The 72,089-nt window shown below is 41.5% G+C and overlaps 1 long non-coding RNA gene across 1 annotated transcript; it reads left to right on the forward strand.

Annotated features, from left to right (window-relative positions):
• The first annotated feature begins 33,043 nt into the window (after positions 1–33,043).
• LOC128382599 (uncharacterized) lies at positions 33,044–35,872 on the forward strand. The gene is made up of 3 exons (XR_008323772.1): positions 33,044–33,110; positions 34,671–34,743; positions 35,863–35,872. It is a non-coding gene; the product is annotated as an uncharacterized LOC128382599 (long non-coding RNA).
• Positions 35,873–72,089: the final 36,217 nt, after the last annotated feature.

Genomic DNA, 72,089 nt, shown 5'->3' on the forward strand with positions numbered 1-72,089 from the left:
TTATTTGAGGCACCTGGTACTGACAGGCCATAATTATATGGAATTATATAATTTTTAAATGCTTACAATTATGATGTTTCAATCAAGTTTTTCTTTTCATCTTTTGGCCATATCACTACAACCTCTAGTTACATTTGGTGATGGTTAAAAGTACTACTGAAAAATACCACCTTGATCATGCTATGATGAGATTTTTCTCAGTTCATTGTGACATTGTAACAATATGACATATCATATGAAATATTTCAGACTGCAGTCATGCAGATTTTATTACAATCATGCTTGCATAGGTATAAAGTACATTAGAATATCAAATATGGTGCTGCTTCTCTTATCTTGTTAATCCATCCATCCATCCATTCCCCACATCCACTTATCCTGTGCAGGATGACAGGGGCCCATCCAGTGAGAGGTGGAGCACACACTGCGCAGGTTGCAGGTCTATCACAGGGCATATACTATATTATATATGTATTTACATATAGAAATACAACATTTAAACGACCCCAGCTAGGCCTCAGGCAGCGGGTGGATTCCAACCTACTGTAGGCTTGAGGCAACCCTGCTAACCACTGCACTACTGTGATGCATTCACTATACAGAAAGGGAAGGGGAATATCTGAACTGAAGTTCTGGCAGCTGCATGTGTTGTTGAGGTTCTCCAACAACTTCCTTATCCAGTATTCTTATTAATCAAAGCCCTGTACTGAACAAGCAGGAGCGTCCCATGCAGGTACATACAAGCTTATTCATTATGCATTTCATCACATCTGAGCCGAGCTTTGTCAGATGTGGGTCTAGAAGGCTTTGAACTCTTTCTTTTTTGTGCATGTGTGGCTGGCTGCCGTACATTAAGGTCTGGAGCATAGGCAGCAAGTTGCTTTACGTATTTCATATTGGTTGCGGTAGATCCCGTATCTTTACATGGCATGCGCAATTGCCCTTCAATTACCATTGTGAGGGCATGATGATATCTAGACATTACACGCTCCGCTGAGGCGCCGGCGAATCGTGTGAGCATCAATGTTTGATGATGGAGCACTTTGATTAATCAGCAGAGACTAGTGAGGAGACTCAGCGGCAGTAAAGAGTAACCAGGCAGGCATCTTGAAAGGCGAGTGGTTTCACTTCAATGCCTCTGACTTCCGTCTAAAAAGAAGGCAGGAAAAGGACAATCAGCACTTTATCTCCTTTTCAGACCTGGCTTCCGCTCCAAGAAGTAAAAGCAGGTGCCAGGTGTTCAGAAAGCCATAGCGATATGGACGTGACGCTGCAGAGTTGACCCCACTGAACTCTCTCTTTATGAAAACCCCCAGAAAGTCTCTCTGTATGATCACTGTGCTCAGAGAGAGGCGATGGGGGTGAGTTCTTTGAAGGCCCTGTCAGTCTGCTGCGGTCGGAAGCCTGCAGGTACACTCTAATAATAATATCCTCATTCAAAAAGCAGGCCATATTGAGAGGTTGTCACCACAAATTGTTTAGCTGAGGCATGCACTAAACTTGTGTCAACTTTTTCTTTTCTTTTTTTCTTTTTCTTTTGCATATGCTTAATAAATCGGTCCCAAATGGTACACCCTAAAGCATCATGAAGTGTTGTGTAACTTCTGGTTTCTATTAGTTTTGAGCGAGTTTATTGTTTTATTCCTCTGTTGGTTATTTCTCTAAATTCTTTACTCTTTTCTCACACATGCAAAATGCCACGACTCAAGACATTATATCACTCATCAAGGTGGACGTTTTCAACATGTGGAAGCCGAGTTTGGTTTTCTCTCTCTCTCTTTTTTTTCATTCCTGTACTGTTTCAAAGAAAAACAGCCCCAGCGTTTGAACAAGCGAAAACAAGTGGCTGTACTTTGGCAAACCACGTAATCTCGGAACGTATTTATCCAAACAAAGCCCGGTCCAATACCATCCCACTGTGGCTTCCCAATGGTTTCTGCATCATCCACCTCGATCCCTACAATAACACTGGGAGCCTCGGGGCTATTTTCAGATTTCCCAGATTTCCTTGCCGGGATACAACACTTAGTGGTTGAGAACAGTCTTTCTCACTCAGCTGTGTTTGTTTGTGCAGGTAACATCTGCACCGGTTTTGGTGTCTGATCGCTAAGATTAGATATGGAACATTCGCTAAATTTGTAGTTTTTACCCACTGAAGACTTCTGTTTATGCACAAAAGAAACAAACTAGAAGCAGCTGATGAGTGACTGCTGACATGCGAGCGAAAGACATCCGACTTTAAATACTTTAACTTGTGGCTCTTTATTATTGTATCTTATGCTCACTGCTGTGGATTTGCATGACATTTGTATGTAGAAATGTAATACGGTCTATAAATCCAACAACTCTGGTGTATTTACAGACTTATAAGGAGGAACTTTATTGGACATTGCTTGGACATCCAACAATTTGCAATAATTGCTGTGATTTTACAGATGTTACTGTTTGTGCAATCCAATCCACAGCCATATAATAATCTGTCAGTACATAACACTTATAACACAGTAGTTATTAAAGGGGCCCTCCATGGATTTTTCATGTCAAAGTCACAGACAGTCAGACTGCCTGTGAAAACAGCCATATAATGTCTTCTGTGGCTCTAGAGAAACATTAAGTGTGTGCGTGTGTGTGAGTGTGTGAGTGTTTTTCTTCCTTTTGTACTCCATTATTATTTTCTTTTTCTGATATGGCCAGCAGTTTAATTGTTTCAACTTTATTTCTGAGAATTTATGTTTTCCCTGACAGTTAGGTATGGTAGACAGTCTAAATACTACAATACCCATAAGCCTCAGCAGCCACTGCCATGGAGAAGCAAGTCAGAGGCATAATACCGAGCAGTAGTGAATTCAAATTGCTTCATTACTGAACTGAAGAGCAAAACACGGACACATTGTTGCTCAATGTTTTTGTTCTTTATCTTTGGACAGAGTCAGACTAGCTGTTTCTCCCTTTTTCCTGTTTTTTGTTACTTTTCTTCTTCATATATTTTTCATGAAATTGGAATTGAGTATTCATGCTGAAGTTTCCTCTAAATGAACAGATAGCATATTTTGAAACATGACCTTAAGCGAGCCTAAGAATTCAAAACTGAAATCCACTCTCGAGTCCAGTGGAAAAGCAGTGCTGTGTGTTGATCTGCTATTTATGTGTCAGAATATATAAAAAGTCTCAAGACTTTGCAAGACTTCAACATGCTTTTAGCCAGTTCCACTAGCTTATGATCATAATCTGATCCTTTTCGTGCAACCGCGATCGAATCTTCAATTTAGTACTGAGAAAGTTTGTCGGCACTTCCTGTGATTCAGATGTCACTTGGAGGTTTTCTGTCATGTTGGCAGCAACCTCAGCCAAAGCCAAAACCACAGTGTTGTGGCCTCATATTGTGCTGCCACAGTAGGACAAAGTCAAAAATGAAAGAAGCACGGCCTTGTCAGAAAGTGGTTATTACGTTGTGAATATGTGATCCTGTATACTGTATATCACTGACTGCAAAAAGAAAGAAAAAAGAAGAAGAAAAAAAGCAATGTGCAAGCAGTTCTCTACTAGACAAAGACAGATGATATGACCTCATGCAGTCATGTTGAACTTACAATAATCAAAAATTATTCATTATCCTTTAATTAATTAAGTCTGATTTTGTTAATGAATTTCAAGTCTTTTATATCAGCTTTCTTAAAATACTGCATGTGTCTGATACAGTCACTTTCTAAAGCTAAGACATGTTATTCTCTTCCATCCCATGCCTTGCAACGGGGGGAGGGAGATGTAACTTCCGTCACAGCCCGAGACAAAACCTGAAACAAGAGCTTGTACCTCTGTCAAGTCCTCATCACCCAGGTGTGCCAACAAAAGCTCCAACAGATCCAACCAGTGACCCCTGGGAAAGGTCATGTAAGACTCCAATCTAAATTCCTGTCTGACAAAACCCTTAAAAAGCTGTCTGAATAGGCTGTCCATCCACAATGCAGAGTGCCCAGAAAAGACTATTCAGCGAGCGAGGCCTCAATTGAGACATTTGGAATGTGTCGTTCCTTCGGAGAAAGGTGGAGCTCTAGGTTCAAGTTTTAAATGTAACTGCGCTCTATAACTACTGTAGGTAGCTAACTGGCTTTGCTAACTGGCTTTGCATGGCAGTGCCGTCAAGGCCCCTGCGCAGGGCTGCCAGAGAAAGCCCCGAGGAGGGGTATTATTCCGGCCTACATTCTGGCTCAGAGGTGCCCACAGCCTGTCCCTCACAATTATTCAAAGTGTGACGGTGTGGTAGGGTTTGGTATCAGTGAAATGCAGACTCCCTTCTCGTTGCCCTTGTCCCTCTCACATCCTCACAGCCTCTCTCTCTCTTTCTCTCTCCCCCTCTGTCTCTCTTTTGCCTTCAGCACTTTCACCACATGCAGAATGGAGGAGCTAGCCAGAAGGTGTTTCAAGGGCTTGAGCCCTTTCAGCCTTTGACAACCATGGCTGTGCAAATGCAGAGCTGTGACCTTGGCAACAGCCTTTATCCCGCTCCGTTTCCAACCACAGGAGGAGGGGATGTTGTTCCTGATCAACGCTCTCGCTAACTGCGTGTGTGCGTCGCTCGCACTTTAATATCTCAAATGAAAGCTCAAAAATGTTTCACAAATTCTACGAGGTATACAGATAACAACGTCCCATAAGACATCATTGTTCTTTGAGTGAAATAAAAGAAAACGAGGGATGAGAATGATCTTGAGCTGAGGAGTCAGTTTTGACAGTGTTCTTACCAAAAATGTGAAGTGTGTCATATATTTCTGTGGACGAGGACTGTCAAATCCCCTGCAGGGTTTTATTAAGGTGTGCTGGATTTAAAATACCCTTGTACAACTCATTGGAAACCTGTGCGAAACACTACACTCACAGATATTTGCCACTAATGGTTGTGTGCATGTTGAATAACATGGAGCCACTTTTTTATACCAGCAAGTTCTGAAAAAAGAGAAAAAAACAGAGCTGACAGTGTCTCTCTGTTACCCCAGCAGAATTGAGTTGCACTGGCATAAGCAGACAAGACTCTCCTTCTCTCCCTCCCTCACTCTATTGACTCTGTGGATAATCTTGACTCCCCAGAAAAATCCTTAAGCAGCTGGCCACAAACCTTGTGCTTGAGTGCACATGCATACAATATCTCACTCCAGCCCTGGGGCTGTTTTTCCCCCCTCTCTCCTTTTTTCTCCCTTCCTCTTCTTTTTCTTCTTCTTCCCCAGTTCTCCAGTGAGTTTCTGAGCCAACATGTCTGGAAAAAAAGGCAGGATTTGTTGGTAGGGACTGGAAGCGAGTGCCAAAATCAACATCGCTCCTCTCCTCAGGGAGACCTGCAGCAAATTGGACTCAAGCTTGGTTTCTGTTTCTCGGACCTGCGTGAGGCAGTCGACTTCCACTGCTGGGCCCTGCAGTGAAACCAGAGCTGCCTGTGTCCATTTTTGTTTTAAAAAAAATAGCAGCAACCCACAAGTAAGTGGTGTAGCAAATTGTACATAGTTCAAATGGATTGATTTCCTGTGTAAACAGGTAGGCCTTTAGAGACTTGGTTTTGATTTGCGACCATGTTAGAGCTGTATTAGTGGTTTCCTTCACTCTGGCCCACAAGGCATGGCAGCCAAACAGCAAGTGTGTGTACATCTGTGAATACTAAAATAACAATCTAAAGTATTGATTCCTAACTATACCGCTGGCAGGGAATGAGAGAAGTTTTTGTAGCAGATACATATTAATTAGTCATGAATGAAAAGACAGATCAGGGCAGTGTACACTGTCAGCTTTCATTTGGTTTGCTACTAAATATTGTACCACGATATCAGAGAAGGTGGCGGGCAAGCGGGTTCAATCTTGTTTAGCTTCAACACATCCTTTGTATCATTACACCTCCTCACATCAAACCTGACTGGACAGCTGCAGATGACACCTTGTTTGAAGAGTTTGACGTTTGATCGAGGATGTGTTTGATGCAGGAAGAATAAAAAGTAACACCTTAGCTTTTCAAACTGGGGTGCTGCTGTTTGAAGTATGAGGGCAGCGTAGGGAAGCCCAGGTATGTTCTGATCAATTGCTATTGACTTTTCAGGGGAAGAAAATGTGCGATTCCAAAGCACCGTGATAACAAATTCATAACAATTTAAAACTTTAACTGGAAATGACGTATGGAATAAAAATGTGAATTGCAAAATGTTTTTTGGCATTACAGTAACACTAAACATCGCCTCTGCCAACATTAAACTGTCAATAAAATATTTATTTATAGTCAACAATAGTAGTTAACTACTTTTTATTGTTACACTGGGACCTAAGCATCTGTATATTATTTATGTGTCTTTTTAATATTTATATACTTAAAAACTGTTTCCAAAGCTGTTTTTACTATGAATGTCTGGTGTGCTTGGACAGTGTCTTCAAACAAAATAACAGCACTATTGAAATAATGAGAGATAAATGCACTTGTAACATTAGTAACAAGCAAAGGAAATGAAGGAAAAGTAGATAAAGGTCACTTTCTATGCGTGAAACTCATACAACACCTAACCTTTTGCCTTCTTTTACCATGGCACGCTACAGCAAAAGGAAGGAGATAAAATCAACTTGTGACTCTGTCTGAAAGTAAACAGTAAGCAGCACACAGACATGTGTTCATACCTAAAGTGCAAAGTCTCGAGTGGATTTGACCAACTTTCTTTATCCGCTGGTGAGGTACAGATAAAGTGGCTTCAAGATTACATACATGGCTTTGTCTCAGCATGTTACTAGAAGCAGGTATTGTTGTGTTGTTGTGAAAATGGCTTTATGTAATAAAAGGAACACATCAACTCATAACTTGTAAGTATGTGAAGTAAAACCTTAAAATGTGAATATATAAACATAATTAAGTCAGAGAATCAATAGATGATCACCAATCACCTGATGATAGTACCAATTATAAATTAAGTCATTTTCTGAACAGATTATCTAGTGAAATATAAATACTCAAATTGTCCTTCTAACCAAATAACAAAACATCAAGCAGGCATGTTATTGCAGGTTTAATTATCATGAAACAGTCAATGGGGTTTTCCACGAACACACTTAATAGTCAAGTCAGTTTTATTTGTTTCGTCCCATATCACAAATTTGCCTTAAGGGGCTTTAAAATCTGTACAGCCATACAATCATTCTCATACAAAAAGATTTCCTAAGAGCAACAGACTAGGGAGTTCTTTCCCAGTGAATAGATGTTTGTACAGAACAGACCGACAAATCAAAAAGCATGGAAAAACAGGATGACAAAATGTGATGAATTGATAACATATAGGAAGTATCTGTATAGGAGGAACTGGAGAATCTATCGAGAAACTTCCAGGTGCCACCAAAAACAGATGAGGACCTGAACCACGCAACATCCATCACCATGGAAACCTGAAAAAAAGGACAGACCACACATACACACGGGGAAAAATATGACTGAACAGAGACGTAATTAGAAGAATTTACGTAGCTCGCTGCTGTTTACTTTGCTACATTCCTCCACTTGAAACGCTGTACATGTGTAAGTACTGTAACAGATACAGGGACGACGCTCTTCTTCAAGGGGTTTGCAGGGAGCAACATCTGAGCATATGTGAGCTTGTGTGAAGGTGCACGTACTGTCTGCTTGTATCACAAAAAAGCAGAGCAATATCTGTAAATTTAACTGTTGCATTATTAAATCGGTGTCATTACTACATTAGTAAACAGCAGAGTTGTGTATTTCTTTCTGAGGAACATCTTTAGAATCCAAACACAGTTAAGGTAGCTCGACTAGCTACTGCTGTTAAAAGAATCACTCAAAGTAAAAGCCAAACTAACTTCACAACCTATTCTAACCAGTGGCTTGCTATAAGTAGTTGGCATATGCAACCTAATGTGCCTAGTAGGTGACCAGTTGGTTAAATCAGAAACACTGAAGTTGCTAACAGGAGCTAACTGCCTAAATTTGGTAGCAATGGTCAAACTCATGGTTGTACTAAAAAACTGGAGTCCATGTTCCAGGATGGCACCTCATTCATTTCTACAAAACTTGAAGCTCACTGGTTGCATATGCAAAACATGTCATAGTGGATTTACAGTGGCCTCTACATTTTTGGGTCCATAGAGCAGGCACATTAAAGTCCTTCCCTAGCCAAGCTATTTGAGATCATTCACATAAGAGACTTATTCAAGCCTGTTTGGCTGATCCACTGCTCATACAATTTGGCATAACATAATGTAATGTTACAGTTCCTCCAGACTTAATACATTTTATTGGACAAAACAGATCAAATTCTGATTGTGCATAGAGTCATTTCGGGATCAGTGATCCTGAGGAAAATGCAGTCATTGTTTCACATTGTTTCGTTTAATAATGACAGTCTCCTTCGCGTATGTCACATGATACTACTTCTACTAATACTGCATAGCCAAGAATTATAAGAACTGGACACAGGACAAAAGTTTTACTAACATTTCTTTTATGTTGAGGTTCTATGAATAAAATGCTTTTTTGAATACTGTGACTGGCCACTAGGGTGATTTAAAAGCAAGAAATAGTAGCGGCACTGTATGCAGTAGCTCTCTTAATACATCCATGCTCACATCCCAGAGCTGTTCCAGAGTTGAGCTTGTTTCCCTAAGAGGGTGGAGGCATGTGACTGGTTATAAGATGAGACCGCAGCAGGGACTGGGGACAACTCCACTGTTATTAAAAGTGGAGTTAGACATCAGGAAAGTGATATTATATACTAAAATGTGACATGAAATGAACTCCATTAAAACTGTTATAATGAAGGTAGGAATGATGAAATTTGAGTTGTCTATAATTTACATAATGTATCCCTGTGGTTATTCTAATTATGAATTCATGTCATGCTGATCACTTTGAGGCTCCATACATTATTAGCTGCTGTAGGGATATGATATTTTTCCCAGTGGTGAAATGTGATATGTGGATGGAGGGAGACTCCGGCCCTGTCTCCGGCCCTGTCAGACTGTGGCGGCTGCTTATCTCCTGTCCTGAGGCTTCCTGATCCTACTAAGAGGAAGGTCGGCTCCAGAAGTCAAGAATATCACCTCTGCACACATTCCTCCTCCTTATGTAAGACATTCCATTGTTTCCCTCTGAGAAATCTTATTCAATTGTAGGATTATCTGCTAACTATATATATGTGCCTCACCAGACATGTTATACAAGGTGCTTTTCACTGTTTGCCTACAGTGTCATAAGTAGGGCATTTACTATACTGTGTCACACACCAGAATACATGCCCTCTTTAAATTATGGTCACCTGTTTTCTATGGTACACATCATATTTGGAAATATTTCCCACATCCTGACTCTCCTATGCCCCCCCTTCTCTCTTTCTGAGTGCTTCAAAGAGCAGGTACCCGCAACCCCCCGGGGCCCAGTGATTGAAAGCTCAGAGGGATGGACCGAGTGCCAAAGTCTTATAAAGAATGCAACAGGGAATACATAAATAATAATAATAATAATAATAACAATAATAATAATACATTTACGTACCACACTTTTTAGTCATAGTTAAACTACATTATCAATAACATAGAACACACAACATCAAGAATATAGTAATAAGACTTAAGATGAAAATGCCTTCCTGAATAGAAAGGTTTAGGAGTCTAGGGTCAGTGCTGCCCTCAGATGGTTAGGAAGGCTGTTCCACAAGTGTGTTGCCATAGAGCTGAAGGCTTGACCCCCCGCGGTGCAGAGTGTGATACTAGGGGCACGCAGGAGCAAGCTTCTGGCAGATCTGAAGGTGCAGGTGGAGGTTTGTGGTGCGATCACTTTCTGTTAATGGATTTGCATATGAGTAACAGGACGTTGTGGTCAACCCTGAAGGAGGCAGGGAGCCAGTGCAATGGAAAAGGAGTAGGTGTCATATGTTTGAGTATTTGCACTCTCATCGGGATCCTGGCAGAGCTGTTGTGAATGTACTGGAGATTCTGGATGTGTCTGACAGGGTGAGAAAGGGGTGGAGTTCAGAGAGATGTTTTTTGAGATTGTAGAGAGAGGTTTTGCATAGATATCTTATATAGTCATCAAAAGTCAGCTGAGGGTCAAACCTAATACCCACATTAGTGACTGAGGCGGAAAGGGCGATGTCCTGACTGTCAAAGGTTAGATAAGGTAGGAGGGATAACTGAATCTGATGTGGAGCGCCAATAAAGAGAGCTTCAGTTTTGTTGCTTTTTAACTGGGGGAAATTTGTGTTCATCCAGGTTTTTATCTCCTAAAGACAGTTGCTGAGGCGTGACATGGCTGCATATATTATTCAGATTACATTCTAATACCGCTGGTCTGTCGACGCAAATATGATCCAGAAATAAGTTTTTATTTGAGAATTTCACAGGTAATGTTGAGGAAGTCAAGAGGAGAAAAAAAGAATCCTGTATTATATCATGTGTTAAATTCATTAACTTCAGGGGAGATGAAAATCAGAGGGACTGATCTGGCAAAGGCCCGGCTTCTCTCTTTGACCAAAGATGGCATGACATACTTCTGACAAGCTCACCATGTTACGGCAGAAGAGACGGAGAGAGAGAAAAATCTGCCCTCCTCCGTTTTAATGGTTTTCATCTCTATAGATTAGGTGTGACCACTTCAAATATTCTGGAAATCTTGGCGTAGAAAACTTGTGCGATTTGCCCTCCACTGGGAGGCTTCCAGATGTCAGAGCACCAAGCGATTAGCATGGCCCCAACATTAAGAGGAGGGGAAAACTCGGATACAAACATATTCATAAACCGCTCTCCCTGCAGGCCTCCGGCCACCCTGCTGCTGCTATTGCAATCCACTCCTCGCATGGCTGTAAAAATTGGTTTCCTCTGCCTCTGTGCCATCTCAGCAACTGTCTCTCCACATAATCAACTCCTATCAAAATGCCTCTCCAGCTAGACGGACTCTCACAGTGCCACAGGCCACACACTCAAGCGACAGTTTTATGACATGGTACCAAAAAAATAAAAAAGCCTTCTGGCAAAATAATAGCAGTCAGAAAAATAGAAGAATATATTTACACTTTATCTAATGAGGAGGGGGAAAGGGCAAAGCACTCAGGGATGTTTTCTCCAGGTCTTTCTCCAGTGCTGAAGTTTAAGTAAATAGCATACCTCTTCAGATACTCCCCGACTTGAAATGACTGCATAATTATTTCTAAAATTTGTTTGCAGAGGTATCATTTACCCCCATTTTCGCGGTGGACTGGGGGGTGCAGCTGCACAAAATGAATTTGTCATCAGGTTTAAAGCTTTTTTGGCAGGCTATCCCGGAGCCAGCCAAGGTCCTTGAAGTAGGAAAGGCTTTCCCGCTGCTCGGCTCCTCTGCATCCCAGCAGGTCCGAGGATTAAATTTACGGCTGCCGTCAAAGCCTGTGACAGGCCTTAAAGGGAGAGCAGCGCTTCTCCGGCTCCCCCTGATATAGAGGACTGGGAGATGAGACCTTTTTTACTGGCAGCTGTGGAGCTAGAGGTGCCCCAGTGAGCTGGCATAATGTGACTCTCGGCTTAGACGCCACGCATGCCACTACTCGCTACGTCTCTCTCCATCTCGCCTTTTCTTTCTCCCCCAGCCGTGTCATCTGTGCATGCTGCCACCGTCTTGTTTACTTGGCTTGATTTGTCTATTCCCATCAGTCTCTGTCTCCCTTATATCTGTATCTCATTCCACCTCACACTTCAGTCTCAAAAGTCACAGGCATCCTAAGGTCATACCAAGCCACAAAGTTCCCCCGTTTATAAATTCAGGATTCACCTCAGATATGCAGTTTCAATCTCAGTTATCTTATGCATGGCACAATGTTTTGACTCAGCACATTATACATCTGCTTCATAAGGAAAAAAATGTATAAGTCATGTGATTTGCATAGTGAACTTCGAGCACATACACAGTGCTGGAATGAGACCCAAAAAAATCATTTCTGGCATTTGGCCCAGATCAGCCCACGTAATCAGTCAAATACCACCCACCTGTAGTCCCCATAGATATGCATACTGTACTATTCCCCCAAACCACTACAAAACTGAGTATCAAGTGCCATGGGCAAGAGGACCAGTGTACCCACTTGCACTTGACTGACTGATTTAAAAACACCTGCATCATAGCAGGCTCCGGATGGGAAAGTAGTCAGCTTCTTGTTCCTCCCTGGTCTCTCTCCTCCGCCTAACCCTAACCCTGCCTCAACAACCTGGCTTGACTAGACGATAACATAAGGAAAGAGGGAGCGATGATTACAATTGGGTTAGGGTTAGGATTAGGGTTAACATGATTATAAATTCAGATCCAGAGTCCCTGACAAAGACGTGCAAAAAGCAGTAAAGTAACAATTTGGTCATTACTAGTTTGGTAGTTTATTTACTTGCATGCATGGAGCCGACCACGTAAATGTACATGCTTACTGAAAGCCAGAATCAAACAGTTTATACCATGCAATCCACTTTATCGTCCCTGTAGGGAAATTTGTCTTGGACTCAAAGGCTGTGCACATAAATGCCTCCACAGTTACAGTAAACATACTATAAATGAACAAAAGGCCACCAGCTGTTTCAGTCACATGACTAAATATTGCACTCGTAAAACACAATGCACATTGCACATAACACATTCTGCACATACCTTTGAACATACTGTAGGTGGAGAAAGGTCTGCAGTAGGCTACATTACCCCATATATAGTAGTAACGGCAATCCATACCACAAATATCAAAATAGTAAACACATACCTGAAAATAAACGTATGACAACTTTGCTGTCTGTTGGTGGAAATTAATGCATGTTCCCCTTTACTAGGTTAAACATAAGTAAGCATATATTCTGTACAGTAGAGCTACAGATGTTATCTATTATACAGCCTTATTGCATATCTTTATTAATCAAACACTTAGTCAGCACACGTTGCAACAGCATTAGAGAATTATGCTTGACTACAAAAAATATGCCAAATAGTGTAGAATAAGCTATTTTGGCATCCATCTAAGTTTTTTTGGCCCTCTTTGCATCCCTCTCCTTTCTTGTTTATCCATCTTGACAACTGACAAAGACACCCTCCTTTATTCACAGGTGTTTGGCTCTGAGCCACAGCATCTGACACAAGTAACAGAGGTCAGAGGGGGAGGGGTGGGACCAGCCTAGTAAGAGATGTGATTGGGCCAACCTAGTGTCATTATAGAAATTGAGCCACTGGGTTGTTAGCAATGATTTTTATTTATTTACTTATATAACATGTATCGGCACCAAGGTGTGTTAGCCCACTAGGAAAATGCCAACTTCAACAGATCACCAGTCCAGGCTCTGACATACAGGAGAATCAAAGTATAACATCAGAGGTACTTTGAATCTTTCTCTTTGTGCCATTAATTGTGAAAACTGCATTTCCTTCCACTTTGTGTAAGGAATTATGACCTTTGATACAACAGCTACTACGCATGTAGTTCATGTACTACAACCTTTGATGCAAGCTGATTTTTCTTAAAGAGTACAGCTCAAATCACTAACAGCACATAAACACACAGCGTTGACTAAGTACTTTTAGCAAATTCAACCATTTGTCCCGTTATAACAGTCAACATTTGGGAGGACCCATTGTGCTGTTATGAGTACTGCCTCGCTAAGATTGATTAGCACTGATTCCAACATTACTCTTTGTTCATGTTAATTCAACACAAGCAGACTCCTCAGCAGCTCCCACACACACACACACACACACACACACACTCAGTGCTGTGTTCATCCAACATTATACAAAGAAAGAAGTCTTAGTAGCGTTTGCTGTCTCTCTTTAATGAGCCCAGTTGAGATGATGGCAAATGTTATAATGTTAAAAGTCATAGCAATTTAACACCTTAGAGTCCTCGTATCACAAATGGGACAAGCCACGATTAAATATGTTGGCCCCAGAGCTGGTTAACTGTTTGTATGGCCCATGGAAGTGAAATGATATTACAAACCATTTCTTTTTTGTTTGTTTTAGTGGTTAAAATATTGTCCAATTAACAATAAAAGTCAACACAAACACCAAGGATACATATACCCACTGACGAACTAATTAACAATACGCTTCATTTGTTGTACGCTATCTAGGACACCTGATGTTAAACTGGGACAGTAATAGCAACAAATTAAAGGTCAACCTCACACCTTGAGGTCTTGACAGTTTTTAGTTATTACTTACTCAAGGTGAGCCAACAAAAATCTCACAGCTGTAATTCTCAAAGCTATTAATTTTCGTGCTCTCCTTCTCCAGCACTCCTCCCATTATGTACAACCACAAGGATTTCCATGAACTGCTCCGAGACCATTTGTCTAGCGCCGCTTCAGATGCTGCGCCCGGCCCTGGAAACAAACCTTGGGAAAGTGTTTGTGGGAGGGTTAATGAATTTAGATCAGTGTTTGCCGCAAACACAGCCTCGCCATCCACTGCAGTGGCCTTGAAGTCGGCGGGCCCAAGGTTAGAGTTGGGTCGTCTCCGAGACAATGCAGCTGATTAGGATGGCAAACACCGGAGACTGTGGAACAGTGTCTTGCAGCCAGAGACTGGCCAAATGCTAAGCCATGGTCCACAATAACAAAGCCATAAGATATTGGTAAAACAAAGAAACACAAATAAAGGCACATTGGAACCCATCTGGTTTACTTTGCAATTGAATTAGCAGATTCAACGTTAGTGCTGCACTAAAAGTTTTATACAAAGCAAATCAGTGTCTCATATCAAAACTACAAGGTCATTTTCATCGGAATGTAGTAGAAGTATGAAAAATATGTTGAAAATAAGCTTTGGCAATTCTTTTGTCTTGATGGGCCAGTTTTCACTGGCAAGACTTAAGAATGGATAAATCTAAATATGCACCTGGAGACGCATATTTACTCAGATCCACTTGGTATTTTCGTGATGAACTGAACATGGAAACAAACTACTTTAAAAGTCAATTTACTTCACAGAAATGCACAGTTAATGTGAAGATTATCCCTTAGATTATCCCCCCCTGAAAGCTTCAAATAAATTGGACAGGGTTTCTCCCAGGGCTATAGCAATTGGACAAAATTTGAGTTCACTTTCTCACACACTCATAAGGCATACTAGGGTATTGATGCAAGATATGAGCAAGATAATGAGTGACGTCTGGATACCGTGCACTCAGCCACTTATTTGAAACACATTTCAGTGTGCAAGTCATCTGAGGGGTAAAACCCATCGCTGACAGCTCGCATTTCACAGCTGGGAGCACAGACGGAGATATTAGACAGTGTCCTGGCTAAGAGAAAGGCTTTTAAAATGTATCAGTTTATAAAGACAACTAAAGGTGATGAATCATAACAGCATACATGTCTCTTTTGGGGACAACTGACCTTTTCTTCCACTCTCAGATTCCTCTCTGTAACTCTAGGAGACTTACTTGTCATGCACAGGTCTGTCCCTGTTGCGAGTAGATTCAATACACATTTACACTGGGATGAATAGCATTTCCTGGGGAATAAGCTTCTTATTGGAGATGCAAGTTTGAGCAGGGATGGCAATTTGTGCCCATCATGCAACACTAATTTATAATGACACCCCTGGAAACGCTGCTTCTCGTTTCATTTGCAATGCTAACTTGCCTCCAGACCACACTAACATGGCTCAACAGTCGGATATGGAGGGGGCTAATTGCGCAGAGGTGGCCAGTAGCAACATGAGAGCCTATAATTGGAGGACACGCTCAGTGTGTGTGAAGAACCATTTGCATATCACTTCCACTGTCTCTGTGAGGTGATGGAACATTATTAGCTGGAACACTCTCGGTGTCCACGCTCGCCACTTCCTGCATTTATTTATTTTTTGCCGTACATTTTCTGTGTCTGTCTCGTCTGCCTGTCCAGATCACTCTGTCAAACAACTCTTTGTATTTATTTCTCTCTAAAACTTGCATTGATCAAGGAAATACACACAACTGTCACTTAGTTATGTCCTTCCACAAGCAGTGCAGGAAAATAAACACATAAAGCGAAATGATTATCATAATGATGCTTGGATGCTTTGTTTCAAACTTTTTCCTATAACCTCTGTTGATCTGATCCAAATCTTAACTAGTTTTGTGCTTCCAAACAAGTTATGAAGAAAGCAAGAATTTGTGGATTATCACTTTAACACCGATAACACGTTGAGCTACGGAGGCCAAAAGGAGCAGCCTCATTACTTGGGTTGTAAAAGGCTGAGGGACTGACTTTCTCCACTCTGTTTGAGCAGTCTCCTTTCAGACCTTATGAGGCTTGTTAGGAGAGACAATACACCTAGGACCAGCGGAGTTGTCCAACCTCCTCCCCGTAGAACAATGAGCCTGTTGTGCTTTCCTGACTAGTGAGGAGAAGTCCTGGGAGACTGCAGAGGCAGCTGTGGTGGGATCCTGGGACAAGGGCTAGGACTCGGGAAGGAGGAGTGCAGCAGAGGGGAGGGTTTTTTGGGGAGGGGTGTGAGGTTACGGAGTCTAGAGGGCCTGTGTGTTGTGGGAACCCCAACCTCCCCGCTCAACCCTGCCACCCCTTCCAACCCCCCCATCTTTTCTGACTCCAGAAAAGGCCAATGCGACAGAACTGCCATTTGCAATGCAGATCATGTCCAGGAGGAAGGAAAAAAGAAGCCGGGAATCAATGGTCCTGTATCAATCTGCTGACTGCTAATGTCCTCCACATTCTGATTCTTGACCCCTTCCCTGCCATCCCCTAGACAAACCACCATTGTCCCCCAGGAGCCCCACCTTTCTCTCTTCACTCTATTGCACAGCCAAAGATGCCACATTAGGCGAGGAAAATCCACAACTCAAGGTTTCTTTGAAGAGAGACGCAGTAACTGTCATTTAGAAATGTGTTTAGCAGGTTTGGGGCCACAACATAATGGGCTGAAAAGAGAAAAGAGCGAGAAGGGGGAGGGTGGAAAAGTAGGGAAACCAGTCAGTGTTTGGCGAGCACAACATTTAACCCTTGTGGTCATTGTCATAATATCCCAATTTGTGTCACAAATCTGGTTAGAGTGATACGGTAAATCATAGAAAGAAAGGGAGAGTGTCAGGTGACACTGCTCAGTGACAAAGAATAGAAGAGGCTATTTGAAATCTCAGTCTCAACATTCTTCATACCTGAGCGACGGTGGACGAAAAAAAAAAACCGCCTCATTAATTTTGCATGAAACTTGCATTGAACTAACAGCTTCATCAACCTGTTAAATAAGCACACCAATTAGCAAATCAGAGCATCCCCACTCTCTTTCATCTCAAACTAGCGATAACATCACAAAGATGTTTCACTTTTGAAGGAACACCTCAGAAATATTCGTTTGAGTGTTGCACTCATTAATCCTATGGTATGATACATTTCAATTTGCAGAGTTGATTACATATCATTCAAGCATGATACACTGGGGTAGAGTATGTCTTTTTTTTCTTTTTAAAATTTCATTTCATTTAGAAGATGTGATATTTTATCGCTTTGACTTCCCTCGAAAAATGTAAAGAGATAATGAGCCCTGCATATTCCCTAATGCATCTAGGTGCTAAGAAGCCCACTTTAAATACAGCACACACTGTGTCAGGGCCAACACACTCTCAGCTGCTCTGGCCAAACAGACGCAAATGCATACAATTAGCAAACCTGCAACTCTTAATGGAAAGCATCCCAGCTATTTCTAGCCATTAGTGATTTGGTTTGAAGCAGCTAAAGCGCTTCCAAGCCCTTGACCCCTGAGGGAGCGGGTGGGGGGTTGTGGGGGTGGGGGCAGAATACCAGCGGGGGAGTAAATTGGCCGAGATGTGATTCTGAAGCCAAAAGTTCAGCATGTGCGGGGTAGTTGGCCTCAGACTATTCAATTATGCTGCAAGACTGAGATGGAGGGTCGTCCTGTGGCACCTTGGCTCTCATTTGGAGGAGAACAGCTGAAAAGGACCACATATGGATGTACTGACCCCTCAACCCGCTCAGGGACTAACTGAAGTCTTAAAATCATCATATCGCCCCAAGGTAATGAGAGAATTGGGAGCGTTTTGTTGTTATGTTTCTGGTGTTCTGTCAACTGCACATGTGGATGACATTTTATTTACTGGAAAAGGTTGCATGGCACTGTTTTAAGCACGCAGGCTCATTTGTATTCCCTCCATGTTCACAGTTTGGAAAAAAATAAGAGAGCAGGAAGTTGGTTGTGTGTATTATAAGGGCATGCTCCACTCATCACAAGTGCTTTTTCATCTACTTTTACACATCCTCTCCACCCCATAGTGCATATGCATGATTTCTGACCAGGCTGCTCCTGCATAAAAATGCTATACAGTGGATTAGCTACCACTGAATGGTATGATCTGGAAGCCAATCTGTCAGTTCTCCCTGTCCATCAGAAGCCTGTTCAGTCCTGTTGCCTGCTGTTTATTTATGAGCAGGTCTAGGCCCAGCGTTTTTAATCATTCATGAAACTTCGACGGGCTGCGAAAAAAAGTCAACACCATGCTGGATCCTTATTCCAACCATTGGTGGGGGGATACAAAAAAAATAACCAATTTTCTCTGAGATTATAAAATAAAAATAGATGGGAGGAATAGGAAGAAAATCTATAAGCGACACTGAGGGATTCATACTGAGCTGTGTCATTGTGTCTTGTTTTGTTCGGATTTATTACTGAACCCACAAAAACAAATGAGGATTGCTAATGATTGGCGTGCCCATATAATCTTCTAGGTCTGATAATTGAACCACCAATTATTAATGCATTCAGTGTATAACCGCTTGACCTGAATAACGGTGTTATTTCGCCTTTAAGATAACCCATCAAATAACACAACCCGTTATTTACAGAGCTGGGATTCTGCAATTGCCTGCCACCCGGCCCCATAACAATACACTTCCCAAACTCCATTCTCATTAAGAAGTGAAAATAAATTAAGGGGAGGGGGGGGGGCAAATAAATTGAAATGTTCCTTAGAGGTCAGCGGCAGTACTCAGACTGGCAAAATCGCCGTTGTAAATCAGAGAGTTGAAAAGTTCAAATTAAAATTGTTGACATATTTACCACTGGGCCCAAAGCAGTCCAATATTAAAAGTGCAAGGGAGAGAAAATAATAACTTGGTTAACAGGAAATAATGTGGTCTTTTTATAAACTAATATGCTTGACCTCAATGCGAGCGTCTGGAACCACGTTTGGAAATTTTCTTGCGAAAGAAGAGAAGACAGAGCAGGTCACTTATGGAAACCTTTTTTTGGCAAATAGAGGTTTGAGGTTGAGGTGGGGGGGGGGGGGGGGGGGCGGGTGGTGTTAGGGGTTTAAGGACTGTGTGGATTTGTGAGTGAGTGAGAGAGTGTGTGTGTCTGTATATAAGGTGGGGTCAGTTAAGCTCTCCTGGGTCAGTTTGAACAGTGTGGGGATCATAAACCCATAAACCCACACAATTAGCTTCTATTAAGACACTAGCAAACACTGTATAAATCAGCTACTGACAGCTCATGTCAGGGTTTTGGAGATGGAGCGTGGAATCATACCTACATCTTTCCACAGTCTGAATCGTAATGGAGAAGCTTACTTTATTTGGTTGACTTAGGCTCTAAATATATAAATATAAGTGAAGAAAAGTAACCAGACTCATGAGCAGCATGTTTATTAGATAGGAATTTTTGTGGTGAGCAAATTCTGGACAAAACTTCTGGTCTTTGTAGCTTTTATGCAAGCATTCTCTGCATAATTTTCAAAGCTGACATCCACATTAAAATCCACAATCCATTTAGAGGTTGTTGAGATATTTCGATACTTGCTGTAGCGGTAGATGGACCAACCAAGTAAAACTCATCTCTAGAGCCATGTGGCTAGCTGGCATGGTTAAAAAAATATAATACGTGTTTTGACACAGGTGTGAACGTGCATTTTAGGGTCATTTAATTTATTTGATTTGAGCTTAATGAGAAAATCATTAAAAACCATTCAGCAACAACCAGATGTTCAGTGAGCCGTGTCAGATGTGTGTGTGTGTGTGTGTGTTTGTGTGTGTGTGTGTGTGTGTGTGTGTGCGTCTTGTTTTACTTGGCAATGGTTGGAGTTAAAATAGCAACTTGACTTACCTGCCCAAACAAATCCAACTCATGTAAAGCAACTAATAAACTAAAGAGCTTCTCCAAACATGCTTAACACGAGCACGTTATAAAATGCGATGGACTGATAAATCCGTTTGTGTTCTCGTTGCAGTAATGTATGATGGTGAGTGTGTGTGTGGACGTGCAGAAGCATGCACGGATGTGTGTGTATATATATGCGAGTCCTGCTTGTGCACGATGTAATCATGAGCAAATTCTTCAGCCTTGTTTCCGCCACTTGATGACAAGATTTGACAAATGTTGAGGCACAGCTGCACACAGAAGTGCTGCAGCTCTGTTTGGAAATATTTCTGCCGTGGCCGTGCCAGCATCCAGGGATTAGGCCTAAGGAAGGGTGCATTACTCAGGAGATGGAACATCTGTGTTTCTGAAGGGCAATCCACGAGATACCCACTGGTCTTGGAGGAGACATGAGGTCCAGCGCTAGCCATTTCAAAAGGTTAGCCAATTTGCCTTAAACCAAATGGAGCTGACAGCCTCATGCCGCACTGTGTATTCAACAAACACTGTGGTGATTGGTTGTGCAAACAAATTCCACTGACTGAAATAGAATAGAGTAGAAAAGGTACAAAGAGGACAGAGAATGCATGTAAATTAGCCAGAATTTTTTCTAATAGGGTATTGAAGCACAGACTAAGATGGATGAGCAGCAATAAAAGACATGAATAAATGTACATTAAAGCTTTGGGAAACCCCGATGGTAAAAAATCCCAAAAATCTGCACAAGTATGAAGTCAAAACAAAAGCTGGATGAAATATAACATTTTGAAAAGTTTCCATTTACATTTCAAGAGTTGCCCAAAATGAGCGTGCATAACAGCATGAAAACATCAGTTCAGTGAAAACTCCTTGATCTTACTGGGACAACAAGCGCTCAACAGGAGAAAAGATGGATTGGGGACTCGGAGGGTCACCACTGTTTGTGTGTTTGCTTTTGGTGTTTGCAGAGAAGGCCTCTTTTTTTTTACGATGCCATCTGCGCCACAGCAAGAAAGGCCTGCATTGTCTGTACGTGCAAGCCCCTTGTGAATGATCACTGTGTTGAGGCGTTAATGACAATACCATTTGAACTTCCCACACTGCTTTTCTTTCATGGTTTAAAGTTCTACTCCGTGCGCCAAGGAAAACAAGAGCGTAATGGACATTTTCTGGCTGAGCAATTATGTGAAACGAGACTGGCCTCGTGTTTTGTTTGTGATGGTTTGTGGCGGAGCAAAACACTGGCCGGCCTGAGGAAAGTGCAAAAGTTCAGAGCGTTTGGACGGTGGATTGACCTGGACCTCGTGACACAGACATTCTCAAAAAACTATATGTAAAAATCCATCTCGGTAATGACAGTGCTCGTGTTACACAACAGGGACCAATCTTACTATTTTATACCGTCTTGTCTGTCGTTGACCTTCTTGTGTGTTTCATGTTAACACTTTAGTTCAAGTCCCCCCTATTTAGCCTTTGACAGAAGTTACTATTTCTGACATATACTGCATATATAAGACTTAAAATTGTCCCTATATGTGCTTATAACTATATAATAATGTATAGACTGTTCATGTACTGCTTATAGATGCTAAATTGAGGCACTTAAGTGTTACCAGCTTGTGTTATAAGCAGTTACATGCAGGAATCAAAGGGATGACATAAGTAAATGCAGAGATTCTTCTCCTGGTTGGAATAAATGGAGTTTACAGTAGTTGGCTTTTACCTCTGTAATTGCAACACATAAAGAACATTTACTTCTTGTGATGACAGTAGGAAGCCATTTCCCATCTTGTACAATGTTTTTAGGATACTATACTGTATAATCTATATAGCGTTTTCTGGCACATTTTCAGTCAACCGAGGCTGTAATGGATCATTATTCTCACAGAGATTGATTTACAATTCAGGATGCAAGCCAGTCTCCTGGGTACAAGAGCACAACCAGACCTAATGTCATTTATTCTACAGCTTTATGAAACACAGAAGTGGAAAAATTAGACACTAACAAGGAGAGGAAGAAGAAACTTTACTCCGTTCAGAGGTCAAGCACATCTCATCAACAGCTGACGTCTAACCGAGTAAACTTTTTCCACATTGCAAGTCATCTGCAGCTGCACACCCTCCGCCTGTGTGCGAACTCCAAGCACTCCAAATGTGCTTGCTCTGCATCCAGCCCTCACACAATAACTGTCATTCCCGCTGGTTAATCACATCAATTTGTGTTGCCGTGGCTGTATAGTAGTTGTTGTTGTTGTTGTTTTGCTGTTTCTGAGCATGCCCAGAGGAGGTGTTCTCTTGAGCATCTACGAAGAAGGGTCCTTCTCTTTCTGCGGGGTTGATGCAGGCAGCTCATTAGCCGCCTCTCTCCTCATCCCTAAACAGCTTGGTTTGCATATTGAAGCAAATGGAAAGTGAAGGTGTTCTAGGCAGGGAAGGGATGATGGGATTCCGACTTACCTCCTGATTGGCATTGTTCTGCCAGGGCCTCCACATTGTAGATGGGGAGAATAACAAAGTCTTTCCCCCCAAAAAATACATTTCTGTCTACAAGCCTTAGTCCCGGGATTCAACTAAAACATACTTGCCACACTCTCTGCTGCTGTTCCTGCTGTGGTTGCATTGCAATTGCTGTGTGAATCTTTTAGATGCATTAATACACAACTTCTACTTTTTTTTCCTGGGGAAAATCATTAAGCAAGCAGTGTTCTGGCATCATTTACCAAAATATTATGGAACGGTGGTTATTAAAGTGTTATGCAACTACAGCAAGTCTAATGAGAGAGTGATGTAAGTTTTAGGCCTCGGTTCAGAAAATACAAAAGGCGGGCAAGCTCTATGAAAAGTAACTACTCCAGCGGATGTTGCTTGGTATATGATACATTATTAATCAAGATGTACGTCATGCTAAATATGGGGATTTGTAAGATGATTGTAGATGGAAACAGTCAGGATTAAGAGCGGCATGGGTGGCTGATGAGCTGGGCTGTAGCCATGATCATGCTAGAAATACCGAAATCATGAGTCTAAGCCCCCTGAAAGCAAGGCCCTGCACCCCAGAAACATTTTGACAAGAAACCAAAACTGATCTCTCTTTTATTTGGGGAGAAAGTAGCTGTGAACACAACACTGACATAGTAGCACCTTTTAAGTTGATAAAAATATAAACACTTCCTTAACAATTGGTTGCAGTTGTATTGCTGTTCAGCATATTCACTCTTCTTTTAGCTTTGTTTTGGCCTCCACTAGCTCCCACAGGAAACAGCTAGCTTTTTAGCTGCTAAATGATATATGCTACACTATGTTCACTCGCTAACTTTTTTGTTTGGTCAAGTGAAGGTACTGTATAGGGGTTTTTAGAACTTTTTTGGGGATGGATGGATGGATAGATAGATGGATAGATGGATGGATGGATGGATGGATGGATGGATGGATGGATAGATAGATAGATACAAAACAATGAACTGAAAGACACTGTAAAGCTCTCTGGGGGAAAAGTTGTTGTGAGTTTATCAGACCAAATGAACCCTTTGTAGCTACTTTATTCATTTTCCGTAAACTTTATTTCTCAACATACATTTCTAAAAATGCTGCTTCAAAGCCTTCTCTAGATTGCTGGAATACTTTTCTGGTTGGGAAATACTGAATCTTGTTTTTAGCCTTAAAGAAGTCAAATTGAAATATATTGAATCTAGACAATGAGATTAAAAGACAAACTACGTAACATGTTTTTTGATGTAGAATTAAGCCCTTTTTAAGCCACTCCAAAAAAAAAAAAAACATGACTTCAGTATCTTCATGGGTAGCTCCAGCCATTCTGCTGAAGTGTCATGAGTGAGACCAAATTAGACCAAATCCTATCCTATGAACAGTGGACCATGATATCTGACCTTCTGTGGACAGAGTTTAAACAAATGGAAAGATAACTTCTCTGTATGGATCAGTAAAGTATCGCACCATTGTCATTTATGTGTGTACAAAAAAAAATCCAATCCAAATCCAATCCTTTGTTATAGCGTTTATTTGATTGTAGAATGTGCTGTGAGGAAAAGTTGCAGTAATGTATCCTAACCTGTAGACTACAACCAGTAGACTCCCACAATATATTTCACTTTAAATCCTTACATTTTTAAATCCAGATATCATATGACCTTTAGGAATGTATATCTCATTATTGTTTTGCAAGGAAAGAACCAGGTATAGTCATTCATTCCTTCAACAGCTGGCTTCCTTTTGAGAGTCTTTGGGACTTTGATGTTCAGTAAAGTCTGACTGACAGTTGATTTTCATTTAAACAAAATGTATTTAGTTCTAAATAACACTATAAAAAAAAGTAGATCATCATATTTCAACATTGAAAAAAATGGTAATCTTCATCCACTTAACTTTTAGATTTTCTTCTCAACACGAGACATTTCACCTCTAAAAACGTGTACTTTTTGCTCATTTCCAGGACTTTGGAGCAATTCATTGACAATTTCATGAAGTGTCGCAGGGGGGCAGATGTTGAGTAGCAGTAAATTAACATGAGGCTCCATCAGAGGCAGAGAGAGAGTGCATGGTATGGCTTTTTGACAGAGAGGAAATGAGCTGAGAGGATCTCCTGGGCCGCGGCCGGCCTTTGGTTGGCAAACGTAAAGGAGATGAAATTCCAGGCCTGGAAAAAGTCATAACTCCATAACGACTGTGAATGTATGGATCCTTCAGAACCCTGGCAGACCTTTCCAAAGTAAACAAGGTCACTGTGACCGCTTTCTCCAATTTTCCGGGGGCTTTCAAAGACCAACCTGTGTAAATTACACTTCATGTTAAAAGGGCTTTTTTCAACCCACAGTTAATATGAGACATGTTGATTTTACATGAAACTTCTCTCTACCTGTGTGAGCATTAGGCCATTTTCATTTAAGAAAATATTTGGATTGAAAATAGGTTTTTGAGATTACTTTCTGACCATTTCACCATCAGCTCCCCCTCCTCAAACCAAGTAAATCAGCAACATTTCATTAAATAGCTGGAGCTAATACTAGATTCAATTCCATAACACACACTTTTCCTTCCTCCATGAAATCAGTACGCCGCTTTAGTTTTAATTTGAGGTGCTGTGAGACATAAAGGAATCAGAAACTAAGAATGTGAAGAAAATAAAAAACACTTTTGAAGTTAATCATGCAAGAGGGTTGTCAAAGATGTGTTGCAGCAAGACCCCAGGCGACACCAGAAACATCTTTTAATCTGCACTGGGGACATGTAAACAGTCATTAAGACGGTGGGAACGCTATTCATGCTTTTCAGCTGCCTAGTAGATGCGGGACGCCTTGCCAATGTCTACACAAGCAGCGCACCAATGCAAAGCCGTCAACACTTTCAAGAAAGAAAAAATTGGGAGCTCGTGTGAAGAACTTTGCGCGCACCTATGCGATTGACATGCATACACACAACACAACACACACATCTATTCAGGCTGTGTGCAAAGTGAAGGGATCCACTCAGGCTGACGATAATGTAGTTTTTCTTCTCCACAGCTTCTATGGCAGATGTGCTAGCGCTGTAAAAGCGGAAGGGATGCATTGGGGGCTTGTTAATTAGCAGAGTGTTTTGAAAGGCCTCGCGTCCCATCTTGGCTGGCAGGTTGGCAGCACCTGATTAGTAGGGAATAGCGAAGCGCTGAGACGACGCTCTAGTTCCCCAAAATAAAGAGAGGAAAAATTCACTCTCTCTCATATACAGCACACACGCACACACGCACACACACACACACTCAGGGGGCCCATATGCTGGCCTCATTTTTTCCTCGTCTTCACCTGACAAATTGCATTCACGCTGCAAAAAGAGCAGACACTGAAGAGGGAATACATGTGTCTAAAGCATCTCTTTGAACTGGAAATGCTAAAGGAGATCATTACAACATTGTGTTTTCTGACATGAAACATGATCCATGGAAAAGGCTGCAAATAACCTGCAAATATGATGATGATGAAGATGATGATGATAGTGATGATGCTGATGATGATATAAGCAGATGTAAAGCTTACAAAGTTTCAGATTGTGTGTCTGGTTGAATTAAAATGTGGCTTGCTGTTTTTGTTGTTTTTAGGGGGCACAGTGACCTTTATTCACACACTTTTTTCCCCACATGTGCGCCTGTGCGGTAGACATATGCATATCAGTAGCCAAAGTGATGGCTGCTTGTGTTCACAGAAGTGTGTAAACCCTACAATCTCTGCATTTTGAATGACAGTATTTCAACTAAGGTTGAAATTACTATTCTGCAAACATACACATTAACGTCTGGATCCACACAGAGGAAGATGTTTGGGTAGCTGTAAGTCACACACTGTAGGTTGACATGCTATACTGGTGAAGACCAAATGTTCTATCTCAAGAGGAGTCCATCTGCACACCTGCCAGATCTCAGAAATGCATCATGCAACCTTATATGTCAAAAAGGTCGATTGGTTGATCCAACTTCCAGTCATGAAGCAGATTCTACATAGAAAAGAAACTATGTCCAAGTGTAAAACAAGCCGTGCAAACATCTCTGAAGTACATGTGAATGCATAAAGATCTAAGAAATCAGACAGACTCTACTGTCCTTCTGTACTGTAACTGAGACAGAGCTGAGGAAAAGGAAGGAAGAGACATTTTAAATGTGCATATTTGACGATTCCTGTGTTTGGCAGATGGTAAACACGGTGTGGTAGATAAGTAGTGGGGTCCTCATGCAGACATTATAAGGTCCCTCAGGGGTCTATGATTTCAGGATATTTGTGTTTGCAGGCCATGTTGTTATCTGCATATTGCCCTCAGTGTCAGGACCACCATGGGAAGTCCTACTGGGAATAACATAATGAGAGCCTCCACTGTTAAGTTCATGATTCCATCTCTTCAGGTAGAAGAAGAGAGATGCTCATATTTTGTTTTCCCCTTAATATAATGATAGGTCTGTGTCTTTCTTAGCTAGACTGTACAAGATAATAATACATTTTATTTGATGGCGCCTTTCAAGTCACCCAAGGTCACCTTACAGAGACAAGATGGCATACAACAGTCTACTACTACTTTCAGAGTCAGGAGTAAGACACTGAAACCCTGCCAGCTCCTGCGATAATGTGTCGCAGCTGACACTGACCTCTGATCTCTCTATTCAGGGGGCACTGGGAAAGAAGGATGGGTAAAACACAGAGTAAAAGTACATAGAGACATATTGGGACCATGCAGGCAGAAGTAACAAAAACAGTTGGTGTTTTGGTCTGGCATGATGTCCAGAACAGGAAGCATAATGCAGAAGAGAGGTGACAGCCACATGCACTGGGCCACCCGGTCACCATGCAGTCAGCCAGATGGGGACACAAGATCTGGGGTGGCACAGGTTACCAGGACCTCCCTTCCACTGTTCCTTGGTCCAACTAATGGACATCTGTCACAGTCCCATGACAGCAGACCCAGCCACTGTCAGAGCCATAATGAAATATGTATGAAACAAGGATGTTTAGCACTGGGCCCGGCGCTGCTAATCAATGATTCGATCCACTGGCGCCCAACGCGGAATACATTTATTATACATTATCTTTTCATGCAGTCAATTTTATGCATTCTGATTCCACCTCCAGCCGTACTGCATTGAAATGAGGCAAAGCTGAAATTGTGTTTAAAATTTAAAGTGGTCCCATTGCCCCAAGCTACATGCCCTCTCACTGTCATGCACAGAAGATTGCTGGAAAGTGATACGTTTTCTTCTCTCTCTCTGTAAGCATCTGCTGTAACAACTGCACAGCCATTCCTTCCTCACAGTTCAACGCCCCCACAAACAACAGCAAACATATTTGTGGCACAAAGTAATGTCAATTAAGCCCTTCTTTTTAATTATTCTAGGAAAACAAATGTCCTGCGTGGTGAGCCAGAGCTAAGTGACCTGAACAGGAGTTAGCAGTGGCAGCCAAGGGCAAAGCTGGCTAATGTAAACCAAATCCTGTACCTGGGGAGCACAGCCTATTCAGGCTAATCCGCTAGCCTGGAGGCTGCTGCTTTAATAGGGGCACTGTGGACCTAGTCATTGTCCTCTCTACTCAAGAAGCCCAATGCAACATGTTAGCCTCAGCAAGCTGCAAAAGCCCCTCCACCCACTCCTGCCTGAATATTTATCTGAAGCGCACGAGGGGGAGAAGGTTAGTGAGGTTTGTATCAGTTCGTTTTTATTTGAACGTGCCAAAACTTGATGATATGCTATTTTTAAAGAAAACAACCATATAGCCCACAAAAAGAAACAAAGTGCATTTCACATGTGAGCTTGTAAAACAGCGCAAGAAGCTTTGACTCGAGGTTAGTGCCGACAACGATGCAAAAAAAAAAGAAGAAGGGGGATATAAATAGACTGAAGGGAACGAGGATCTGGTGGATTGTAGTGGTTGTATTATCAAACGCACCTTTCTCCGCAGGCCTGTCATTTGGCACCAGCCACCGAGGGAGCAATAGCAGCTGTCAGCAGCAGTCCTTTACATATCTATCCCCCCAATACATCTCATAGGATTCAATTCATTTTACCTGAGGCATTTTTGTCAGTCCCCCTCTCAGATTCTACCATTATGTGTGTGTGTGTGTTTTGGTGTGTGTATGCGGGCTGTGTGCACATACCTACAGTAGGTCTGTAAATTTTCTTTTGTCCTTAGTGTGTTTGTGCATGGGTGCGTTCATGCGTATGCGCGTGTGTGTGTATGTGTGTGTGTGAGTGCAAAGCAAAGAGTATTTACACACATGTTTACCCCTGCTGCCATGGGAGCCCGGAGTACGCCAGGGGCTGCTGGGGTTACACAGCAGGGGAGAAAGCTTGTGAAGGGCTGGCTCTGTAAACCCACTGATTATCTGTACCATTAATTCACACCTCCTTGACCTTGCTGCTCAATCTATACTCCAGCACTCGTCTCAAGTGGCACAGTAGAGGAGTGCAGGCTCATGCATCCTAATCCACAGCTGACACAGGCCAAAGGACTGATGCTCTGATGTGACTATTATTTTATTTTTTTAAATCCTACTCATATTTTATTCTATTGGACTTGTTGACTCAGGCACCAGAATCTTTTCGATATTTATCATTTACATCCAGTGACATGGTTGTGTGCAACGTACTAAAAAGTGGCAGTTTTCCAGCTGTGATTTTCATTTTGTGCCATTTAAATTTGGAAGTAGCATTTCCCGCAGAGGCGAGTGAAGGAGACTTTTTAAAAAATGCTTTGAGGAGGGGAAAGTAATCACTCTAAATGTAAATTAAGATTTGCTAAATGTAAGCGATGCTCAGCTCTGTGTCCTTTGTGAGGTAAAACCTCCCCAGGATCTGCGTGTCCATCCATAGCCATGCCTAGATGGAGAGGTCAGTTTCATAATTAACCCCTTACACTTTTTTTAAAGGAAAGTGACGGGCAGAGAGGGGACATACAACTACTAATATACTTTACTGCAGGCGGGCTATTTTTCTTATTACCCTATTTCTTATTACTTAACTTTTAGGAAAAATGATTGGAACTGCATCCAAAGTCAAAATCCTCACAAACTGCCATTTATCCTTCTCATCATAATCCAATTTGTTTCCTTTCATCAGGATAAAGAAACAATGTATTTTTAAGTTGGCTCTTCAATCAAAAATATGTATCTGGTAACTATTAGCGAGCACAGAGATGATTCCTGTTCCAGAGTTTTGCTTCTGTTGTTAGCGCTCATCAGCATCAGAGCCATGACACCCTTTGATGGCTTGAGTTTGGGGGGGTGAGGGAGTCGGGTACAGGCAGCGTCAAGCTGGGTTCAGAGGTTAATTGTCAGTATTTTGGTTTGTTACTCCACGTGTAGCTTCCATCCACTTTGATTCCCCTCATTCACCTTTTGACTGGCGTGGAAGGCTCCGCACCGATCACATTTGGCGCTCATTAATAGTCATAATGTGAGGAAGGCTGAGTGGTGAAGCTGTATAGACACCGGTGTGTGTGTGTGTGTGTGTGTGTGTGTGTGTGTGTGTGTGGATCGCCGCTGCTCCCTCACTCCCCTTCATCCCGCAGCTGCGTGCCCCACCATGGTGGACTGCAGGCAGGCAGGCTGGCTGGTTGGCTGGTTGGCTGGCAGGCTGGTGGGCGGGCGGGCGAGGCCGGGAGCTCTCAGCGGGTGATGAAAATGCATTCTCCGGGCTTAATTGAAGGTAGAGCTGTCATGTTCCACGCAGACAGCCACATGTAATTATTCCAGTCTGCCAGGCTTCAGTTTGCCTGTCAGCTACCTGCCTGGGCTGCCTGCTGCTGCTGCTAGAGGGTGTATAGAGACAGAACGCAAGGGAGGGGTAGACAGGGGGGTGGAGAGGAAGAAAAAAAAAGTGTGTCTGTGTGCGTGTGCGTGTGCTCAGCCGGGCTGGGGAGTTTCACTGGAGGGGTGCATAAAAAGCAGTGATCTTCCAATTTGTCTCTGCTACTCGTCCTTTCTCTCTCTCTCTATCTTTAACTCTCTTTCTACCTACTTTTTCCAGCACCCTCCAGTCAATCTTCTCTTTCTGTTTCTGTCTCCATATTTTCTCCTTTAGGAAGAGACAGAGCGAGGGAGAGGGGGGAAAAAAATACAGAAACAGAGGGAGAAAAGGAGGAAGAGTGAGCGACAGTAAATGTAGGCCCTCCACAGATAGCCCAGGCCGCTAAACATAGCCTGCTTGGTTCAACATCGACTTCAATTTGTGGAACCTCAGAGTATTTTGTTCCTCCATGTGGCAATTAGGATGTCAAATCAAACTTGGGAATACAAACAGCAGAGCAAGCCTCCTCGCTGCTATTTCCAGACACCACGTCTCTGTCTCAAGCACACACACACACACACACACACACACACACACACACACACACACACCAGGCTCTTTCTCTCTGTCACACACACAACCATCCAGATCTCCTAAGGATTACACAAACTCCAAAGTTGTTCAGAGAGAGCTTCTTTCTCCCTCACATGGACACACACGCGCACACACACACACACACATACAGTGTTATGGAAATGATCACATCCCCAAACAATGCAGAGTTCCTGACCCAGCAGTGTGAGGAGCCATAAATCGGGGTGTTTCAGCAGAGGCCTGACCCTTGACCCTTCCAACACCAGACCCGTCCTTACTGTCAGTCAGGCCTTTATCTGTCGCTGACCTCTAAACATTACCCAGACAACAACGGGGCAAAGCCAGAGCCCTCATCCCCAATCACACGCCTTTTTCTTCCCTTCTTTCCAAAGTTTCACACCATGACATCAGTGTGTGCTCTCTAATCCAGGATAAAGCGCTTCCACTCAGCTTTGGCATCAGTCGTGGTGTTGTCGACAGTGGTGTGTACCAGTTTGATTTTGTCAAAAAATACTCAGTATTAAAGATGCAGTTTGAACTGTAGATCAGGATTCACACTGTGTCTCTATTACTTTTACATTACTCAATTTTCAACTCTCAATATACAGTTGATCAGAGGATTCTCGCTGACTGGCCAAGGCTTGACAGGTTTTGAACAATGGCATGTCCCAAGGATCTGTTCTTGACCCTCTTTTATTTTCATTTCCATGTTATGTTTAGGCCTTTAAATTTGTTGTTCGGATATATATTTTCTATGCGGACGATACACTGTTGTACTTGTCACACATATAATTTCAGCAAACAAACAGTCCCTTCAAAATAAAACAAAATCCATATCAGCCCATGTACTTGAGAATGATAAAGAGAAGTCATTAAACTTTTGAAATGAACAATATTTGATATATTCACAAATTTTTCAAGGAGGGAGAAGACAGCAATGTAATTTTCAGGATTTTAATGGGGTAATTGGAGGGGAAAAACATATTAGACCCTTTTCATCATGTGTCTTATAACATTTCTGGAAGGGATCTTTACAAACGTGACTTGGTTAGGTTTAGGAAAAGATCATGGTTTGGGTTGAAATAAGTACTTTAGGTTACAATTACTGCCTTCCTCATCATGTTGACAACAAGCATGTGGTTAAGGGAACAAGTGCGGTCATGATTTTAAAACAAACAAAACAACAAAAGGAAACAATGTTGACTTCATTCTGGAAATGGGAAACAAGACGATAAACATCTTCAGCACATGTGTCAGTGTTGTGGCTGTCTGCCACAATGCCATCTACCATAGAGTACACATGTACAAGATAATACGTTGGCATTGTAGTTATCCGCCATAAACTCTATCATGAAATCAAATATTTAGTTTTAAGCCACATTTTTATGATAAGCGTTTTTAGATTTTGGCTGTTGTTAAGGATATTTTCTAAACAGGATGATGAATTTTAGTCATTGAACGTCTGGACTTAAGTTAAACAAGCTGAGCAAACATTAGCTGCAGCTTGGCTAGCAGCTCCCGGATGTCCCCTGTCTGCCAAACACTATTTTTTTTCTCCTTTTAATATACATAAAACTGCTTTACTCAGTGTTTTTACTGTTCTGAATCCATGTGTACATTTGTTTTGGAGAGGAGGAGACCTCTGTAGATAATTCTACTTCTGGTAAATTGTCAGAGAAACAAGCTGAGCAAACATTAGTAGCTCAGCTCACAGCCTGTTTCCACTGAACACAACATGTAATTTTAATGTGAAACTGCTTTAGTCACTGTTCTTAACCTTAATCACCTGGTCTGTTTGTTTTGGAGATGTACGGATAATTTAGTTACCGGTAAAACCCTCCTGAATGATGAACACTTAAAGGAATCCTTACCAGCAGAGGTTGATTGGAACAATAAAGACAACAACTCCCATGACCCCACACAACTTTATCAAACTCCATCTATTATTTTGATTGAGAGACCCCTATGACAGAAATTACACATTGTGCATGTAAAGTCCAGTGTTTTGTTTGTTGGTCTATAAAAACGTCCCCCGATTTCCTTCTTTGCTCCTGTCCCAATTAATACAGCCACTAGAGGGCTTCTTTCACATGAATGTATAATAAACATTATGTCATTTTAGGACACAGATAGACACTCTCAAGGACTGCCTGAACTCTGAGAAGCAAGGTGAGACGTAATGGAGTTTAGAATTCAGCATAAATATGTATTTATTAGCTATCAGGCTCTAGCTGGTGAAGACCCTGAGTACATTTCTGAATTGTTGTGTCTATAGTAACTTAGAGTCTTTTGAGTTGGAGGACCAGTGTCTAAGATTATCCAAATCAAATGAGAAAAAAGGGTTTTGCTTGTTACTCTCCTGCCTCTATGATAGTTCATGCTTTAATGGTGAATCACTTTGCAACTTTTGTTTTAAAAAGTGACACATAAATACATTTCTACAGACATGATTTCCCCCACTGAAGTTGTAGCACTTCCATGTCCATAAACTTCTTCCTTCCTGGTTTATCAATGCTGTCTTTGTAACCGGCTGAACAGGCTGGGCATCTAAAATATAGATAAGACTTCCTAACTCACCCACACAATATATCAAATTTAATCAAATCCTCTGGTACCTCCTGTCTGGAATACACCTCCCTAAATTCCATAATATTCCAGAAATTCCGTGACCAGCAGGAAAACGGCACAAAAAAAGATAAATGTTGAAGCCCTGGAGGTATCGCCGATTCAACAAGACACACACCCCTCTGGTTCACGGGGGTTTTTCAAAAGCACAACCACATGAAGGCACTGTCTGCTTTATTCTACCGACTGCTTTCTTTACACTTCTTTTTCCCCTTTTACCATCAAGCCCTATAAATTATAATTGCTCTGATCTCATTCAAATCCGTTTAATGACAGACCAATAGGGTAAATGACAGCTTTTGAAAACACTTTGTGAATCAGTAACCTAAACCGCAATCTGTGTGTTTGTATTGGTGCACGTTTTCCCCCGTGCGCGCGCATTGGGATTGCATGAAATGTGTTGGTGCCGTGCCAACATGGGGCAGCGTGTGCTAAACAAGATAAAAGAGTTTTCCAAGAAGCTCACTAAGTGGAACCTGGACCCTGCTGTTTGTCTGCAGAGGAGGCTGTCCGAAGGCTGGAGACGCTCAGGAATTTGGGGCTGAGCGGGCCAGGGCCACCGAGGGACATGGGACTCACTCTGGGTCACTGCTTCTGAGGTCACCCCCCTCCTCCCCTTTGTGTCCCCATTCAACCTGCAATATGCCATGAGTAACAATATTTCTCAACACCACAAGTGAATCCACCCATCCTGTCTAATAAGGCTTTTAATCTGGTATTGAGCAGTGTAATGTCATTTCTCTGAAAAGAAGTAAACAAAAAACACCAAAGGGAGGGAGATAATTTCATTTGTTTCTGGTGCGGATCTTGTTTTAAAATTTCGTAATGGAATTAACTGTCACTGATGTGAAATGGAGGGATTGACCTTTCTTTTTTACATCTAGGAATGAAACTTGATATCAATCCATGGTCATAGAATCATCAACTGATTGTGAAACCTTTTAAAATAATATTAAATATAATATTTTAAAATGTTATAATAATTCATGAGGGAGATAGCCTTTTTTATTGCTTGTTGATTTCTAAACATTTCTCGCATACTGTGGTCTCTCCTGATCCACATTTCAATCCACATAATCCATGGAATACTTTAATATGTTTCAGGCCACCTGGAGTTGATGACCAGATGACTTTTAATGCAAAATGTCGTATAAAATGTTGGTTGGCCAGCTGATCGGTTAGTAATAAGAACAAAAATGATTTATAGTTTGGCTTTTTTATTAGTTTCTGGCGCCTCATGTTGACTCTTGCACACTGTAATGAGTGATCATCGGCCACAAGTGTTTCTTTCTTTAAAATCATCTGATCTTTAGATTCACAGATTGAAAAAGCAACAATGAGGGAGTGTCAACGCCCTATAACAAGGGCGGCAGATGTTTCAGCATAAAAAAAAAACTTTGCACAAAAATGATGGGACAGAAGCAAAAACAACAAACCCCAGTGAAGTTTAAAAGAAAGGTATTTAAAGTTGAAGTAAAATCAACAAACGCCATTCTCACTGCCACTATGTATCATCTGCTCAGGTAAGCGCGGGTGTGAATTTAAGATGGCAAGCATTCAAAGACTACAAAGTAACAAACAAAATAGACATTTATTGGCATTGTTGGCATCCGAGGTTCAGCGTGTGCGCACAAGCTCACACTTTAATGCAATATCACCGACTGCAGAACAGCGGTAGCCTCCCTTTTAACAGCTTCACAGTGCCCTCTCTCTGCCTTCAGGATTCAATGAGGCACACCTGTGTTTCAAATCGCTTAACGAGCACATGACCTGAAACACCCCCAACCTGCAGAAATAATGACAAAAAATAAAAGACATAAATCATTATCTTTGCAGGAACTTTGCCCTCTTTTAACAGATCACTATTTAGTGGAGTTTTGTGTGGAATTATGTGGAGTTTTTTTCTCTTATTTTGCCATTTATATTATGGTAATTATTTTCATTTTCAACAAACGAGTGATGTGCCAGCCCTCCCTGAAAGATAAACCATTTTACAGCAGTGGTAAAACATTTGAGTGAATTTAATCAACTGCCATTAGAAAACTGTGAGACTTAGCCACATGCCATTTATGATTAAATAACTTGAGAGAGTCCTTGTTTTATCAGAATTGAGTTAATTTTAGTAGCCTATTATTAAATAATACAGTGTATGTGTATTCTGTTAGCACCTGATTTGATGTCTGGTGTTTTTTTTTAATAAAGTACCAAAAATGTGGGATTTATTGTATTTATTGTGCCTACATTGGAAAGAGAATGAAGCTTAAACTACCCACTCTCCTCTCCTCTCTGTCTTTAGTGCAGTGCAGTGCAGTGCAGTGTAGTACTGATTATGGGGCGGTTGCTGCTGGAGGATATTAGCCGCCTCCTTGCAGCCTCCTCCCAATGTGATGACAAGCTCCAGCAAAACCCTTCACACAGCTGGAAGCTCAGGGGCCCCAGACTTCAGAGGCGTGCGCCCGGCCCCTCGACAGAAACCACGCCGATGTACAGTTTTGTCTCTTTGCTCCTCTCCCTCCCAATCCCTCCCTCTTCCCCTCCCTATCTGCCTCTCCCCTCCTGCCTCGCTCTGCCTCTGTTTTTTTTCCCCTCCTCTACTTTGACACGCCCTCTCTCTCTCAAAGTCTTTAGCAGTTCATTTGAAGTCTGTTTTCACAGCAGGGCAAACAGTTCATTTATGGAATCGAAAATAAAGCAGAAATTCCTCTCTTTGTACGTAACAGCATGTTGTAGTGTGGCTATGTAACATCAACACATGATCATCTGATCTGTAAATGACAGATATCTGAAAGATTCACAAACATGTGACTAACCTCATTTGTTCATGTCTTCATTTTCTTATTTTGATTGACAGGGTTTGTACATCATTTTTAGTCATGCTAGCAATATGGTTCCAGGGATAACTACATCATCTGTCAGTCAGTCCAAACTTAAAAATCTATTGGATGATAAATTATTTGTTTGTTTGTGTGTACAACACACTGCTTCAAACAAATTGCTCCTAGTGGGATTAATAAAGTTGTTTATATTGTATTGTATTGTATTGTAAAATATTAATTTGATGCAACTTTGATATACAATCAAGTACCTGCAAAACTGACACTCATCAGGAAATGGTAGCATTCTGACACACTAACATCACAATGCTAGCATGCTGTCAATAGCGTTTAGCTCAAAGCACCCCTGAAGTCCAGTCTTACGGAGCTGTTAGTATGGACTCTTGTTCTTTCTAAAATAGCCATGATCATAGCAAAGCTTCCTGTAAAACAAAAATGGACGACAGTGCAACAAAAGACATCATGTAGAAATTACAATATGGCAGTCTCAAAGACTCAAAAACATTAGCATTAGATGACGTAAGGTGATCCTATTATTTAGTCCATGCTGTTATTGCTGTTGACAGGTGTTGATTGGAGTAACTGTTCACTACCAGAGCTGATGAGGCTCTCAGGTGACTGTGCAAAAGTATGAAATGCAGTATCTCAAATTAACTCTGACTTCAGAAACACTGACCGAGTGTTGATTCTTTCCCCCCACATTCAGTTTCTGAAACTTTCTAATAGCATCTGTATTATTTTTATTTAATCAAATGTGTAATGTGAAATGGGAGCATGTAGTTAGTCAGGGCCTGAATCCCATTTAATCAGGGCATTTTGGAGTGTTGAAACTGAGCATCTATGAGCAGAACAAAAGTCACTTCTTCCCTATGAATAAGCTGCAAATCTGGGCCAACCACCACTGAGACCCACTGTGGCCCTTGGGCTCACTTAAGGAAGGCCTGTAAAAACCATGACTGATTTACATCCCCACTGCCTGGGCTTCCGCAGAGCAGCGCCGCCCCTCGTCCCACTGCGGGTGCTTCAGAGGACCGAGGGCACAGGGAACAGTGAAGGGGGAGTAGCGAGGGAGAGGGGCCAGGAAAGAATAGGAGTGTAGAAAAGAAAGAGGGAGAAGGGAGAGAAAGAGTGGGGGCGTAAGAAGGGGGAGAGGTCACAAGGGCAGTGCAGGGCGCTCCCAATCAGCACTGTGTAAACAGGCCTCCTCCTGGAGTGGACAGGTTGCAGGGGGGAGTCCTCCACGGGCCACTGGGGCTGTCAGCAGAGCAGATAACTGATGGCAGGAATGTGGCATTTGTTCTTAAAAAGAGGGAGAGCGGGAGGAAGGGAGGGAAGGGGGAGGAGTTCAACTAGTGGCAGAAAGCGGGGGCCGCCAATTAACATCTACTTGATGCATTCATACAGCCGGGCCTCTGGCTCCTTAAGCCCTGCAGCTGCATTTCTGCTGGCAGGCAGCTCCCTGCTTCCCTGGCCCCGTACACTCACATAGAGATCCCCTTAACTACACAACGGCATCAGCCTCGGGTCCAAAGCTGTACAGTACTCACATTGTCAGACAATTCAGTCATTACTCTGTAGACTGGTGGTCATCTGGTGAACTCCTAACAAGGGCTGAAATTTATGAATTCATAGCAAGGTTTCCAGTTTTTCACATCCTCAAGAATTTGTAAGCCAAAGTTTTCCTTACAGTATAAACTTGAAGAGGCAATTGGCAGTGCTGTTGTTACTCAAGCATACCCATACCCCTTGGTAAGCCTGTCCCTGTTACTGCCTAATCTTTTAGTCTCATATTATGCAGTATATCACAACACATTCTATCATTTTCCTAACCACCACCTCCTAGTCTGTTTGAGTCTCCTCCATTTACATAAAGATTGTGGTTAGCAAGATTGACAGCAATTTAGGAGTTAAGCTGCACCGATGGGATTAATGTGATCCGCAAGTCAAGTCCTGTCTGCAGCCTCTGCGTGTGTCCTGTCTGCCTAGAGACGGGCGTTCATCTCCCTCTGATCCCAAAACAGTTATTAGCCTGTCCTCCCATCGGGAGTATATAGAATCGAGATCTGAGTCAGCTGACCTCGTGTCTGCGTTCAAAAGCGAGACAGAGCTCTCCCTCTGTGCCCTCGATCTGCAAATGGAGCCATGAGCCCGTCTTTGACCCTCCCTCTACCACCACCCGTCGTGGTGGCCTTTGAGGCCAAGTGAGGTGTAAACAAATCCAATATACGCTGCATTGTATGGCACCCCAAGGGTCCCAATGAAGTTACTCCAGAGGTACAAATCACTTCGGGTCACGGTTTGCTTGCTTTTTCTTGCTCTATTTCCCTGAGGCTCACAGTTCCCCACGCCGAGACCGCTACCCAGCCACCCACCGCTGCCATCACACAGGTTTATTTACATTTAGACGTCTTAGATTGATTGAATGGGGCCCTTTTGGGATAGTACCTCCACAGGCCTGCTTAGTGTTCAACCAGAAGACCACCGTGCAGATAGGGAAAGGTTCACACATTCTGTTCCTTAAATCACACTGCCATCTAAATCTGTCTTTTGCACAGAGTGAGGATATTGGCCCTTAAGCTTTTACTTATATCAGTGTTATCATCAACACTGACACAAGTTATGACTCTGGGCTTGTGCGCAGGATCTCGTCAGTGTTACTGCTGCACTGCTCTTTTGGCTTGTGGTGAGATTCGGTTGAATTTTCATACAAATGCTGTAAATGTACATTTCCAACCTGTAGCCAATTCAGGAGAACTTGTGGAAAAGCTTTTCCAACAATTCTGGGATGACAAAAATCACGTGTCTATTTAAAATTAATCTATGGACATATCTTTTGAGATTGTGAATGTATCTTGCATACATACAGTATGGTCATTTTAATGTTTCTCAAGAGCAGATGTCCACCTGCATTTTATTCCTATCAAGATTTTTTGTGAATTGCTCTAGATTCCTGGCATTTTCTGCATTTCTTCATTTGAAAAGGACATGGAACTATTGTGTAAATATTGGTATGCAAACAGTACTGCGGGTCAGCAGGGCAGGGGACAACTATCCATTTCCTGGAAAACACCCTCCCCTGACCGGGCTGGCAGTTATCAGGTCACTCTAGGTTCAGCCTCAAGGCGTGGCCCATCGCCTGTCTGTATGTTACCTACAGTATTAGAGAAATGGCGAGGAATGTGAGACGATTCAGCGTTGAGTTGTTAGGAGAGAAGGAAAAAAAATACTACTGGCTGGCTTGAACTGCACAGCAAGGACAGATCTTACTGGTGTTATCTTTTGGTCTCTAGCCCAGGCTTTTGCAGGTTATCCAGCCTCTAACGTTTCATGTGAGGCCACTTGCTGAACGTATAATACACTGAAGCTACTGACAGTAATCTGCCTCAGTATCATGGTGAGTCTAGCATGTATAGAAGCAATGACAAAGGCAGTTTCAGTATCACTGGATGTCAACAATAGCTCCTTTGTGTCCAGTTATGTCACTATGAGCTGCTGCTCAAAACATGGGAGTGTTTTGGAGGAGTCCTCACTTCCACTGAGGATCTGTTATGGGATGCACAGTTCAGCAGAGCAGCAGCAGTTCTGTGTGTGTGTGTGTGTGTGTGTGTGTGTGTGTGTGTGTGTGTGTGTGTAAGAGAGAGAGAAAGAGTGAGTGAGAGAAAGATGCGCCGACCTGCGTCTGAACACATGAATAAGAGATTGTGTTACGGGCCAGTGAATCAATTCACACAGTATGATGTAGTGTAGTTGTAAGATGGCAGTTGCTCCAGATGCATATCACTTAAGTTCACTTTTCAGGTAATTGGATGCGACATGTCTGTGAGGGTAGTGACGACCAAAATAATGTGAGCAGCAATGCAGTCTGACTTGTCAGCATGGGTTGAAGTCGCAGCCTGTGAATGTTCTCCTTGAACTACAGAACATGAGTGGGTCCCAACCTTTTTTTTATGGATCCTAGATAAACTCAACTACCTCTTTATACACACCACCTGTCATGTTTTAAACACTTACACATAAGTTGATAGGCCTAACTGGATGTTATTCACCACTATTCATTTTATAAAAGTGGTTATTGTTACAATAATTTTTTTTCATACTATTAAACACTATATATTCAGGTTTCAGTGGCAGAAGCTCTATATCTGAAACATTTGTCATTAAAATTTAGGGTAATTACTGTCTGAACTGTTTATTAATTGGTTTTGGCTACCTATTTTAGCCATTTATCATTATCTTACTTAGCTAGCACACTGCTTATCAATTATTTTTAGCTAACAACTTCACCTTTTTAACCATTACTTTGAGCTCTAGCTCAAATATAAGAATATATAAGAATCTGTTTCAACCATTTATCCATTTCTTCTAGGTAACTGTTTCTGTTTGCTTACTAGCTAACGTTTACATACTTAATTTATTACTTTTAGGAATCTGTTTCAACCATTTCTCTATTTATTTTATGTAACTGTTTCTGTTTGCTTACTAGCTAACGTTTACATACTCAAATTTACAACACACAGCTTGGTGTTTAAGTGATAACTCACATTTCTAGTATGTAATAGTGATTAAAATATGACTATTGTACCCATCTAATCATGATTGAATGGATGGTTGTTAGCAGCATTTAGCAGCATTAGCAACATTTCTCATGCTTTACTCTGGCTCTGGATCATCAGCTTTAAGGCCTAACCATCAAGCATGAGAGGCAGAGAAGATTTAATTAAGTTAGTCTACTAGACGTAATTAAGCAACATTATTTAGCTGCTCTTCCCAGACCCAGTTGGGTGATCATTTGATAGGTGGGTCTGCGCAGCACGTCCCGAGGCTAGCTAGCTAGCTGGTGCAATTACAGTGCTGTCTCACAGCATCAGGTATTTTAAATATAATAGGGTTTGGCCTGGTTTCTCTTTGCCCTAGTTAAAGTTCCCTTGCTGCTCTGCCTAATTAGACAAAAACAGCTCCATCCTGTAAGTCTTATCAGTCTAATATTACTGAGGTTCCACCGAGGCTCTCATCGGACAGAGCGTGCACACGGGGCTCATTCACTGTATACTCAACATAGCTTTGGAAGATGGTGCAACACCTTCATCTTTATTACTGATCAAAGTTGCATATTCATATTTTAACAAGGAGGGACTGTATCCTTCTTTGACAAAAGAGACCTATGCATATCAACAGATGCAGCTCTGTTCATTATCTATGGAGGGATGTCAGGATTTAGATCTGTGAAATGCCATTTGCTGAACGCTGTCACCCGCTCCAGCACACACCACAAACCAATTAAATGAACCTGACAGGATTGTTCAAACCAGTCTGAATTGTCGCTCCTCTCTTCCCCTCTCCACGCTCTGCATGGGATTATTTTACAAGCAATACTGTCATTGTTTGGATTATTCACAAAGTGTGTGTGTTTGTTTTATGAGTGTAAGCCATTAATATTAACTATGGCAGGGGAAGTCTGTGTTTGTCAAAGCTTTGCTGCGGTTTGTTCACTCTCTGTAAAACACAGAAGAGAGAAGGCAGACCATAGTAATATTTCTGACTTTTAATTTTCAAACCTTACAGTATATTGAATGTAGCTGTCATTTATTTCCCTTTAAATACCAGCCTAGCAATGTTTTCAATCGTATCAGCATGATGCAATTTAAATACATTTCAAAAAAATGATATGAATAAGTTAATCAAACATATTTTGTTCATAGATGACTGAATCAAGTGCTCCTATTGGGGACATGCATTTTTAATAGCTCGTCAATGCTCATTGGTTTTTCATACCATTTACAGACCCACTGGGGTGTGAATTAACTTTCCAAATTAAACTTGCTTTCTGGGTTTTTTGGTTGAGAATATTTAACTATGCTGTTGGATCTCCAATGCTGACAGGGGCTGAAGAGATTATTTTTCCGAGAGTGCAACCTCAGGGCAAGATGTTTATTGAAAATTCAATGAAAAGGACCCTGGCTTATGGAGTCAAAACAGCCTCCAACACATTACGAATTAATTAGATACTGATATGAATCTAATCTATACTCAGAAGGGGTTTTATCAAACATAGATACATATACAGAAAACAATGAAGTTATTATTTTGACCAAAGAATGCTCTGCTGTCTTCGAGGATTTGGAAACTTTTCTTAAATGTCAAGAAAGGCCAAAAATTTCCTCTCAGACAAAGACAGTAAAACAAAGATATATTACCTCGTGGCCTTTAATAATATTTACAACTTGATGAGGGAATCTGATCATTTGTCAGAATATTTCAATGCAAGTCAAGTTTTCCAGATTCCCGTCAGACAAATCCCTGAGCAGCCCCCGAAAAAAGTAATATAGGCTTCTACCTCACAGACGCTGGATTTCAGCTGTGTTTTCCACCACACTTCTGTCTGCAGCAGCTAATAAGACTATTTCAGCCCTCTACCTGCAACTGATGGCTGAGATGCACTCCTCAATAATGCATTAGACAGGCAGGCTAGCACCCCTGGGTCCCCTCGCTCCCTCCACCACCCCTACCCCCCTCCCTTGTACGTACTGTACAGCCGAATACAGTGATGATGTTGCCTCTGCAGCCTGACTCAAAGGTGAGTAAGGCCTATTGATTTGTGGACAGAAAGCACCACTTCTCATCTTCTCCGGGCCCAGCTGCAAAATGTATTGGAGTGAAGAGGGTGGTGGTGGTGGTGGTGGTGGTGCAAGGGGTGGGGGTAGGGGTAATACACAACAAAAACTTGAGGGAGATGGAGAGGGCAGAGTAGGGGGTGTATGGGTGTTGGTGGGGTGGGAGGGGGTCGAGTGAGACAGAGAGAGAAACAAACTGGAAAAATAAGAAAGGCACCGGTGCTTTGTTACTCTTTCAGCCACAGTGACATCACTGTGCATTTCTCCCCCCGAGGATGGAGCAGAGAGGAGGGCAGAATGAGGAGGAGGAGGAGGAGGAGGAGGAGGAGGAGGAGGAAAGAAAAATAGAAAAGTTGGAGGTGAGGAGAGGAGAGAAGTGGCTGTTACTCTAAGAAGCTATTTTCTCGGTCTTCTTAACCTTGTGGGCATACTGCAACAGAGAGAGTTTTTAACCCATCATATCCTGTAATATTGTATCTGTTAATCTCAGAGCTTTTCACACCCAAGTGTAACATGATTTTTATTTTTACCAAAGAGAGACTATTAACTTATTCAACACATCTTCAACCTGCAGTGACTCTGACAGCTTAATGCATAATGTTACATCATAAGAAATCATTTGCAAATTCAAGCAAATATATAATAATGATGAATGACAGCAAAACATGCACAGCATTAATCGAGGTGTGTTGGAAAATGGGCTAAAGATTTAAGTTTATCTCAGTTTAATATTCTGATTGCATGATTTAGATATAATAACATATTTACTGAATTGCATGTGCATGTGTTGTCTCTTCACAATGTGCAGGTTAACAGGCTGCACAACATCATGGAATGAGTAAACTTGGGTTTTCTAAACTTCCTTGTGTTGTCTATTTGCAGCATGTTTCTTTATTTGGCTTTGCAGTGTACTTGCAATGCATTTCTGTGTTTGGTCATATTTTCTGTTTCTGCAGTGTATTTCTGTATTTGGTCTTTTTTTTGCAGTGCATTTCTGTATTCGATTGTGTTGTGGCTGTATTTGCAATGCATTTTTCCATTTGGTTGTAATATCTGTTCTTGCAGTGCATTTCTGTATTTGACTGTAATATCTGTTTTTGCAATGAATTTCTATATTTGGTGTTGTGTTCTGTATTTTCAGTGTGTTTCATTGTGTTGCTTATGTGTTGAGTGAAGTTGATTCAGTCAACTTGCATGTGCTTTCTTCAGTTGAGCTCTCACGGTCATCATGTATAACTAATTGAAGCTGATGTAATGTTTGGTATATGACATGTTGTAAAACCAACTAATAATCATGTCAGTCTAGTATGAATATAACATTTACATACCCTACTTTTGTAATATTGTCAGATAAACATTCAAAGCCAATAAAGTGAACCAGAGCAGAGCCAAGATAAAGACCATTGTCTCCTCATTTGTCTCTGTCCACCGGTGGCTCCCTAAGTGGACTCGCTATTGATAATTGCACAATGCTTCCCTTCCCGCGCAACAAAGGCTCCCTCAACCAGATGGCAAATTAGTGCCAATTGTTCAAAAACAATGTGGACGGCTGATGACAGACGCTCAGGGCGCGCGGCGGAGACAGCAGCAGGCCGTTGTTTGGACAGAAGATTTTTCCATTCAGTCTTCTCCTGTGCTGCACTCCCACACCGAGCAAGAGGCCACTGGGAATCATTATTTAGTACTCCAGGGGCCCGGCCGTTTAACACACATCCGCCAAGTTCAATCTGCTCCAATAGACACATGGACTTGTGATTTCTCTTTTGGCGTGTTAGTGGAAAACAGATGAGGTGCTGCTGATACGCTCGCTCGGGCACAGTTTTGACAGCGAGCTCTTTTTTTGCATATAATCTGTCCACGCTTCAGGTCATTAAAGTAGCACCGACTTCGGAGCAATGCGTTATTAGGCTGACAGCTGAAGGTATTAGTTGCCGCTTCACTTCATTTTATCGCAGCTTTTCACCAGTGAAGTGTATTTTCATATGAAACTGTTCACAGATTTCAACATTCAAGTGTTCAGATATCTTTCCTCGCTGTCATGCTCCATCCCACCATAAGCACTTCATGGGAATGAAACAATATGTGTTGTTTCTGGCCATTTCTAGCGGTCTCACTTGATGTTAATGGCTTAAGCAATGGAGTTAGTGACATGCTGGACAATTCCCCTATGTGTGTGAGCTGAGGAAAAGCTGGCAAAAGTTGATTTCTATGATGAATTGCCCCACTTGCTTGGTGGCGTCTGGTTTTAAGAACATAAAATCAGCCAGTTACTAATGTCCTGTAGAAGTTTCCATGGTCTTTTTTCCCCTAGTAAATTAAAATGTAAAAATGTATGTGTTTGGGTTGGTCAGTTATTACAATGGCACAAGGAGAGTGGGATGAGGTAGTGGTGTTCAGGATTATATTTAGAGAGAGAGAGAGAGAGAAAAAAAAAAGAGAGTTCTGCTGGAGACCACAAAATGAAGAGGCCACAGCTTCTGTTCAAACAAGCATAACAAACCGCGACTTATTTTAGGCTCGCTGGTGAGCAGGCCAGAGGACACACACTTCTGAACGGACAGCTGCAGTATTTACCAGAACCACAATCTATTACCATTAGATAATAAATCAAAAATAAAAGACAATGCCAAGAATAACAGCCATAAAATAGAAAAAGATCACCCCATAACAACATAACTCATTTTGAGAGTGTGCAATTAGTTTTTATTTTATATGGCATGCTGTTCATACAGCAGAATGAGCAAGAGGAAAAATTTCAAAAGTAAAATAGGAGAAATAAGCAATCAGGGAGCACTAATCATACAGGACTGAGGTCCTTTCTTTACTTAAACTAGGAGAAGTGTTTGATCTTAGAGCCATACATTTAGACATTTTTGGACATCATCTAAATTCTGTTCTCCTCAGCATTTTTCATCATCCACTAGTGGTTACAATGTGGGTGTGCTGCTGTGGTGTAGCTGTAGAAAGCAGCATGGCCCCCTTTTGTTACTTGTCTTATGTCATACAGTAACTACTCAAGCCCTGAGGAGTATGTGGGAGTAAAGCCTTGTTTATACTCGCACATGACACCGTGGCGCAGGCCTTCGCAAATGAAGCGCAAGCTACGAGCATGCACAGAGACGTTTATGCTTCATGTGTTGTTTTTTGTAGTATTCTCCAAAACGCCAGGAGGTATATGAGCAAAATATTCTGTCAAAAAGCAAGATGTCAACAAGTGTTAACCGGAAGAACGTCATTATCCAACATGCCTACACGCTGGAGCTGGTTGTTGCCAAGGAAGAATTTATCTGTTTATCACTATTAAAATGAGGAAATGCACTTAAGCTACTTCTGCATTCCTAGTAACACCTAGCATTGAGCATAAACCTAGCTAAAGCCTAATATAACAGGGCTAAGAGTCTATACTAGTGTCTTTGTGAGACAGTTGTACTAAGGCACTGCAGCACCTTGAGATAAATGATAACGTCAGCATGCTAACATGCTCACAATGACAATGCTAACACCCAATTGTAGGTGTGTACAGTCTATCTTGTTTATTATTTACCATAGTTTAGCGGGTAAGAATGCTAACATTTGCTAATTAGCATTAAACCAAAAATATAGCTGAGGCTGATAGGAATATTAGATTTGTAGGTATCTGGTCAAAAACAATAGTACTGGACCAATTGTGAAGTGAGTACAACACTAGATGTGAAGTTGTAGGGTTGCAAATAGTCAAATAGTTATTGAGAAATACCACTAAAATAAGGAAAGGAAGGGGATCACAAAACCAAAAGCAGTCACCCTCTGAGCACCATTATTAGCAATAGAACCATGCCAGTAGTTGGCTAAAACCTTCTAAACACATAAAAGACACTCGAAAGAGTGCAAAAAGCCCCACAATGTAACTTGCTAATTCATCCCTGAAACAGTATTTATAAGACTACACATTTGATTAACTCCTCCAATACCACAAGGGAACATTTACACTGTTTTCTCCCAGGTGCACATTGTAGGGGGTGTGGGTGGGTGGTGGAGGAGGGGGCTTGAAGAAGAAGAAAAAAAGAGGAAATTGACTGTATTCTCACTGCCCAAACTGAGTCACTCTCACCCTGAAAAATATCAATTCACCTTCCCTTTCATGTGAATGTGAGAAATGCCCCAATTAAACACAAACACCATAAATCAAAACACCTGTTAGTGACTATGCAAGATTTTTCAAAGACGCTCTGAACTTCTTTGAACACCTCACTCCTCTCTCTCTATCTCCCCTTCTTGGAACATTGATTTACAGCCCATGACTTCATATAAAACTTGATGAATTGCGGGGTTGTGGGCACAGAGAGATAGAGCGCGTCCTGTCTGCATCAACAGTGAGTCTGTGGAAAAAGCAAACCTCCAGGTTAACGGAGGGGTCGACAAGTTCGGGCTTGTCGACTTAAAAGCAGGTATAAGGAGCCCCTCAGCACGTCCTGGCACTCCAGTTCCTGCCATTTGTTCTCGGTCTCTGGGATAAAAACCTGGCTGAAAGCACAGGATGTCGGATGTAGACAGCTCCCCTCGTTTTGGACACATTTGTCTGCAATTATCGTCTGAGTTCTTGCTGCGGGAACCTGTGAAGGTATCCCTACTTCCTCTTTATTTCCTCTACCCTCTCTTACAGCATGCCTTTCTCTGTGAATTCACCTGTTGGGAAAAGGGAGAACAATCAGATGAGACTCCTACTCTGCCTTGGCTTTTTCTTTTCTTTTCTTTTCCTGCTGTCATTTCGCCTCAAATCATCATTTGGAAATCTACCCCACAATTAAGTCATTTTCCAGGAATTTGGCTCTGCGGCCTTGAAACGTTAGAAGGAGCCGGTCTGGTTGGGCTGTGCAAGGCCAGAGCTGGAGAGTGTATTTACTCTCCTCTTCCTCCAAAGTGTCATTTGTCATGTTCTTGACAGACGAACGCAGCACCGAAGAAGACACATGAAGGCCTCCTCACTCACACAACTATGATCATCACCAGCAGGAGCAGCGGCAGTGTAAAAAATTGCTCACCTGTCCCAACACTTCCATTTAACGAAGCGAGGCTAATTCCTCGCTCGAATCAAGCGGCGGCTATCGGTTTACCAACAGCATCAGCGCTCTCCTGTCATCCCGCCTGACATCTGTAATGATAACAGAGTTAATGCTAAAGCCTCCCTGCCTCATCTCCACCGTTCTCTTTACACGCAGATTAATTTCAGCTCTGGCTTGACAGACAGACACATCGTCGAAACCTGCCCCACTATACAAGGTTACTGAGTCAAGGCTGGCATCAGGAATGTGTGTGCACCTGCATGTGTGTGTGCATGCATGTGCGTGTGTGTGTGTTGCCTGCCTCCTCCACACTGCCTGCCAAAGCCACTTCCTTAAACATGTCAGACATAATCCTGTCATTGCTGGAGGGGAAATAGTTGAGGCCGGCAGGCAAGCAAGCCAGAGAGAGAGACACAGACAGAGAAAGAAAGAGAGAGATAGATGATAAATAGTCCAGGTTATATGTCCAGGTGTGGTTGGTTTCCACCACACACCTGTACCAAAGATATATATAGAAACAAGCAAATAATCCTTCCTCTCCAAAGCCAATCTCTGCTAACATTTACGGAGCAAATATAGTTATATTTTTAAAAACACAAAGCCACAGTAGCAGTGAATAGTGGATGTGGGTTTGAGGTGTCCCTGTCTTTTGGCAGAGTTTCTCCCTAAGTGGAAAAACACAAATGTCAACAAGCCTTTCCCTGAAACTTGCACCCCATTCCTTTTTATTGCACACTTTGGTCACAATTTTAAAACTGGATTCAAGTCAGAATTAGTCATCAAAAGTGTGCAGAGTTAAAGAATAAGTCTGGTTTATCATAAATTGAGTTTTATGTTTGTAGTTTTGAAAATAACTTCTATCAGATATGATAAAATTATGCTCTGCAAGTCTGGGAACAGGGTGACAGTCCAGTGGGGGAGGGAACAGGGACAATATGATCAGACAGGTTGTTAGCAAGCCGCCAGATTATATGATGGCAGAACTGTAAGTGAGCTCACCTAAAATGTCAGTAATAATCCCTCATTGCACAAGGAAAATGTGAGTGTGCAATCAACCAGCAATAAAAACCTGTATACCTCATAACACTAGGTCCTTTTTGTCATGCTGAAAATATCTATGACCTCCTCATCTTTGCTCCACCAAATAACATTTCAACTTCATTCCACAGCCTTTCCTTATTTTCCTTCCTTTGTCTTCTTTTCCAGCTGTTTGGCTTTTTTTTTCTTTTTTCGGATGGCCAAAAAGGTCAGATTTTTGTGTGTTTACTTGATCCAATCATAATTAATGCTTTAAAGCTGTTAGAATGGGTCACTGGAGGTTTTTCTTGTGTTTGTTCACCTTTTCTGTCTTATTTTTCCTCTTTTTTTTATCAGTTGGTCAAGTAAATTCAAACATGTTACTAATAGATTCAGTCCAACAAATATAATGGTCTAATGATTTGTCAAGATAAGGTAACCTGGCTTATTCATGACCATCCATTCACAAATATGCCCACATAAAACAACATTAATATGTCTGGACTGTTGTATTGTAGCATTGTAGTGCTTTAAACTTATTCCTCATAACATGATGTATGAAATATTTTTGAGCAGGTTAAAACCCCCCAAATCCCCCTGGAAGGAAAGACTGGCGGACAGCTGTTGAGGATGTTTACCTCAGACACTTTGGGCAAAAATGTGACCTTTCACCTTTGTTTTCTCTTCCAACTAGTTTGGCCAACCACTCTTTAGATATCTCTTTAGTAATTTCATTAAAATCCCACATATTGGTTAGTGCAGTCTTAATATTATTGGCAGAAAAACTATTGTAAAACTCTAGTTGTAAACTTAAACCTATTAACCTTTAAGTAATTTTGTAGTGACCTCTTTGAACTGGTAATACACATCATCACTAATGAATGAAAATAATATGTTTTATATTCTATATAAGAATAAAATGATATACTGAGTTAATGAACAATTGCAAACGCTCTATGAAAACAAGGCTCTGTTTTCTCAACACTTGCTTGAAATATACGATAACTATGATACATACAGTAGAGTGTCTCACTAAGTAACTAAGTAATCTTAGAATTTAGTGCAGCAACATGCCTGTGATAGTATTTGTGCATATGGAAAACAGCATAAATGTAAGTTTTGTCCATGGCTGGCTGTCACTGTGTGTGCCACAAACACATTATCACCCTTCCTAACTACTGCACCGAGTTTGGGAATCACTCCCACCCCCTCCAACAACACTGAGGCACTGATAGAGAGACAGGCTGGCAGGAAGAGATAGATTTTAACATCCTTAAAATAAAGAAGTCAGCCTCTCCATCCCATCTGTCACCAACACCAACCTGCCGTCTCCCCTGCCTCAGATTGTCTTGGCACCCTCTGCCTTCCTCTCTTCGTGTGAGTGAGGATTTCTTGGCTGACACGTGTTAGCCAAAATCTAAACTAAAGAGCACATGCAGTAATTCAGAGTTGTCTAGCTTGTTTTTTTAGTGCAAGGCAGCACATGGGAAACTATTGAGGTGCAGTTTTACAAAGGAGAATAAACTGGAAGGAGAAGTGATGGGAGTCTTGGTTGAATGTTGAGCTTTTGCCACATTTCACAGACAGAAAATGAGCATTTTTGCAAAATTGTCAGTACTTCCAAAACTGTTTACTTTCTTGACAGTGACTGTGATGACTGAATGCAGCAAATACAAGAATTTACATGAGTAAATCTGGTATTTTAGGAAGGGGAAATAAGCCCTGGCAGTATGAGTTGCAGCTGACTGTTTCTTACTAAACTTCTATACTGCTTTTCTCACAAACTGTCCAATTCTTGAGGTTTCACCCACTTGACAAAATGGACGAAAGCATTCCACCACTTCTACCGTGCAGCTGTAGTCCAACATTAACAAAGCCTTCCGAAGCATATATCACCCTGCCACGGAATTCAATCTTTCCCAGAGGTTTGAAAAACAAACCGTATTCCCCCAACCAAGGCTAGAAGTAGCATCTGTCAATAAAGTATAAATGAAGGGCTTGATTATACAGCTGGCTGGCCGGGAGCCATCTCTGCGAAGACAGGAGTGGAGAACGAGTGAAATAAAAGACGGAGAAAAGTAAGAATTTGGTTGTTTTACTTCGGCCAGGCCCTTCCTCGCCCATGCTATGCAGCAGCTGTAAACGCACCAGTCAAAACAAATCTAGGATGCCAAGGGCTATTCTGCTTTCTGCACACACCCGGCTCCACCTTTACACACAAACACCAACCTGTGCAGTATTTCGTTACTGACTTGTGTATGAGTTATCGCTCCATACTAGCCCTTCATAGAACTGCTTTATTTGAACCCGAGGCCTGTGGCAGAATATAACTTTGCTGGCTCAGTGAGTGTTCATCCACTTGTGCACTGCAGATTGAACTTTCTCATGTGGATTCAAACACAAATAATCCGTTCGTGAACAGTCATGTTTGGTTTAAGAGCCGATGGATACAGCAGAAGGCTTTGGAATTTGAAAAAGTGGGGGGGCGGAGGTCTTCATTCGGATAGATGTGCTCTGCCTTAAAAAATTACCTGTCGTCAGTGTGCGTTAAAGCCACTTCAGGTCAATAGCACACTTCAGAGCTGCCTGATGATGAAGTTTGACAGCAAAACAGCAACAGGAGATAATGTACAAAGCAGAGCCCGGCTGTAAAAATGTCTGTAAATACATAAATATACACAAACAGCTTTAGAGGAGCCAATACAGGTATGGTTTTATGCTGAAATAGCTCTTTTTGTCTCTCATGGGTGCTACTTGAAGACAAGACAGCCGGGCCACTCAAAGGCTGTATGTGTGTGTGTGTGTGTGTGTGTGTGTGTGAGTGTGTTTGTGTGCACAGCCTCACCCAGTAGAGCCAACTGTGTCTAACAGGGTCATAAGTACCTTTATCTCTTGTCATTATAATTACACAAAATCTATCTGGTTACAGTCTCTCTTTTTTTGACTGGTAGGACGTCCAAACTCCAGCCCTCCTTCTTTATTGTTTCTTCTGTGGCCCCTTCTATAAATTCCTTTTGCCCCTCTCCCCCCTTTTAGTACAGTTCCACTTTGGGAGAGGTGGCTGGTATTTTCTTTTGGCCCATTTTTCCTCATATATATTTTTTGTTCATATTTTTGTTTCCTGTTATAATGTCTGTCTTCACCTGTCAATATATTGATTCCAACACACTGGCACCTAAAAATAGTTGTTTAAGGAGTGAGTGCTGCTAGCTTAAAGTTGCAGCAAACTAAACTAACTTCTGTTTTGTATATTTTATTTCTGTACGAGTTGGAACAGGCAGTAGAATTAACATGGAAACGTATTTTGTTCCATGTTACAAGTCTGTCATCACCTGTCAATATATTAATTTCATCTAACTGGCACTTAGAAGTAGTTGTTTTACGTGTGAGTGCTGCTAGCTTAAATTTGCAGCAAACTAAGCTAACTTCTATTTTGTGTATTTATTCTATTCGTGTAGGAGTTGGAGAAGGCAGTGGAATTAACATCGAAATATATTTTTGTTTCCTGTTATAATGTATGTCACCTGTCATTATATTGATTTCATCGAGCTAGCACTTAAACATTGTTGTTTTAAGAGTAAGTGCTACTAGCTTAAAGTTGCAGCAAAATAAGCTAACTTCTGATTTGTATAGTTTTCGTATTTGTGTAAGAGTTGGAGCTGGCAGTGGAATTGAGGTTTTGTTTTCCTATTGGTTTGTCAGGTATGTTATTTACTTTGTATTGTATATTTGGTTTTATTCCATGAGTAATATCTTGCCACGGGCCCTTTTTGTATAATTTCCACTGTGGTTGAGGAGCTGGAGCAGGCAGCAGTAACTTTGAGGTTCTGTCTTATTTGTTTATCAGAATAAATTAAGGTCAACCATAAAGAGATCTTGGTGTCACAGTGTCTTTCCAGCACAACGTAGAAGCCCACCGGTTACATGTGCAAGGAGCATGAAGCGCTCCAATATCCAACCTAGCAAAATAAACCGGGAGATTAAAGAACAACATACTGAGGACCTACACCTAAACTTTTCCAGTGCTGCTGCCCCTCTCACTCCCCCCCACCACCCACCACCAATCCTACCCTCCCTCCCTCTCCTCCTTCTCTCCCCTCCCATCCACCTCCTTTCTTCTTTTTCACATGCTTTTACAGTGAGGTACGCTGAAAGCTCTCTTTGTTGCCACGGTCTGTGGCGTTTGAATGGTACCAAACAAGTGCCCAAGTGCACCGAGCCCCCAAGACGGCCACTGAATAGAATTCTTCCCCTGACTTCTCCCTGGCCGAGCGACAATGAGTGGGACCACTCCTTTCTAGTCAGGCCCGCACTAATGGCTAAGACAATATTTGCAGGAATGAGGGGGATTTAATTTGCATTCAAGCTGTCTCCATTTCTTTTCACAGGACTTGGGCCTGCTCAGTTCAACTGTGCCGCAGCCTCTGAAAGTACGCATTCTGCCGATTTCGCTTTGATTTTTTTTTTTTTTTACCCCCCTCCACCAACCCCGGACCCCCAACCCTGTCTTTTTTTGGGGGTCTTTCAAACACCATTTGCTGCCCTGTGCTTGGTTCCTCTAATTCAAAACGGAAAAAGAAGAGTGGGGTACGGGGTGTTGGGAAAAGGAACAGGTGTGGGTCGAAAAGGGAGAGGACAGCATGGTTTCAGGGACATAAAGAAAAAAACCCACACATGCTATCATTGTTAAGATTTAGCGACTGTAACTTGTTTTCTTAAATATTATACCCATCCTTGTTTTATGCACAGTCACACTAATTGCATTGGTTTTCAGATTATCCTCAGGTGCAATTCAACTATATCAGAGTCCTCATGATCTTGAAGGGTCCACATGAAAGTGTGACTCGAAATGTGTAGATATAAGAGCCCCCAGGATTAACTTTAAAAGCTTTTTATCTTAAACTGATATTCCAAAAGCTATTGTTACAGGTTCAAAATTGGCTTCGGGCTACAAAAATAATTCCTCGGCCGGCGCCCGATTAAATAAAGTAATTAGCAGAGTCGTTTTAAAAGGATGGTGCTTTAGATTACAAAAGGAAAATACAACAGGCAAAAACAGCCCTTAATGCTGACTGACAGAAGAGAGAGTGGTGAGATGTCGTAGAACACCAAACTGTGTTTTTCCTCCAGGCTTTTTGAAGTCCTTTAAAGCAGGTTCCACACACACACATTAAGCTACAGACACAGTGCTAATTATCACGGCTACGTTTTTTAACCATTTGATGCTGAAAATGAAAATGTTCCTGTGGATTGTTACCATAGAAATCGCCTTACTAAATGCCTGTCGCATCAATTGCTGCTGTATAACTCACTTTTTTGTTTTCCTGGCCAGTGAGAGGCTGAGAGCGGCGCGGTAACAAAAGGACGACGGAGCGCAACATCAGTTTGGGTATTAAAATGAGAGGCCTTGGAATCCAGCCATGAGCCGTCCATCTACTAACAGACAGACAGATCGTTTGCGTACTTAAAAATGACAGTGAAATCTATATTTAGGATGCTGGGCTATGAAGCAATGATCTGCCGGGTGTCTGCTTTGCTCATTTGGAGTGAGACCAACAACTGAGCTGGGCATATAAACAAAGTCACTGTTTAACTTGCATCCATGTACAGATTATGCACAGAACACCTTAAATCTCCTCACTTCCTGTTTCATCTGACTATAACCCTGCTGTTATGGATTCCTTTTTTAAAACACTCAAGTTTTGAACACAGCATTGACATAAATTTAACATGGGAAACTTGGCAAACAGTTGCTTAATTCCACACACAGCAGTTATGGAGCAACATTATCATTCATTTGGAGTTGTGTTTCTGTCCAGCTGGTGAATATAAGTCCACTATTTAATATATTTTAGCTGTGTTTTTACTCTACCAACTCCTGAGGGAAATATATTGTTCTTTAGCTGCTACATGCTTGAATATGTTCACCAGCTAGTCTACAGCTAACTGTGACTGTCCATCTGATGCTGAGCATGTAGTGTACAGCAGCTTTATAGAGCTTTTTCTGTGAAAACAGCTGCCTGCTGTAGATGACAATGATGCTATGAGAGCACTGAGAGTGAACCAAAACAGTAAAGCTGCAACTGAACACACTAAACAATGAGCTGAAACTCAACATAAAGCTCTGCAAAGCTGAGGGGAGCTGCAGAGTCACTGATGATTCTCAGTAGGTTCATCGCAATGAGTGACGCCTCTGACATTCAGCACTGTCATTTCATATAATGCTATTAGAACAATATTAATTGTAGTCACTTTTAAACTTTTACAAAATATGCTTATTCACTATTAGAAAGTTACATGAGAAGATTGATAACCTGATATGACAGAAATGTGTGAAATGACCTCAACCTCTTAACACTACATTATGTGGTAGTGGCAGATAATGTGTTAAAATGACCATGCCAGTACAACAGAAACAATGCCAGTGTAAAGTCAATTAGGATCCTTTGTTGTGGTATAGACACACAAATGTCCTAAATTAACAACGTCATACAATAGGCTGTGGTTAATGTTGTTCAACTGTAAAAAATGTCATGTTATTGATATTTAATTGGCATTTGGCTGCTTTATTTATGCAAAAAGATTTTAATAAATAAAGTTCATGCACAGATCATTAATTCATGATGATTCAAGATTCATGCTTACGCTTTTTATTCACACAGTTACTGGTTACATAAAGAAAAACATCATATATAAATATAATGTCTGTGGAGCCTCCTCTGTTGTAAGATTAGAAATGCAGTGTGTTGCTTATAACAAGATGTAAGAGGTACATTTGTATTTTAATTGCACATATTGTGTTCCAGATGTGTATAAAGGGAAGTGATGGCAGCTAGTTAACTTATTTGTAATTTGTTGTTTACAGCCTGTGTTGCTCTCTGAGGTCACCGTTAATTATCCTCAAGGGGAAAAAGACCAGGCTTCAAAGCTATCCAGAAATATAAGCAAGTCCAGACTACTATTTACACAACCCTGGATATTTTTTGAATCATTATGATTCTTGGCTTTGGGATTATGTGACAGCATGACATAACACATTCAACCCCGTCTTCACCCCGTCTATGTGGCCATGGTACAAGATTTGATGCAATTCAGTGCAAATGCAGGTTAGGGTCAGGGGAGGGCATTGTGTTGTGGGTGGACTTGGCGCATTTGACTCTGGTTTTTGGGTTGTGTGCCGTGGGTGGGCTTCATTCCATTTTAAAATTGCAGCCAACTGGCCACAATCACAACGATCTGAATCCAAACACCACTATCTCTGTTAACAAAAGGCATTTTATAGCCTGTGACTGTAAAATGGGAAGATGCTAATTTAATTTTAGAGCTCTAAGAATATGTGGCTAAAGATAATAAATATGAAATCATCTTTCTTAAAACATAAGATACCAGCCTTGCAATGATGTGAAGCCCAACCACAAATATTTATTTAACACAGATGGTGTTGGAGCTCTAGTATATATAGTATAAGTGTGATTTTGAATCATATTCAACTAATTTATATGCAAATTCACAAAAAAGTCACATTAACCACAGGTGATCATTAACCAATGTGTCATTCCATTGTGGGGGTGGGTGGTCTTCACAATCATTATCATCATCTTCAGTTTTTTGAATTATCATTATTAGGGGGGAGATGATAGAGGAGGAATATAATTACTTATTTAATAATGTAAAGTAAAATAATAATCTATCTACGTGCCACCACTACTTAATACAGTGTTAAGAGGTGTGCGGTCATTTCACATGTTTCTGTGGGATCAGACTGCTCATATCTGTATGTTCAATATAAAGCTGGAGCCAGTAGACTGTTAGCCCAGCATAAAGACAGAAAGCTTATAGCCAGTGCTTTGAGCTACATGCTAAATTAGCTACTTTTGCTATAATTGTAAGCATTCTACCAGGCTTACAATTATAATTATAATCTTAACATGCTGACATTTAGCAGCCAGGTATAATGTTTTCCCTGTTCACCATCTTAGTTTAGCATACAAGCATGGTAACAATTACTAATTAGCACTGTAAAAAAGTTTGGCCTGATGTTGGCCCTATTTGGAAAGTCAAGAGATAACCAAAGTTATTATAATTCATCCTGACAGTCCATCTAATAGTTCAATCAAGGGAAATCAGGGGATCACCAAAAATCATTAGGATTCAGGCTGTGATGACCATGAATGTCTGCGCAAAATTTCATGGCAATCCATCCAATTAGCTGTTATATATATAGATATTTAAGGCTAGACCAAAGTGATGCAGAGGCAAACCAACTATATTTTAGCTGTAGTTATATCCTTGAACTTTCTGGCCAAGAAATGCTCCCCCTTTATATGTAGCCCCCTCATCTCATAAAGCCACAACTTGTCATTTTTATACTTTATACAGATTATACAGATTAAACTAGTGATATATCTTCCCCAAAAATGTTTAACTATTCCCCTAACATAACCTCTTATTGAGCTGAGGAAGTGAATAAATATTTAAACCTAGACTCAGCAAGCCTACTGTAAGGATTGGGGTTTTTGTTTAGCAGAAAAACCCATACACAGCCTCTTACAAGGCAATATACTTTGACTAATTTGTCCTCTGAGGTTGTAACACTGACATCGCTGCTGTGTTTCAAGCAGAAAAAGCACAAACTGCAAACGCTGTTGTTTTAAAGACATCTTTCAGCAGGAAAAATAGATGTAGCCTCTGTCGAGAGGTTTGTGCCTCTGGGAACGTGGTAAACAGACGTTTGACAGGGCTGTTCACACACACACACCGCAATAAAGCAGTTTGTGTTCGCGTATTCTCTTTGAGATGTCTAAGCAGGGCTCGACGTGGGGAGCTTTTTGCATATACGGTTTTGCTTGAGATATGTGTGTTTTATTCATAAATATTCAGTTGACAAAATGAATAACAATAGGGTTAGATACACAAAAAGAAATGTGATTCTGTGTGACCTTGTGGGTGATCTCTGCAAAATAATGAGTGATACTAGTCTAGCAGTGTTTAATTATTGAGTTACTGCTTGTGAATGTGGTGAAATTTCTTTTAGTGTGTGTTGTTTTTTTAATATCAGGTTTCATTTAGCTTTTCTTTATGTCACCTATGACTCACCTGCTCCCTGGAATGTTCAAGCTTTAGACACCAACTGCCCCCCCCCCCTTGCTCCACCAAGCAGAGTAGAAGTGTGTGTGTGTCTGCATAATGTGAGGTGGATGTTAAGCTGAGACACGATGAGCCCTCTCTCCGACTACGCAATTTATTTCTAATCATTATTCCTCTCCAAAATTGACACGACCCAACTTTGAACACTTATCCAAGAAAGAAAGAAGAAGAGAGTGATGGGTAAACCTTCGGGTTGAGGAGCAACAACTGAGGCACGTAACAACTGCCAAATTCCAGTAAATATATATATATATTTTTTAAAGTAATTTTAGCCCAAATCCATCTCTTTTCAAATCTCTCTCCCATGCTCTGCAGGGTCAGCAGAGAAGGGAAAAAGAGAAGCATCTGCTGTCAAATCAAATCTCGTTGTCAGAAAGTTATGCCACACACACACACAGCCACACACGCACACACACACACCACCACTTGCTCTCAAAAATAATGAAAAAAGTCATGTACAACTTACAACAAAAACAAGGAGAGGTTGAGTGAGAGCCAGAGAGTTTGAGCTGGTGAAGTGGGAGAGAAAAGCTGGAAAGATGTAGTGGTGGTGGATGGATGGGTGGGTGGTTTGGTGTGTGTGTGTGTGCGCGTGTGTGTGTGCGTATATGTGGAAGGAGAGTTGGGGGGTTGACAGGGGCTGAGCAAGAGCAAGTTTTGAAATGCACATTGGTGTGTATGAGGGGTAGACGGAGGGGAGACTCATACTGAATGAGTGCCATGCTCGCTGTTTTCTGCCGAGCCAGGGTCTCAGATTTGAGGGGGACCAGCTCCACCACCACTTTTTCGCCTGCAGTCATATTGACTCCAGCCAGGCTGTTGGGTCTGATATGACTGCAGGCTATGTGTGGGCCTGGCTGCCTGGCTGGTTTCTCCGTGGACACAAGGGGGTGGTGGTAGAGGCGGTGGGGGGGAAACCTGTGAGTGTGTTTAGTTTTCCACAGGGCAAATACCCGCGCTCCCATCTACCAAATTAACGAGATGAAGTCCCAACGATAACGATTCTGACAGCTTGTCTGTCTGCTATCTGCCTGCCGAAGTGAGAAGGAGCCGCCTGTGTCTATACGGCGGGAATTCCAATGAGCGCGGTCCGAAGACTGTTTGCATTGGTAATTGCATTCCCAGAAGCCATTTTAATGAATCTAAATTGCTAAAATCTCTATTCCTAGTCTAGTAATCATGATAAGTTGATGTGCCGGGCACTGGTTCATTATACTCATACATCATAAGGAATAAAACCCAAAAAATAACAAGTTTACCCAAAAACAGAAAAGTAAGCAATAAAAAATTCTCATACTGTACAAAAAAAAATCCTCAACTTTTCACATGCCAATCCCCTCCCATATCATTCTATAGGGGGGGGCGGGGGGGGCGGTGCCACAGGTGATATACTCTGGTGTAAGAGCTATACTTAGAGAATGACAGGTGTCCACCTTCGGTGTTGTAAAATTCTGCAAGAACTCACTACAACAGCTCTTTTGATTCATGGTTCTGCTCTGAGAATGTACTCGACACTTTACAGCTTCCTGTCAATTCACAATGTGAGGTGAATTATGATGACAGTTCTTTTAAACAGCATATCTCTGCAAAAGATCCCACGTCTGTCTTTCTCCTCAGGTCTCTTTAAAGGCCACATGTTCCTGATTTTGAATTGCAACTTTCTTTTTTTTTGCTTCTATGGAAACAAACTGATTTGTGCACAGAGCACACTCATACACACACACACATGCACACACAGTCAGATTGCAATGAGGAAATGTAAAGCGAGATGTTTAGAATTGCAAATGGTGTGTTAGGTATTTCAAAGGGAGCCAGTGTTTACTTGCATCACGTTCCAAACCCATCCAGTGGCCAATCAGATTGGGGAATATCCCCATTTAACTTGCTTCTTGATCACACACACACACACACACACACACACACACACACACACACACACACACACACACACACACACACACACACACATTGGATTCCTCCAAAGAGGAAATGTTAGGCTGAAATATGCAGCTAGTGTGTATTTCCCTGGGCACCTGAAGCTAGTCTCATACACTTTCATGTGTTTTTATCCCCTCTACTGTTCATACAGATTGGCAAATGCAGCCAGTGTGTCACCCAAGATCATTGTTGTTTCAGTGGATATAATCAAAGTAAGGATAGGCCAACAAGTGCTGGGTGATTGATAGGATGGAAGAAATACTTTGCTTTCAGGAATTATAATGTGCAAAATCACGATATATGCATGTATGATGAGATTTAAAACACAGCTAATTAATAATATCATTATGTTACTATGGATTCAAACCAAATGCCAAAACAATGTCACAACAAGGTCCATAGCTGTTGTGGAGCTTTGGACTGAGGCATACGAGCTTCATCAGCATATGGAGTTTGCTCACTTGCCATGTAACTGGATACATTACTTTGTTTTTTGGAGTTCTCTTCAAATTTGAGATTGAAAGATGGATTGATTGTTAGGATGATTATGATGCAACTGAAAGCTCCAAAATAGCCACTAAATGGATTTTGTGTTGAGATTATTTTGTCAACTGTTGAAGAATGACCCTTCAATCTCAACTTTCAAGCCAACATGGATGAAAAGTCCTTAACTTGTTCAGTAAAATGCAAAGTTTAACATCTACATGCAATTCCATGACAACTAAGCAAACTCCACCTGCTGAGCAACACCATGTAGTACGATCAAAAGCTGCAGAACAGCTACCAAGTGAATCTTGTGGTGTTTTGTAAAATATTCGATCAATAAACCTCATGATGAACCTTTCCACAAAGTTTTGTGCAAATCAAATTTATATAGAGAATATCCAACTAAGAAACAGAACTGGTGCAGATCAATAATGATGATACACAGGTGGATACAACCTCATGAACAGCTGTAAAACACAGTGCTGTCCAGTCCAACAGCAATAATGTGAAGCTTAATGTTCTGTGTCGGAGAGGAGTTGATTCAACTGCGCTCATTTTTAAGGCTGTATTTTATACTGTTGCATTATATTGAAAGACATATTTAATAGTTTTAGCAGACGGCAAAGAATCTGAGCTCATTTCAGATATTTTTCTGAGAACTTGCAGTTTTTAAAGCAGAAGAACCTCAACGGGCCTCCATAGCAGAAATGTTTGTTCATTAACTGATCAGGACAAAGTACATACAAATGCCAGGACTTTCTGTATGTTAATGATTTGTGATTTTTCTTTTTAATGTGGCAGCATGTGAACTAGCTAATGATATGTTATTTAGAACAACAGTGTTTTACCATAACAATTTAGTGGTACCAAGTAGAGTTACAAGAGTTGAAAGTGATTCATACAATCACAAAGCCACAGTACCTAGAAAGCACTAATTTAAGAGTATGTATTATGATATTGCAGCAGTAGATGCACACTAATGGACAAAAAAACCTAGAGTGTTTTTGCGATGACATGTTGTCGAAACTAATTTGAGCATGAAGAATAGTATGGCCATAGGTAAGGCTTTCAGAGAAACACCTTTGTTTCGTATGTTGATAATAATATTATATCATATACAGTTTGTGCAAAGTGATTTTCACACATAATAATTGATTTTCACAGCTCAGCTATCTAACAAAAGGCACACTGAGGCTCCACTTAAGGAATACTATCTATTATTTTTAAGACATACGTTTATGGTCTTATGATGTCTGTGAAATTTTTGTCTATAGGTCATGTTTCCAAAGAGCTGACCAAAAGGCCACCAGGGTCCATTGTGTGTGTGCGTGAGTGAAGGTTTATCGGGGTGGTCTAGGCCCTGAGACAACAACTCTATACCCAAGACATTGTCCCAGGCTTTGTAAGAAGGCCTCGCTGAATTAGCCTCTGCCACCTCTCACAACCCCCTCTGCTCCTTTAAACCACCATGAATAGATCTTCATTGTTGCACCGCATAATGTAACAATCTCATTATTACCTGATTGCAGACGTTTGACTCAGACCTCTGCAAGGCGCCAGTGATGTTCATGCAGGGAGGAAGAAGGCGTCCAGGGATGTAAAGATGCAGCAGTGGCCAGAGTCAGTGCAGGTTACCTCTGATGGCTGTTCTATCAGCCTCCAATTAGACCTAATTGTCACCTAGTCACCCCTTAATTTAGCTTGGCTAATAAGGTTTCCTGCTGTCAGACAACTGTGTGCAAAATAATGAATAAATACTGTATTTGAGGTGTGAGACTCTGTTGTTTCACACTCAGAAAAGCTCGACAGAAATACCAATTAAGTGGAAGCCTGGGCATCAGAGTCAACAGGAAAGAAAGCGAGAGAAAGAAAGGGAGCGACAAGACACAACAAGGCAAAAACACAACTAAAGGTAAAGGAATGTAATATTTGTCTTCCTGAGATTGAATATTTAACGAAGCGCATGGTTAAAAAGTAACACAATGCTCAGGCATTGACATTCCTATTAATTTTTAACCAGCTGAGCAGGCGGTGTGTTCTCTGGAATCAGTTTTGCATATGGAATTAGGATGCAACATGAAAGTAGGGAATTTAAAAATTAATCACACATCCAAATGGACATGTCATCAACTGTGTGTGTAATACTGCTACAGTTACATTACAGTATTTATCAGTTTATCAATAGGCAAAGTTAGTTGTTTTAAGGGATGTCAGCTCCTGGTGTGTGTGTGTGTTTGTGTGTGTGTGTGTGTGTATGTGTTTGTGTGTGTGTGTGTGTGTGTGTGTGTGTGTGTGTGTGTAAGACCCCAGGGGCCAATGAACCAGAAGATATTCCAGTGACCCCAAGTGTGACACTGTCCCTCCTCGCTTAGATGTTTTGTTTTTACACACATTTGTGCAAAAATGCCTCAAGCTGATGTCACGAGATACCTGACCATGCTGTCATGTGTGGCAGCCACTGACAAGCAGGTGACCCAAGCAGAGATGATTCAACTGGCTGGAGAGAGATCTAAAACAAAAACAAAAAAAATAAAAAAAAAACTCCACTATGAAGGTTAGATTTAGATTTTTAAAATTCCATATTCACTTAATTTTATTGGAAATTTTTTAGCCCACATCTGCCGCAATCGCGTAAAGGTTTTTACTCCACTTCCTCTCACAATTCTATGCAGATATAATTCAGAGGAAGAGAAAATAGCCATGTATTCAACAACTATTGTATGGACATGGAAGCTTAATGCATGAGCTGCAGAAGCCCTGGAGCCCACAAGAACGCACCATGCAGCACAGCCTTTTCAATCAAATCAAATCTCCACGCACCATGGCAGCAAACTTTGGCCCTCACCACTGAGGGAAAATGTCTTATCCTGATAATTACATTGGGATATAGAGATTGTGTTGCCGCAGGGCTCAAATACTCCCATCGCTAAAACTTCTCAGCGCTGAAGCGGACTCAATGAGGCTGGCAAGCTGGCTACAGTTGGACTCTGTTTGATCCTCGTAAATGGTAGAAAATCAAGCACGGGCATGAAGTGCTGAAATCCTATTCAAGCTTTCATCGCTGGAGAACATGTGAGCCGGGCAGGCATGTGTACATACCAATTCATAAGAAATAACTGCTTGAATTTACCTAAAGGCCAATCTAAAACCATTCGAAACTACTGAGAATGAAGATTTTTGGCTTCTATAAATGTGAATAAGTGTTGATCGACTTTTTTTAACAACATTGAAAAAAACACTTTCCACCTTGAATTGGGTTGCTGAAATTAAAACGTGTATTTTCTCTGTTTACTCTCTGGAATCAGCACTTTTGTTTCCAGTGAGAAACCTCCTAAACAGAACAGTGCAGGAGGTGTTATGCAAAAAATTGGCAACTATTTAGCAGAGTGGTACAACATATTTTGTGTCTTGTGCTAATTAAGTGTTAGACTGTTGTCTATGGCGATGTGAAATGTGCCAGGTAATCTGTTCATACTGAGCAACAACATTAGCAAGACAATGGGTCACATGAAGTAGTGTCAAACAAAGGAATTCGTTAACACTCTTGCTAATCATTTGTTTGCACTGGTAGTCAAACAATCACAACCAGTGATAAGGTAACGGTATAATTATTTTAATGCTAAGCTCATTATTGAACAGGTTGTCACAGTTGTCAGTGTATAAAAAATGGGAAATTTGCTTATTTGTGTGTAATTTGCTTGACCATTGTCATGTCTGTACACTAAAAAGAAGCTACAACTAGCACCTGATTAGCTTAGCATACATTAAATACTGGAAGCAAGGGGGGGAAACTAGCCTGGCTTGTTATCAGCACCTGTAAATGTCTTCCAACTAGCTGAGGCTCCAGGAAGTATTTTGGTTTTCGACTGGATCAAACAATATCAACCTTTGGACAGAGCCAGGCTAACCGTTTTCCTCCTGTTTGCAGTCCTTATGCTAAGATAAGCTAATCTAATACTAACTATAGACCTACTGTAGCTTCATTTTTTGTGTATAGACATAAGAGTGATATTAGCATATTTACCAAAATATCAACAGCAGTGAGGTGGAACAATTCTGACAAAGACTAATATGCAAATGATTTTTAAAGAATCAGTCTCCCTACGTAAATGAACTGCTCAAAACCATGGATCAAGCTCTAAACCTGTAGATGCTTTTCTTTTTTTAGACTCATATGTCATGCCATGTATTTTAAGCTACAGGATATTTCCCTGACTTTTACTTTCTGGTGTGAAGGTGAAAATTGGACTAGCATTATACCCCAGTGCCAAACTATTTCATGGTAATGATGGAATATCTCACCAAGTGCAATAGTGTGGCTCACTAATGTGTTTTTAATAGTTTTTGGATCTCTACAGTACAGAAGAATAAGATATATCAGTCTCTGGATACACACAAAATATTTTTTAGTAGGATCAATTCATTGTTGGTTTTGGGCTTTTCATGAGATTTGTTAACAATATCTAAAATATTACCAGACTTCTACTTTAATTGAGATCCCAGAACGCCTGGCTTTTCATCAGGCCACAGTATAATCACAGCATCTGTTTGCAACCCAGGCCAGTGCTCATCAGTGGTGCGGCTGCCTAATGAGGCGTGGAGGCCAGGTTGTAGGTTATGGGAACACGGGCTGTGGTCAGACCCTGGAACTGTGGACAAACAAGAGGACAAATACAACAGGTGAGATCTGATACCGACCCCATTCATTCTGAATAGCCAGGAGAGACACCACCGCAGAGGCACGGAAACCTGGCGATCTTTGACCCTGATGTCACTCCTTCCTTACTTAAAAGTTCAAATTACCCTTACTTCCTATGTAAACCTCGAACCTCAAACTTCTCTGGAATGATCTAACCCAAACCATTACTTCCTTGTGTGTATATTTTGGTTTCCTGAGAGGGAGGTTTGCTATTTCCCTTCCTGCCATGCCTCACTTTCCCATATAAACACCCAGGAGGAGTGAGAGAGAGAAAATATTACGGCTTAAAAGCAGTTAATATCTCCATTCACTTAAGCGAAAAAACTACATCTTCTGTCAGTTTATACTCCGACTGCGGCGCTGCCTGCTCTGGATCCCTGCCTCTGTGTCAGATTAGGAGCGAGTTGTTCATGAATATACAGCTGGTTACCCTCATTTCGTAACATTAGTCCCTGTTTGGCTTAAAGCCAGTACAGTAGGGGTAAATAGAGTAAATACAGACAGGCCTTGCAGATGCTAATGTACTTAGTGTTAGCGGTAAACAAAATGAGATTACTGGGGAGGGAAGGCAAACTCTGAATTTGATTTACTCAGGTTTAGCGTAAACAGCTTGTCAAACTCCTGCTCTGCTGCTATGAAAAGGCTGCAGAATGTGTATTTGACTAACAAGCACAGTAAGTGTTTCTTGCTATTTATAAAATTACCGAGGCAATTGTCACTGTAATTGGAAGAGATTGTGAAAATAGAGTGTATGTAGGCGCGTCTCCCCAAAAATATTGTTTACTGTCTTTTTTTCCCCTCCTTCAAATTGTCACTGTGTTTTGAGTGATAGGGGATTACGGCAAATAGAGTTAGGAATCAATCTGTTCAGTTATTATAATAATAGAATCTGCATAATGCTAAATGAAAACAGATAAACAAGTTTAGCCCATAGGAATGTACAGCAGGGAGAGATCACCCAAATGTTAGTGTGACCGTGCGTCTCTGCAACATTAACATAATCCACAGTATAATCCAGAGGCGGCTGCACAGGCCTCTCCATAACGAAGCAGATAACGAGCACAAGACACCACTCCTTATGGGAATAAAACTCAGCTAAATGAGATGGAACCAGGCTTAGTGCTCTTATTATGTGATAAATAGGATTTTCCAAGTTAGAATTTTCTGGCATGTTATATTTTTTTTTTCCACAATTTCTCAGTTTTTTTTTCTAGTTCTGATGACTACAGCAGTCATATTATTTCTCCCCTCTCACCGCAGGGAGAAAGTTTTCAGTGTCTCCCCACAAAAAGGCAGGCTAATTGCATGTCAATAATTCAATGCTTAATTTTAATGACCAGGAGAGTTCATTTATTCTCCGTCGAGGCTTCCTGACGATGTGATTAATAGGGATGAAAGATAAAGCTGCGGAAGGAGAGGGGGAGAAAGGAGAAGGAGAAATTCATGGGATAGATAATGTTAGGATCTTCTATTCTCTTCCTTCCTCCACCCTTCCCACATGGCAGAAAGGTCTCCCAGACTCCTGAGTCGACAGTTTGGAGGAGCACGTGTGCTACCGGGGCAGACACGGAACGGGAGGGGGAGGGAGAAAGTCTCTCTGGGTCCACTTGACGTCTCTGAGAGCAACCAATCAGGATATTCTCATACAAAAAGAGGCATTACAGCACTTTAAGTTCTGGATCTAAACTGGCTACTTATGGTTTATACAAACTTCAGGATGATCCAGGAGGCCCACCAAGGTGTAGGATAAATGTCTTTAAAGTTTTGTTCAGTCATGGCAAGGAAATCCACTGTTGATCTTGCAAAATCCCAAACAGGATGCAACCTTTGTTACAAGCTGAAGGTATTACAGGCACATTATGAACTGAACAGGTTCAGGGTTTAGAAGTGGAAGAACCCCCCACACCCCACAACCCCACAAGCTTTCTTCCGAACCTGGACCGGTGGAAGATGAAGGCATCACAGACCACTCCTTACAATGGAAGCACTTCCTCCCGGCCTAATGGCCTCTGAGCCACAGCTTTTGTCCCCTGATTAGCCAGTCTATTCAAGGCTCAGCCCCCTAATTGCGTAGCCTGTTTAGCTACCCGGCATTACAGTAAGAATTAATGAGACACAATTACTGCACCCAGGAAATCTCCCGTCCCAGCGACCACTCCGATCTGCAGAGGGACCTTGCTGAATAAAACCTCCTTGAGTCTAGAATTCAACCTACTGTCAAAAAAAAGTGGAGCACAAGGTTTTTTCCCCCCTCACAGCAAAAAAAAAAAAAAATACATGTATTTATTCGAAGCTATCTCATAATTAGGCCCTAGAGTGAATGAGTGAGTGGGTGAGGAGAGGGGAGAAGGAGACGAGGATGGTGGGGGTGGGAGAGAAAGCAGCATTCAATAGCAAAAAGGCCCACAGATACAAAAGGCAGAAGAATGACAGACACAAGAGTGAAACCTGCTCGGAGAAATGAGGAGGAGGGAGACGGAAATGATGGGTGGTGGTGGTGGTGGTGGTGGTTCAGATGCAGTTTCAAATCTACAGTTTGGCGGCTACAGTTAACATATCATCAGCGTGGCTTTGTTGGAAGTCTAAAATATGGAAGCAGCCCGAGGTGATTGCTCGGTCTATGCTAATAGTCCACGGTGACACTCTAAAAAACCTTTGCGATGGGACAGTGGACCCCTGAGTCTCGTCCACAGGGGAGCTGAGTGTTATTGCTCGGAGCCAACACAGGTTTTAGAGGAACAAATGAAGGAGAGCTCTTTCTAGAGACCTCTCACTTTTTATACACTCCTGGCACACACACACTGCGGCAATTATGAAGCCGTTTCTTTTTTTTCTTTTCTTTTTTCAGATTAGCAGGATAGGTCATAGGGGAAATAATAATCTACAAAGTGTCACCATACCAAACGTCCTCAGTAGGTTTCTGTCATTAGTAAAACTGACAGACTAGGAAAAAGCTGCCAATTTGAGGAACAGAAGTTACAGTTTTAAATTCATTGCGGTGAGTAGTTTAATGTTCGTCGGCCTCCCAGCGGGCAGAACACAGAAACATTCTGCACAGGCTGCCAGTCCATCACAGGGCTAACACAAAATGACAGATGCACATTCACACTCACGTTCATACCTCCAGGCAATCTAGAGTCTCTCATTTACCTGTGCATGAGAGTAAATGAGAAAAATTGGTTTCCCCAGCATAAAGAGAGCGTGGACAAAGTGTGACTGCAAACAGGCAGCGTTCTGACATCAAAAAGTGAAGGTGCGGAGGTCGGGGGTGGTGGGTGGATGGATACATTTCCCCACAGCTAGTATTCATTTAAAGGCGACATATTATGCACATTTCCAGGTCTATATTTTGAATCTGGGGCTCTGCTGGAATATCTTTGCATGATTTACAGTTTTTAAAAAAAATAATTATTTAAGTCATACTGATCCTTTACACAGCTCCTCAGTTAGCTCCTGTCTTTTAAAGGCCTCCCTCCCGCTGGGTCCAGTCTGTTCTGATTGGTTAGCATCTGGAAGCCGACTTCTCGTGGCTCAGTAGGATATGTTACGGAGCCCCTCTGGTATCATGGTAAAAAAAAAAAATCGAATTGTGGCCACAATATAGCTATAACGTGCGCACAAAATACTAATTCGTGGCCACGAAATAGGTATAATGTGCGCACGAAATATTAATTAATATTAATATCATTCCTGGGTGCTCGGTGCACTCTCAATGCCTCCCGTATTTCTGGTGACAGCTGCACATTGTAGAGCTCTGAAACTAAACTTGATGCAGCTGATCTAAACATTATGCTCAAGCTCTGACACTGTCCTATGAAATCACTTAAGTCTATGACAAATCAAAGTGGAATGATTTTTATTGATCAGATATTATCTGTGGTAATAAAGGATTGCGCAATTTTCTAATCAGGGTTCTGTTAGCTGTAATATAGCAGTGTAAAACGGACTTCAGCAAATCAGGACCAAGCATAAAACATCATCAAAGTACAGACACATTCAGTAGTTCAGTCAGTGCAACAACAACCTGCAAATCAAGACCAACTAGATTCTGATCACTGATAGGCTATAGGTTCCCTTGACAACGTGATACATACAGTGAGGGCTACTGTGCATCATTAAACGCTGCGGTTCATATAGCCTATGTATTCCCTCAGCTGAGAGTCTGACACACATGATGCTACTTTCAAAGGAGATGATCAGTGAAAAAGGCTTTTTAAGATGATTTCAAACTGTGAACAGAATTTGGTCTGGACATAGTCTAGTGCAGGTTCTAGAGAAGGTGCGCTCGATTTGCTTACCCAGCTGTCCAGGAATGATATTAATATTATTAATTAGTATTTCGTGCGCACGTCATAGCCTACTTATGTTGTGGCCACAAATTAGTATCTTGTGCGCATGTTATAGCTATATTATGTTTTTACCATGATACCATGAGGGGCTCCGTACTACGTAAACAGACAACGAAACAAAATATAGTAACAGGATTTCACTACTTTTTCTCATTTTTAACTGTCAACTTCTCAAATACATCAGTACATGTTCGAGTTGAAATCTGGTCCGAAATATGAGTGAACATCATGGAAAAACCTTAGCAACAACCTTAGTAACAAAGGCTATGGAATGGATGGCTGTTTACAGGCATGCACTTAGCAAAGAAAGCATTCAGAGCAGGTTGACGCCCTGGCATATAGCTTGCAGGGATCAACTTTAATTACATTAACATCATGCTTTGGAACTCTAAACATCATAACGGTATATAAAATAACTGAAAGCCAGTAAAAGCATAATATGTCCCCTTTAAACCTTACCCTACCCTTAAAGCTGCTATAACTTACTATGCTGGTTATAGTGACAAATTGGTAAAGAATTATCATTGGACTTCCCAGTTCCCTTCAACTCTATGGAGCTTTTTAGCATCTTTCAGCTCATTTCATGGACCACAACTTTACTGTTTTGATCACTCTCTCTGCTGTCATCAACGTTGTTTCCAGATGCAGCAGGCAGATGTTTTCAGTGAAGCACCAAATAGCAGACAGGAAAAGTTACTGACTTAACAGGTGAACATATTTAGTAGCAAAAGAGCCACATATTTCCCATTAAAGTTGTTGGACAGCATAGCACAGCTAAAAAAGTACTATAATAAACTTAAGCAAAGTAGCTTTTATTGTTACCTAAGCTTTATCTAACCTTGTTACAAGTTAAAAATAGGTGAAAATGGAGTCCATTTATTATGACATAATCCAGGGGTAATGATGACTGCGAGGAACAAAGGTAAAAGGAGGAAAAAATCTGTGTTTATTCTTGGAGTTCATTTTTCTTCATTCCCAAAAGAGAAATGTGCACACTGCATCTGGCTCATCATAACTACTTAGCACAAGCAGACAAACTCAATTTCTGAGTCCTTGGGTAAAAAGAAATGTCACAGGCATTCCTAATATCCAAAATCCAAGTCTTTTTGGGTTGGGAAAAAGACCAGAAACCAGAAAATCCAGTTTCAAAACAGAAATACAGGGCAAGCTTGTGAAATCAAGTCCCAGAGGCCTCACTTGGCCCTGGTGGCAGTGGAACCTTCTTGCAGCGAGACAGCAGTGCTGTCATCAGCTCTGTAAATATGACTGTATCAGCTGTATCAGCTGTATCTGCTGTAGTTATTCAGCCCCTAAACAAGAGTGGACCAGTTAAGAAGATGAGATAAGGAAACGTTCCTCCCACTCCTGCAATTAACGCGGACGTCTCAGTCACTCATCAACATTCCGTCTGCAGCACTTTGCTGAAGAGGTACTAATCAAACACAAAGGATATTGATTCCTCGCAGAGTCGTACGGTCCATAAATGCAGTTAGGAGTGAGTGAGCTAGTGTGGAGAGAGCTTTTCAAGTCCTCTTATGTGGTTTGTAAGTTCTGAATTTGCCCAAGATTAGCCTCCATAAAGAGGATTACCACTTTTGTGCGGAATATTTTCAACACTGGCGTAGTCATTTCAGGAATGTTCAGTGGGGCTTTCACAGCATTGTGTTTACTCACCTGTCAGTCTGTTTTACCTCTTCTTTCACTGATTGAAACAAACCACATATACACACTTCACCCATCCTGAGCACTCACTGCAGTTGAGTCTGGTGGCGTTGATTGTGCAAACTCTCGTACATTAGCCTGAGTGTTATCTATGCTGGGAGCCTGACTGTCTCAGGGCCCGCTCAGAGCGGTTTACCTGAATGGCCTTTGTTTCCCAGTGACCCCCCTTAGAGCAGGTCGCAGCCTGAAGCCATTCCACCCTGAATCCGGCCCTCCTCAGGTTTCCCCCTCTCAGAAAACTAGAAAAAAGAAGAGGAGGAAGGAGGAGGAGGGAGAAGGAGAGCGACAGAGAGATGTAAAAAGAGAGGTCAGAGGCTCAGGTGAGCTTAGCGTGTAGCCTGTCAATCAGACATCATACGGAGTAGCTCAGGGGAGGCTTTCCCTTCCACTTCAGTCCACCTACTCTCAACCTTTGCTGCCCATTTCACCTTTTTATGTCTTTCACGGCACATTGAGAAGGACTCAGATTCTTCTAAAATTTTACTTTCTTACATACACACATATGCACACTTACGCAATCTACACATATTTTGTCAGACGGATTTATTACAGTTTTCATGCCAATATTATTTTGTGTCCAAGTTGACCACGTACACACACGTGTGTACTTCACACATGTGACACCAGACTTTTCCTATATAGTCTCAGACCTATAGCCAATGACGATAGCTGAGTATG

The sequence above is a fragment of the Scomber japonicus genome, chromosome 21 (assembly GCF_027409825.1).
Source record: "Scomber japonicus isolate fScoJap1 chromosome 21, fScoJap1.pri, whole genome shotgun sequence".
NCBI classification, from domain to species: domain Eukaryota; kingdom Metazoa; phylum Chordata; class Actinopteri; order Scombriformes; family Scombridae; genus Scomber; species Scomber japonicus.